Source organism: Onychomys torridus, chromosome 1, assembly GCF_903995425.1.
Source record: "Onychomys torridus chromosome 1, mOncTor1.1, whole genome shotgun sequence".
NCBI lineage: Eukaryota > Metazoa > Chordata > Mammalia > Rodentia > Cricetidae > Onychomys > Onychomys torridus.
This window is the reverse complement of record NC_050443.1, coordinates 83,444,477-83,516,565: the sequence shown is the minus strand read 5'-3', so window position 1 is coordinate 83,516,565 and position 72,089 is coordinate 83,444,477. Positions and strand designations below refer to the sequence as shown.

Genomic DNA, 72,089 nt, shown 5'->3' with positions numbered 1-72,089 from the left:
TTGGAAGAAGTATCTTGATCCTTAAGGATCAAGTATGGATATCTCAGAAATATAAAGAGTCAAGTCTTGAGGACCAGGATCTTCAGAAAGAAGGAACTAAAAGGGATTGTGGGGCTTTGGTCAAAAGGTGCTTTGGCTCCACCAGCTTAGGGGAGATGAACCCAAGGCTAGATGTGACCTTATACCTATGTTGAGCTAGTTCTCGACTGCCATGCCGATATGGCTTTAGTAGTGGTGCTGAGACTATGGAGGTTAAAAAGTCTCTGCCTCTACTGCTAGGGTCCCCTGTCATTCACATCTTTGGTGCTCCCTAGATATACACAGTCTACCACTTTCCCACATGATTTCCTGCAGAGTCCAGCAGACTTTATTTCCTTGTCTCCTGCCATGTTGTAATTTGTTTTAATTTACACTGTTATGTCTCAGTTGTTTAATTTTAGATTGTTTCTTGTCTTTATAGACTAAATGACTGTCATTTCCTTTTTTGCACATATTCTATATTCTAATCAGTACACATACATATTTTAATTGTTTCCAATGTCCACAACACACCTTTCTAAACTTCTTACAACTGGAAACAAAGGCTCATGTTTTACACTAATGACCTGGCAGTTTCCCATCTTCTCCATCAGGAAGACAATGTGATGTATGAGAGGGACTGTAGTGGCGACACCACACATTTCTCAAAGGAGTGCAGCAACTGCCTTCCATGTGGCACTTGGACCACTATCCAGCAACAGGACCAACTGCATCTGGGTGCCTGACCTGCCTCTACTTTGTCATTTCCTCCAATACATTTCTTTATGTTGACATTCATTTCTTTCCACTTCTCATATTTGTTCATGGAAATTTGTACTGAGGACAAAAGCAGTGAAGGAGGGAGGGAGGGAAGGAGGGAGGGAGGAAGAAAAGGGAGGAAGGAAAAGCCCAGAGAATACGGACAGCTGTGACATTGACATTTGAAAATCAACTTAGAATGCATCACTCAGCACCCTCCTTGTCATGGTCAAAATGAGCTTCTAGGAAAGACATCTCCACACCTTGACTACACAGTTGAAAAGATTATTTCTTCCAGTTCCTTTTCCTGGATCCTCAGTGGCACTATTCTGTTTACTGTTGTGACCAAAACACCTGAGACAAGAACTTAAGTGAGGGGCATTTTATTTTTTGTCATGAATTCAGAGGATTCTCTTCCTGGTTACTAGGTCCCAGTATTTGAGCAGAACATCATGGTGACAGAAGAATGTGGCAGAAGGGATTCTTATTTCACGACAGAGAGAAAGCACAGAGAGGACAGGGGTACTAAGCAGACCCTTTAAAAGTGGGTTCCCGGTGACCTACTTCCTCCAGTGAGTCCCTACTTTGAAAAGTTTCCAAAATGCACCCAAATAGTATATCCAGCTGGGGACCAAGAATTCAACACAACTGGACTCCTGATGGGATGCCTCCTGGTGCAGCCTTGAGGCAGGGGGACGGGCTTGGACTTGCCTCTACTGGATGTGCCGCCCTGTGGGAAGCCTTGCCTTCTTTTGTGGGGGTTATGGGGGGGTCGGTTGGGGGGGAAGGCTGGAGGGCAGGAGGAGGGAAGTGGGGGATCTCTGATTGGTGTGTAAAATGAAAAAAATTCTTAATTACAAAAGTGAAAATGGGAAAAAAGAAAAGAAGAATTCACCCCGAGGACATATGGGGTTTGTATTTAAACATCCTGTGTTCTCTTGACTCGCCTCCCTCTTCACTCCTTCTCCTGACAACTGTGCTTTTCAGCCTTAGACCCCGAGAGAATCCTTATGACACAGTCTCTTATCTGCTTGGTTTTCACTCCATAGACATCAGGGTTCATAGTGGGAGGCAAAAGCAGATAAATATTAGCCACAATGATGAGGCAAGATGGATGGATTACATGGTCCCCAAATCGGTTTAAAAAGAAACAAAAGAAGGCTGGGCCGTAGGAGAAAACGATGGCACAGATGCGGGCAGTGCAGGTGCTGAAGGCCTTCTGCCAAGCATCTGCTGAGGACAGGCTGACCACCGCCCTCAGGATCCTGGTGTAGGAGACTGTGATGCACAGGATGTCAAAGCCCCCAATCAAGAGGGCAGTCATCAAACCAGAGACAATATTGACCTTGATATTCCCTCAGGAGACGTTGGCTACAGATAACTGGTCACTTTAGGTATGGTATATCATATTGCCTCTGCAGTAGGGGAGTTGCTTTGTGATGAAAATCAAAGGAATAATGAGCACCACTGCTCTCAAGAAAGTAGCACGGCCAGCTTTTGCAATAACAGGGTTGGTGAGGACGGTGGAATAGCACAGGGGATAGCAAACTGCTACATAGCGGTCCAGAGCCATCAGCATTAGCACCCCAGACTCCATCCCTGGGACAGTATGAATGAAGAACATCTGGACCAGACGGTCACTAAAGCTGATTTCCTTAAGGTAGTACCAGAAGATGCAGAGAGTTTGGGGGATTGAAGCGGTGCACATGACAAGGCTGGTCAAGGATAACATAGCCAAGAAGTAATACATGGACCTGTGAAGGGAATCCTCAAAGAAGATGAGGTAGAGGAGTCCACAGTTCCCCACCACAGCTACTGCATACATAGAACAGAATGGGAAGGAAATCCAGACATGCATGTCTTCCAGGCCTGGGATCCCATTGAGAATGAATGAGGCTGGGGTCACCTCTGTTTGATTCAGCAATAGCATGTTGAGGCTGGAATCATCTTCAAGAGGCTTCTGATGTCCGGGTTTTTATTTGTTTGGCAGTATGACCTTCCAAGATTAGGATAAATGAGAAAGATAAATTCTCATCTGTGTTCTCCATTTGTTAAGAAGTCATTTTATTACCAAAAAACTAATTAAGTAAATAAGTAATTAAAAGCCAAAAATATAGCTCCTCACTGGTGGAACACCCGGCTCGCATGCTAAATACTTTGGATTCAGTTCCCATACAAAATATAAATTCTAAGCTAATAACTTGTTGTTTGCCAATTTATTAATTGTCCATCAATTCCACACACACTTGTTTAACAATTACTAAGTTCTTTGTCTTACACTATTATTTTAAAACAAGAAAGAAGAAAAATTCAAGTTTATAGTTGTTCTGTCTTATGAACTTTTAATACGTTGAGAATTTTATACACACACATAAAATGTATTTTGGTCATATCTTTCCTCTACTCCCCCATAAGTCCTCTCAGAATTCACTTGCCACACTCCCTCTCAACTTGAATACTTTCCACAACCCATTGACTCCTATCAATAATTTCTGTATGTGAATGGGGCAGCACAACCCACTGGCGTGGGCAAGCTACAAGGTGCCACTTTCCTAAAGAACACTCAGTCTCCCTACTCTGGTAGTCTTTTAACTATGAAAGCTCCTCAAGAAGGGGTGAGACGTCATGAACTCTCCTCTCATCTGTGCTGAAATTGTGGCTTGCTTTGTCTTGTGCAAGATGCTGTGAGGAGTTCATGAAAGTGATGACCCTGTCATTCCTAGAAGACACTGCTTCACAATAGCCCTCCCCAATCTGACTTGCAATATTTCTGTCCCATCATCCACAATATTCCCTGAGCTATAAGAGCAGTAGGTATAGCACAGATGTCCCCTTTAAAGTTGAACACCCCAGAGTCACTCATTCTTTGCACTCTGACATGTCTCTCTATTAACTGCTGTTCACTGCTGAAATAAGCTTTCAAGATAAGGCTTGAGAGCTGCAGTAATCGATTGGTATACAGATAAGTATTTAGAAGGCAGTTTGATATTATATGTTTCACAAAAAAAAAGTAGTAAGATCTCCACTAATGCCTATGATGTACCCATTTGTGGGCTCATGGCCAGTTTTACAGTACCAAGCACGAGTTCTATGCCATGGAGAAAGCCCTAAATCCAATCTGAAATCCATTGATTACCTCTGTAACATCTAAGATACCAAAAATGCCAAGTCAGTCATGACCATACTGGCAGATTCACAGCTGAGTAAGATTGTTGATGACTTTTCTCCTCTACCAGCCTGTGTAGCAGATTCTGGTAGAGGAGAAATTACAGGCCATTACCAGCTTTCTTTCTCCATGTTCCGTGACCCAGGTATGAGGTTTCCAGAAATAGAGTCTTACTATCAAGTTCAGGGTAATAACATGGGTAATACCATGAACAAGGGTAATAACCTCCTTTGTTCTTTTTCATAGTGTCAATGCTATATCTTATGTAAATGTTCACAATTAGACTCATTACCATTTGGTTATTTTATTCCCTTTTGGTTTCATGAGGGTTTTTTGTTGTTTGTTTATTTTTCTTTTTTAAAACAAGTTCTCATATATCTCAGGCTGGATTCAAATTTACTCTGAGGCTGAGAATGTCCTTGAACTCCTGAGCTTCTGCTCTTTTGCCGTCAAATGACTAGGATCACAGGTATACTCCATCATGCCTGTCTCAATTTCATATTTTCTTAAGAAAAAAATAATTTGTTAGCATCTCAATATGATATAACAGATATGTTTGGGATAATACTTTTTTTTTATTTTAAGTTAGTAGCCCATATTTATGTTTACTATACAGCAAGTATTGTACTAAGAACTTTATATATAGTCACACACTTGATCCTCACTGTCTAGCAATATTTTTTTGTAGCCTGACACTTGTAACTGAGTAAATGGCAGTAATGTATAGATGAGACTTCTTCAAGCATTAATGGCAAAACTTAACCCTCCATTACTTGTGAATCTGTCAATAAATATGTAAGCATATAAGTTACATTTTTTGTTTTGTGATCAAATACCCAACAAAAGCAACTTAAGGAAGGTCGGGTTTGTTTTGTTATACAGTTTGAGTTGATAGATTCAGTCTATCACAGCAGATGAGTCTATCATGGCAGTAGGCAGATGAGACAGCAGATCACATCGCATTTGCAGTCAGAAATCACAAAAATTACCACGAGGGCTCTGCTTGTTTTCTCGTTTTTATTTATGCTGGAGCTCCAGGACATAAAAAGCTGTCACCCACATTCAAGGTAAGTATTTCCAGTCTAAGAGCTCCCTAACAGACATGCCCAAAGATTTGTCTGCTGAAAGATATTAAGACTTGTCAAGATGACAAAATTGGCCACCACACTGTTGTATAATGTACGTGTACTTTGCAGGTTTCATGTCATTTCCAAGTTGATTTTATTTACTTTTAGGACTTGTTTCCTTATACGTTAGTTTTTATTAAATCTTGCTAATTTCAGATGATTTATTGATTACTTTATACCTAAGATTATAACTTGATGATTAATATATGCCTAACAGACTTTAGAAATCTAGAAACTTCCTGTGATAAGGGAATCTGATGAACCTGTGTGGTTTGTAAGGGGTTCAGACAGAAGGAGCTTCCTTCACTGGAGACATCTTTATACTTCCATATATCTTCTCCTGAGAGCCTTCATTTTTCCAGGAGGACCCCACTGATCTTAATCCCACAGCAGCATGTGGAACACTGGATGCCAGTGTTCTTGGACCAGTGGAGGGTCCAGAGGATGTCAAACTTAAGTGTGAACATTGGGTTCAACCTCCAGTTGATCAAATGCCTCATTTGACCTTTGTCACACCTGATCAGTATTTACTTGTAATGTTTCTAAGGTCTCTCAGAATAAACTTCCAGTCACTACAAGTGGTTATTTAGCATTGGGTTCATAGATGAATCAGTGGCATTGGATTGTTTATTACTCACTTTTTCTCAGTACATCCTGTTTTGCTCTTATGGGTTTGCACTGGAGGGTAACAGATCAGTTTTCTTGAGAGTTACTGTTGTCTCATTTACATGTTCATAATAGTGTTCTTCAAAATATATATTCTTGGAATATCATAAAGCCAAAGAAAATTTTAGAACCTAACAAGACATGTTTCTTTATCTTCATATGAGACTAAGTTCCTCTGGTATCATCACAAAGGATTAAACATCATAAATGAGTCTTCTGTCACTAAAATGAAACCTGTGTCTAAGGGAAAGTCAGGGCTTACACAGTAGCACTCTGACTGATCAAAGGCAGTTCTCTAGCTTTCTCTTCTTTCTCCATTTCTCCTTGGGTGATTTATACCTGACTTCCATCACAGCAGAACCATCGATACTATATAATATATATATATATATATATATATTATATGCTTAAGGCAAACAATAAATACTCATAATCATCATGGAAATATAACTGAATTATGGATCTGAGAATTAAGAGCCCAAATTCTCCTTAACACTTCTACTATCAAGATAGTGATTAGAACAAAAACTATTTCTGAGAACAATATAACCAACTCATAGGCAACCAAAGCCTCTTTCCACTATGTCATGCTGCCTTAAAAACTGTCCTCCCCCACCCTCCTACCACCATTTTGTGCTCTTTAATACCTAGTTTCTGTGCAGCCACACACCAAGATCAAGACAATGTGGTCCAGATGTTCAGGGTCTTGTTCCAAAGGAAAAGTCACTGTCCTCTAGTACAGGCATGTGCATGGCCCTTGGCTTCTAAACACCTTGATAACCACAACTGCACTCAGTCTTTAAAAGAAAATCTGTGTTACATATCTCAAAGGAATCTTTGAGAACATTAGAAAAGAAGGCATTGGTGTGAGGAGCAATGTCATGGGAGGATGCGAAAGTGTGCATGGATCATAAATAAGGGCCTCTTAGTTTATTGGCATGTGCAAGTAAGAGGGAAAAAATGAACAAAAGCTATTTATGAACAGTAGGAACTGTAGCATTGATTACAGAGTTGTGGTTCTTTGTTAGACACTCTGGTGCACAACATCTCTGATGAACATGAGGCAAACATTCTCTGTAAAGCACTTTTCAAACTGAGTTTAAAAACCTATCAAAAAGATTATCCTCCAAGATCAAGTCACCTTCATCTTAGAGATACAGGGATGTTTCAACATCCACAAATCAGTAAGTGGAATCTGCTCCCTAAGTAGACTGAAATACAGAAACTACAGAATCATTTCATTATATCCAGAAAAGGCCTCTGAAAAACCCATCACCCTTCATAATGAAAATCTTAGAAAATCTGGGGATGCAGGGACATAGCTCAACATCATAAAGCTAACACACAAGGAACAACTTGCTAAATGGAGAAAAACTCAAAGCATTTCCACCAAAATCAGGAACAAGACAAGGATGTTGCTCTCCCTCATCCTATTCAATATGATTTCTTGATGTCTCAGCTAGAACAATAAGACAAGTGAAGGAGAAAGGGATGCAAACAGGAAAGGAAAAAGCTGAAAGCAAGTAATGTAGAATGTTTCTACCACTAAGAAGTACACATCCATATGTTATCTTGTTTATTCATTTTTACATATCTATATTTATGTTTATATCATTGAATTTTCAGTATTTCCCAAGTCAGGGTAACAATTATTTTAAAAGGATCAGACAATTTAGGCTCCAGTTTTGGTACAGTGAGGTTGTGGATGAATTGTCAAAATTTATCAAAAATTGAAGAATATACATACATGTGAAATCATAAATAATTAGACGGTAAATCTTTTGGTAACAATGCAACGGTGACAATAGCAGTATTAAACCAATAATTGATTTTAATTTCATGTTTCTCTAAAGATATCAATAATGTTACATATTTTTATAAATCCAGAAAAGTGTAATGTATTTTGAAGAATATAAAAAGCAACCTTAAGTTATATGATGTATAAATAAACTATATTTTTCTAGTCAATACATATCTGTGATCCATCTGTCATCTGCCCTACTCTAGTATTCCATTTCTTAATAAACGTATAGATTTTAGTAGAAGCCTCAATGATACAATATTAAAACATGAATGGTTTTGTTTTCTTATATAGCTTCTTTTATTTTGCAAGAAATTTTTTTAAATCATGGAGAGAAAATTTCTTTTAAGATTTATTTATTTTTAATTTGTTTATGATTGTTTTGCTTGCACATATATAATTGTACTGTGCTTGTGTCTGATACCCAAGGGAGCAGAAGAGGGAGCTGGATTCCTTGGAACTGGAGCTATGTGGGTGTTCTCTTCAAAACAGCCAGTACTTTTAACCACTGAACTACCTCTCCAGCATCCATGCTTTAAAACATTTTTACAGGCAGCCCAGAGGTGGTGGCACACGCCTTTAATCCCATCACTCAGGGGTAGAGGCAGGCAGATCTCTGTGAGTTCGAGGCCAGCCTGGTATACAGAGTGAGAGCCAGGACAGGCACCAAAACTACACAGAGAAACCCTGTCTCGAAAAAAACAAAAAAAGAATTTACAACTCATTGTTTTATAAAGGTGATATTCATAGAAAACTGTGTTAGTCATCTTAGCTCTTTGATGTAAACAATTCAGAGATTCTTAGTGTACTCTCTGTGGTGGGCATCCATCACCATAGTCCAAAGGTATTTCCATTATCTCAAGTAGAAACTTGATAGTTATAAATGACCATTTTTATTACACCTTCGCTTTGCCTCAGAAAACATTAATTTGAGGGCTGGAGAGATGGCTCAGTGGTTAAGAGCACTAGCTGCTATTCCTGAAGACTTGGGTTGAATTCTCAGATCCCACATGGTAATTCACAGCTGTCTGTAACTTCAGTTCCAGGGATTCTAACACTATCATACAGACATACATGCAGAAAAACACCAATGAACATAAAATAAAAATAAATCTTAAAAAACACTAATTTGACTTCTGTTTCATGAATTTATTTATTCAGGATATTTATTATAAATTGCATTATACAGTATTTAGTTTTGTGTCTAGCACATTGTTACAAGTATCATTCTTCCATTTATTTGTGACTGAGTAAACTCTGGCTCTGATAGTCCTTATTTTTTTTTTATCCCTCAGGTCTGAGTGAGCATATGAGTTGTTTCCACTTTCAGACTAATAAAAAACGATATTTTTCACAAGTGTAGTGTATTTTGTGTAGACAATCCTTGTAGCTAGTGACAGTAAATTCTAATAATATTCAGCTCCTTTCTCCCAACTACTCTCATATCCAATCCCTCCACCCTCACTTCCATACCCACCCACCTTTGATAATTCTTCTTCCCTTTGTCTGTCTTTTAAGCAAGCAAACAAACAGCCACTTCATGCTGCCCAGCTACTCTTGGGGATGTTGGCTTGCCCTGGACTGTGGTGGCCTACCAGTTTAAAGAAAACTGACTCTCCTTCTCCCACAAGTCATGAAATTTCAGTAGCTGCTAACGGTGGGATTGTATGCCTTTCTCCCCATCTATCCTGGTATTTGTCTGGTTTGAGTTTGTGTAGGTCTTATGCATGCTCTCACAATTCCTGTGAGTTCATATGTGCGTCTGCCTTGCAGTGTGTCTAAAACAGGTTTCTTGAAGTTAGACACCATCTCTTCCCGTGTTAATTCCCATTTACTGCAAGCTTTTTGACTTTGGTTTGGGTTTTTTTTATTTGGAATTTTTGTTTGTTTGTTTTGAGTTTGGTTTTTTGAGACAAGGTTTCTCTGTGCAGCTTTGGAGCCCTTCCTGGAACTCACTCTGTAGCCCAAGCTGGCCTCAAATTCACAGAGATCCACCTGGCTCTGCCTCCCAAGTACTGGGACTAAGGGCATGAGCCACCACTGCCCAGCTGCAAGAAGCTTTTTGGATGAAGGTTGAGAGATGTAGTAATCTATGGATGTAGCAATTAAACTCGGCTAACTGGCCAGCAAGTCACAGGGGTCCTCCTGTTTCCAGCTCCTAATCCTGGGATTACAAGCTTATGCCAGCACCCTTAGCTATTTTATATTAGTTCTGAGTAGCATAAGATTCTTATGATTACAATAAGCACTTTACAAAATAAGCCACAATCCAACCACAATTCTTTAAATAATTTTTATTCCTTTAAGAATTTCATATAGTAGTACTTTATTTACATAATTTCCATCCCCCATCTCCTTTCCAACACCTCCCTTGCTCCCCATATCATCTCAAATCCATTAACTCTTCTTTAATTATTGACATATTAGATGTGTGTGTGTGTGTGTGTGTGTGTGTGTGTGTGTGTGTGTGTGTGTAAGTACCACATCTACCAAATTCATTCAGTGTTGATAGTTATGTGTGTTTTACGGTTGACTAGTTCATATTCGGTAACCTATTAGGAGATTGTTTCCTGGGGAAAACTTATTCTTCTCTCTCAGAATCCATTGGCTACTTGTAGTTCTTCACCTGGAGTATGACCTTCTGAAATTTCCCCCATTCACTGGAATGCCCACTGGTGTTGACATTAGGAAAATTATGTTTTAGGCAACAACATGTTATGATTTCATGTGTGTAGATTCTCTGTGGTGTCTAGAAAGTACTATCTAGCAGCAAGTGTCCTGACCCTCTGGTTCTGATAATCTTCCCACCTCATCTCCCATCATTTTCCCTGAACCTTAGGTGTATAGGTTAAAATTTAGTTGCATCCCTTGGGGTTGGACACCCTATAGCTGCTTATTCTGTGCGTTGTCAATAATAGTGGACCTTGGTAATTGTCTACAACACCTGTTTTAAAGACGTTTTTAGGTTATTAAATAGGTTATTAAATGTGATACAGTACAAAAGGATTTATGGAATGAATTAATGAAATTTGATGACTATAGTTCACTAATTTGAGAGAAAGTATGTATTCTCTTGACTGCTGGACAGAGAAAGATAAGAATAGAAATTGCATTCTTTGTAAAATCTAATGAATGAAACATTAAATATAAAAATACTATTTTTCTGAACTATTTTTTATTACTTTAGTAGAATCTTTAAATATTAGAAAAACATTTAACATTATTTTATTCACAATTGGATACAACTTAAAAAATAAAATTGGATAGTTTCTCTTATGCTGTTTTTAGGGGGAAATATATACATTTTCTTACATGTGTTTCAGAGAATTAGCTCTCTTTGATAAAGAAACCCAGCTAGCCCAATAAGATTCTATTGTGGTGTCTAGATAATTAAAGTGCATTGTGGTCCTGACTTTATGGGAAATATCCTTGTTTTTGTCATAAAGAAAGAAGTACTTGAAGAAGTATTTTGTATCTTTGTAAATACATATATTTACATATATTCTAGTGGAAGCAACAAATATCTTAAAAATTAAAGTTTCTGTATTAAAACAGGACTTAAAGTCGTCATGCTTTACTCCTTTTCACTGGGTTTTGTCAAATGAACCTGGTCTATCCTTTAGATTATTTCTTCAAAAGAGTAAGGAGCTGTCAGGCAATGGGGATGCATGCTTTTAATCCCAGCACGTCAGAGACAGAGACAGGAGGATCTCTGTGAGTTGAATGTCAGCCTGGTCTACAGAGCTACTTTTAGAACAGCCAAGGCTACACAAAGAACCCCTATCTCAAAAAACCAAAACAAAAAAAATGAGAAGTTAGAGTCATAGGAAGCTTATTGGACTTGCCAGGGCAGTTGAAAGAAATACATTTAACATGGTCCAGATTTTATTGCCTTGTTAAGGAAGTTCATCTACCAGAATTTTTATCAGCTTCTGCCTCAACAGACAATTAGCTGTAATTCTTCTCTGTCCCCCTGGCAAAGCTTATTTATATGCCGTGGCCTTTGGAATCCTTAGACCCCGAAAGAATCCTTATGACACAGTCTCGTATCTGCTTGGTTTTCACTCCATAGACAACAGGGTTCATGGTGGGAGGCAAAAGCAGATAAATATTAGCCACAATGATGTGGCAAGATGGAGGGATGGTGTGGCCCCCAAAACGGTGGGAAAAGAAGGAAAAGAAGGCTGGGGTGTAGGAGAAAACGATGGCACAGATGTGGGCAGTGCAGGTGCTGAAGGCCTTCTGCCGAGCATCTGCTGAGGACAGGCTGACCACCGCCCTCAGGATCATGGTGTAGGAGACTGTGATGCACAGGATGTCAAAGCCCCCAATCAAGAGAGCGACCATCAGACCATAAATGGCATTCACCTTGACATTGCCACAGGACAACTTGGCTACAGACATGTGGTCACAGTAAGTATGGTTTAGTATATTGCCTCTGCAGTAGGGCAGGCGCTTAGTGAGAAACATGAATGGAATAATTAGTAGCACCCCCCTTAGGAAGGTGGCAAACCCAACCTTGGCAATGATCGGATTGGTGAGGATGGTGGAGTAACGCAGCGGGTAGCAGATGGCTACATAGCGGTCCAGAGCCATGAGCATGAGCACCCCAGACTCCATCCCTGTGAAGGTATGGATGAAGAACATCTGGACAAGACAGTCATCAAATCCAATTTCCTTAAGACGAAACCAGAAGATGCAGAGGGCTTTAGGGATTGTACTAGAGCACATGACAAGGTCTGTTAGAGAAAGCATCGCTAAAAAGTAGTACATGGGTCTGTGCAAGGAGTCCTCAAAGAAGATGAGATAAAGGAGACCACAGTTCCCAACCATAGCCACTGTATACATGGAACAGAATGGGAAGGAAATCCAGACGTGTATGTCTTCCAGGCCTGGGATTCCATTCAGAACAAAGGAAGCTGGAGTCAGATCTGTGTTATTCTGCACTGACATGACTAGGCTAGCACTACCATGAAACTGCTTAAAATTATGTAGGTTTTCCTAAAGAAAGGACAAAAGAATATATAGGTTGTAATTACAACTAATAGTTCTCTTTTGCTTTTAAAAATCATACATTTTAATGGTTAAGTAATTAAAGGAATAGTTTTGCTTGTATTGTTATTTCTTGTTAATTCAATGATTCATTCAAGAAATTGTTATTGATCAGATCATGACTCTGAATTTTTGAAAGATAGATTTTCATCCATATAAATTAATAATCCACTAAATTCTATTATGACTTCTTTAAAAAGGCATTTTGAAGAATGCCTTACTCAATGTTAATGACAATCCCCATCTTACTGTAGGTATGATCTTAAAGAGTAGTTTGTTCCAGGCATGTTTGCTGCATGCCTATAATCCCAGCACTGGGGAGACTGAGGCAGGAGAGCTCACATCTAGCCTGGGATACATTGCAAGACTCTTAGGTAAATAAAAAAATAGATGAAAGAAGGAGTTCATCATCTCAGTGATTAAACACTTAGGACATGGACTGTTAAAATTATTTTCCTTAATTGGTGATTGCTGTTGATCATTAGTTACTGAGGCTCTGTTCAAAGGACTCTGAAAATAATCTAATAATTTATCCCTCAATAAATTCCGGATCTTACAAGTCAGTAAAATTTTTTGTTAAGTTTCCTCATTCTTCATGATTTCTCACTATTGTCTTTTAGCATACTATGTTAATTTTGTTCCAAATTGAACATATTGCACAGGTTAAGAGCAGCTAATCGTGCCCAGGATGGTGAGTCCTCCTTTGATTTTCTCTTTCTACAAATCCCTCTCCTTTACCCTATCCTCTGAGATTTTCCATTGCCTATGTTAAATATATCATACATACTTCATACACATGTTTCTATATGCATATATTACACATATGTGGTTAACAATACTTTGTCTAACTAAAGGCTGTCAAGTCTTTCCCTCAGTTATAGTATTTCTCCATTTAATATGTATTTTTTTCAATAATGTGCTGTCGCCTTTGATATTTATTTTCTCATCTATACTCTCTGCCCTTTGGGTTTTTGTTTTATAATCATAAAAACAGAGCTCATTTTAAGTGGGTTCTTTTGGGTGGGGAGCCATATACATAAAAGTTATATTTCGGTAAAGCCTTCCAGGCTGCCCACAGGAACCAGCAGACAGTTCTAGGTAAATTCCACATGCATTCCCTCCTGGGTCCCTATCTATGGAACTGACTTTCTTCTCCATCTTCGCCATCCAAAGCCAGGAGCTCAGCAGCCAGGAGCCCTTACCAAGCTGAGACCCAGGCAGACAACCTAAAGGCATATTAGATTCATCCAGTCCATGTGGCTGCACAGCATGTGCTCTGAGCCCCATTCTTCCCCAACCCCTGAGGCTCAGTCTCTGCCCCAACCCCTCCAGATCTGCCTGGGGGCGGAGCTGCCGGAAGTGGCCCACGGTTGCAGTGGCTCCAGGAGTTTGACAACTGTGTGCTTTGGGGATCCTGTCGCAAATCCCGGATGTCCAAGCCCAGGCGGTCCCTCGCCCCAGTTCCCTTGACCTCTCAGTGGCTTCATATCAAGCCCCCCAACCCTGCACCCCCAGTGCCTGCGGCCCCCAAAGTCCGAGGTCTTCTCACCTAAGCTGAGAACGCGCAGGAGCTGCTGGAAGCTCCAGCGGACCATGCACACCCTCAGATGCAGGGACTGCGCAGGACCTGCAGCAAAAGCGCACACACGGGAGACCTGACCCACGGAGACCACAGGACGGCTCAGACCAGTCCAGTGCCACCTGTGTCACCTTGAGTGCTGCTGGCGGTACATATGACGCCCTTGCCACTCTTGCACGGCTAGGGTGGGTCCCATTCATTCAGCATGTCCCATTTCCAAACTCTAAGTGGTATTTATAGGATCCTGAGAACCAAGCTAGGCAGTGTGACACTGAGGAGTTTTCCCCACACCCACAAGACAAGAAGGATGCCACCCGTGCAGCCCCCATGACTAAAGGCCCCAGAGGAAGAAGACAGGAGCCTCTTAAACAAGTTTTGTTTGCAAAATGGTGCAGTAATTGTGTCCCCATTCCCTTGGGTCCATTAGAGGATTGAGTCTGCATGCCCTGGGAGAAACTGCCTTCTAGTGTACTGTCTGTGATGTTTCTAAATAAAAATTGTGTTCTAAGTGACCTTGACAAATAGTATATTACCAAAGATAAGGGACACAATGTGCATTTTCACTGCCTCCTTTGTTTTTATAAGAATTGCTTGGATTTTTTTTTTAATTTTTGCATCTTTGTAGGAAAAAATGCTTTATATTTGGTATTTCTAATCATATCTCCTATTTTTTTTCTCATCCTAGAGGAAAACTATTGAATCCCAAATTCTCCATTTGTTTCCACACTCCACTTCCAACTTAACTAAGTGTTTGGAGTACAGAAATGGCGTCCCACGTTTCACTATAAGTGTATTTTCCTTGGACACTATTACATTAATGAGATTATATAATGGAAAAACAAACAAACCTGTCTTTCTCCTTAAATGGCTCTTGCCAAATGAAATTTCAGAAAAACATTAGAGCTAAACATGAAAAATAAAACACGTATCTTCTTTGTGATTTGTAGTAGGCAAGGTTTGGAAATGAAGCCACAAAAAATATGTTATCCACAAAATTACAGATTGGAGTAAATAAACATTGAATACTTTAGTGAAAAAAAGATAAACTACGCAAACATCAGGCACAAAAGCGAAGATGGTATTCACCGTGTGACACATGGCAAGGCGTGTACATCGCCCTTCAAAAACTGGCAAGAAAAGGAACAACTGTGCCAACAAACAGGCAAATGGACATTGACTTTTCCAGTTTCTGGGAGGAAAAATGCATTGAATCTCTCCTGATATAGGATTCATACTGGCATGTGTAGGCTACGAAAAAGCCTAAAAGTGTCAGGTGTTGCCTGGGGTGAGGACCTGGAGCTCTCCCATGTTAACTGATAGCAATGAAAAGCAGCTGTTCTCAACCTTCCTAACTCTGTGACCATTTAATGACAGTCCCTCATGTTGTGGTGACCCCCAACCATAAAACTATTTCATGGCTATTTCATAAGTGTCATTTGCCACTGTTATGAGTTGTAATATAAATATCTGATAGGCAGTATATCTGATATGTGATCGCAAAGGGGTCATGAACCACAGATTGAGAACCACTGGTGTAAACGAACCCAGCTATTTTTTGTGTGTGTGTGTGTGTGTGTAACTTGTGATGATAAGTACAGGTAACCCACAGTTCTCTCTTCAACAAAATGTGTACCTACATTCACCAGAGTCCATCAAGTAGAATGCTGATGGCAGCATACTTGCAATGTGCCTGTAACCTAAACCTGAGAAATAACCCAAATGTCTATCAGCATCCCCATGGATAAACTTTTATACATTTTCACAATAAAATTCTATACAATACTTATCATAGAAACCTGTGATTGCAAACAGTGTGAATACAATTCATATATTGTGTTGATGTTTAAAGACAGTAGTGTATTTGTTTAATGTCCTTATTACAAAATATAAAGATGAATCAATTTACTATCAGTAGTAAGTACCTGGGAGGCTGAGACAGGGAAAATTCAAGTTTGAGGCTAACCTGAACTAAATAGTGAGATTATCTCAAAAAGTCTTCGATAAAAATGGGAATTGTAACCACTGGGTAGAAGAGAGTGACTACTAGAAGCATAAAGTGGAGGGGTCTTGCTAGCTACTGATTGTATGTATTATTAATTACATTTGGAGAGTTGATGGCTACTGGGGAAGGAAGAGTCACTTTTTTTCTGTAAGTGTGGACACTAGTTTGTTCCCAGTGCCCCAGTGGATGACCTCAAACTCACACACATATGGGCAGTACTAACTAAAGTCGGGATGTTAAAAATAAATAAGTAAATATAAACAGAGAACAAGAGGTTGGGAGGGAGATGAGATGAGGGATCCTGGGGAAACTAGAGGGGGTGTGAGGGGTAGTTATGATCAAGATACATTGTACACCTGTATGAGATTTTCAAAGAATAAATGAAAGCAAATGCATTCCCCTTGCGTGTTAGAATGAATACTATTTGATGACAACAGAACGTGCCCATTTGATGGCCGGCTGCTAATGGTCATCTGTAACATTTGTGCTCTTGCTTATTTACTAGAAACACTGCTTTAAAGAGTTGTGTTCCTGGGGCTGCAGAGATGGCTCAGCAGTTAAGAAGACTTGTTGCTAAGTCACAAGACCAGAGATTTTATTCCAGCAGCTAAATCAAGTAATTCACAAACATTTGTAACTCCAAGGAGTCAGTGCCCCTGCGGGCATCTGTGCACGTGTACACACACACACACACACACACACACACACACACACACTCACACACTTCCTTGTATTATTTATTTTCTTTGCCTCACTCACATCCTTTTTCTCCAGCACTATGGCTTCTGCAAGTCACCTAGTTGTAATTATTTCTTATTTCTTTGGGATTTGTTCTTTCTCCAACTGTCTGACCTTTCCAAAGCTGCTGTTCTCTTGCTTAAAGTAACTGATGGCAAAAAAAAAAAGGGGGTGGGTGGGGATTTAGCTCTATGGTAGAGCGCTTGCCTAGCAAGCGCAAGGCCCTGGGTTCGATCCTCAGCTCCACCAAAAAAAAGAAAAAAAAAGTAACTGATGGCTTTACATTCTCATTCACTGTGAATTAGGTGTGAGTAGGTGTGGCTCTGACTAAATTAAGCATCACTTCTTGCCTTTAATTTCTTTATATGCTGCACTATAGATGCATTTATATATATATGTGTGTGTGTGTGTGTGTATGTGTATGTGTATACACACACACACACACACACACACACACACACATACACACCATTTATAAAGTTATGTACCAAAGTTTTAAAACATCTTTAAGGTAGGATGTTAGCAATACTAAATATAGGTTTATTCCTAATATATTCATTTTCAACATGGAATAAAAATTGAGAGAAAATAATTTCCTCTATGGCACCACCAACAAGAAACAAATATTTGCTGTGAATACTCTTTTGCACATATTTGTGTGTGTGTATGTGTGGGCACACAATTGCCTTAGTTGGTGTGTGGAAGTTATAATACAGCTTTCAGTAGTCAATTCAATCCTTCCATTCTGTGGTTTCTGGAGATCAAACTGGGCTCATCAAGCTACTTTTCAGCACTTTTACCTGCCTAACCATTGCACTAACTTCAAGAAATAACTATTAACAGCAAGAAACATTTTCTTTTAGTTATTTATCATAGATTTCATATTTCAATAAACATATAATCCCCAGTGACTATTTATGATGAATGCAAAATGATGAAGGGTAATCTTAATGTAGTCACACCATAATTTAATGACAAAAAAAGTGCAAACAGGCTTAGAGATAGGTTAGTTTTACTCTGAGGTCTTAGGTGAACATGTCCCAAGGACAGTATCCACATCTTGAGAGTTTGAATGTGTCAGACCCATGTGATTGTAGAAGCCTGGCATTTCTCTGAGGCCCTCACTTCTTCCTCTCTGCCTCAGATCACACAGAATTTTTTATTTGGTAGAGTCTAATTTTATCTCTTTTTAAAGAGATACATTTCATTTACTTACTTATTTTTATTTCATGGCATTTAATTTTTAATTTTATGTAAAATTATTAAATTAAGTTGATCAATGTATACTGCACCTAAAATATTTTATGCTTATTTTTATAGAAATCTATTCTGTCAGTAATATTGAAATGCATTGTTCTTACTGTCCAGCTCTATTCAGGAGTCTATGCAACTGATCTAAAAAGATGAGAGTATTCCTACTGCCAACCTGAGGGCTTCCTTCCTTGCCACCATCCTTCCTTCTCCCAGTGTGGACTGTGACAACACATTGCCATCCTTTCTCTTTTCAAGCCTCTGGACAGCTGTTCACTCCCATTGTGTTTATTGAAAATTTGCTTCTCTCTTTCCCTCTTGAAGGTCTAATGGGGAAAGACAGAGTTTGTGAAGAAGCTTAAGAATTCCCTTGCCATTGTCCTGTCTTCTGATTCTTCCTAATGCTGTGAATTTGAACTTCATGCTTGGGATACTGGGAAAAGTCCAGAAAGTGTGGGGACCCCATAACTATGCAGAAGCTCTTCTGAACTGAGCAGACCTATCCAGGGCAGGGGAAGCTTTTTCTATGTCTAGATGGAAGAATGTTCTTATGTTATACTTCTCTGAATCAAGGAGAAGAAACACAGAAACCCCTCCCCTATTCTGTGGTATATGGATATTGTAAATTAACAGAAGTTTTTACAGAGGATCTTATCCTGGCATTAAAATATTTTTCTGTAGATGTATCCGGCTTGTTAAATAAGAAACACAGACCCGATTGCAGAGTTAAAAACCATGAGGTCAGAGCAAGAGCGGAAAACCTTACCCTTCACTGCTTCTGCGATTCTTCCTCTCCACAAGAGACCTACTTCTCTGCGTGCTGTCTATTTAAAAACTTTCTGTTCTCCTCTCTCACTGGTTGTAAACCCAGCCACATGACCTCCTTGTCACTGCCTGTTTGTACAGACCTCCAGGTCTTCTATGGTTGGTATTGAGATTAAAGGTGTGTGTCTGCCATGCTGGCTGTGTCCTTGAACACACAGAGATCCACCTAGCTCTGCTTCCCAAGTGCTGGGATTAAAGGCGTGCCCCACTACTGCTCAGCTTCTGCTCTGGCTTGCTCTGACCTCAAGGCAACTTTATTGACATACAAATAAAATCACATTTCAATACAAATAAAATATCACTATATTAGATGTAGTATGAATCTTAAGTGTTCTTATTAATGAAACTCAAACCCAAGGCCAGTTATTGGGGTGAATGCTGGAAGATCAGAGACACAGAACAAGCCACAGTTTCCTCACCTCGCCAGTCCCTCAGCTGGTTTTGTTTCGTCAGACTGGAAGCTTCTGAGTCCTCCTCCCAATGGCTCTCAGCTGGACTGTGCTGCTCCAAAGCCCGAATACTTCTCCACCCAAATGCTTAACTAACTAAAATGCTTAACCCCTTAGTTCCTGACCCTCACGCCTTATATACCTTTCTCTTTCTGCCCCCACTCCCTGTGGTTAAAGGTTGGGTTTCTGGGATTAAAGGCGTGGGTCACCATGCTGAGCTGTTTCTAAAGTGGCCTTGAACACACAGAGATCCACCTGGCTCTGCCTCCCAAGTGCTGGGATTAAAGGCGTGTGCCACCACTACCCAACTTCTGTTAGGGCTTGCTCTGACCCATTATCTAGCCACCATTTTTGGCTTTGTTCTAGTGGCTGTCTGTTCTCTGACCCCAGATATGTTTATTTCGGGGAACACACAATATTTCAGGGAACACAATACCCACCACATTTTTCCAGTTTCAAATACTAAGAATTTCTTAATTTTAAAAAGTTTTTTTTTAATTTTCTGTACTCTATATACTCTGTAATTACTTAGATGGTTTGAGCCCAGTTCCTTGTCCCCACTGAAACACCTTGGCAACCCTTTCACGAATCTCCCTGGTCTTCACTCCGTATACCATCGGGTTAAGAGCTGGTGGGAAAAGCAGATAGACATTTGCTAAAAGAATATGAATGTGGAGTGGGACATGGTGGCCAAAGCGGTGTGTAAAAAAGGAGAAGAGGGCTGGTGTGTAAGAGATGAGGATGACGCAGACATGGGAGCCACAGGTGCCTAGGGCCTTGGACCGGGCTTCTTGGGAAGAGAGACGAAGCACTGCTTGTGCAATGAGGGCATAAGAGAGACCAATGCAGAATAAATCAACCCCAATGACCAACAGTGCGGCTGTCAACCCATACACACGGTTGGGCCTGGTGTCTCCACAGGCCAGCTTCACCACGGCCATATGCTCACAGTATGTGTGTGGAATCACATGGCTTTGGCAGAAGCTCAGACGACCAATGAGGAAGGGACATGGAAGCATTAGCAGGGAGCCTCTCATCATAGCTACCACCCCAATGCGAGCAATGATGGTGTCAGTGAGGATGGTAGAATAGCGGAGTGGGTGGCAGATGGCCACATAGCGATCAAAGGCCATGGCCAACAGCACCGTGGACTCCATCATGCAAAAGGCGTGAATGAAAAACATCTGTGCCAGGCAGGCAGAAGCAGAGATATGTCCAGCTCCACACCAGAGAATAGCCAGTAGCTTGGGTACTGTGGAAAAGGAGGCAGCCAAATCGATAGTTGAGAGCATGCACAGGAAAAGGTACACAGGTTTGTGCAAGGCTGGCTCTGTGGCAACAACAACCAAGATGGTTATATTGCCCACAATTGTTGCTGTGCCCAGACAGCACACTGGAAGTGAGAGCCACATATGGAATTTCTCTAGACCTGGGATGCCCAGGAGAAAGAAGAGGGAAGGATCCCGGTCTGTGTGATTAGGAGACCCCATGGTCTGGGCTAAAGTGCTGGTCATCATCTATGGTCAGAAATTCCCATACAGTATCACATTGCCTGGAAAGACAGCATAGGATGGATATATGAATGAGATCACAATAACTTTCACTAGCTAGAGAATGTTTGGAAAACTATTATTCTTAAAATGATAGTCATAATCATAACATTTATTTCCTAAAGTTAATGGAATTACATATATATTAATATTTGCAAAAATAATTGCATAGTGCATAATAGATGAGTATGTAACAAAATAAGTAACTATGAGAAAGTGTTCAGCTCACTATTTAAATGAACTATGATTGTAGTTTAGTTAATGGTTCTTGTCTTCAAAGAAAGGAATACAACTCTTATTCTAGTAATGTAGCTAAATACTCCTGAAATACAGGAAAATATTAGTTTGGGGTCAACAGTCCTGAAAACATATCTCACTCGTCAAATTGGACATAATTTTTCATATCTAAGTTAAAACAGTATCTGATTTGAGATCTGCTTCTTAGTAATTAGTTTTCAATTTGCACATACAGTAATTTTTAGTCTTCATTAATCCATAGATAATTTTTGTGTAAGTACATGTTTATTTTTGTTTGCACACATATATTGATATTTATATTTTGTATATACTCAATTACATTTACATTGCCCATTTAGTTTTAGCTATTTCCATTGAAATATAAATGAATGGAATAACAAGACAAGGGTCATGTAACTGTCCCCATGTTAGCTCATGCTAAATATTCAAAGATTCTGTGTATTTTGACTGACTTTCTTGATGTCTATATGTAACTCAAAGTTACTGTAAACGTTCACAGAAATTTAAACACTAAGCTCCTCCACTCTCATCAGAAACCCAGTAAGATTTTCCACCTCCCCTTTACATAGTGAAGTTAACTCTCTTTCAAACTTTGTTGTATTTCTGAAAGGAAAGTTTCACCTTTATCACCACTCCATCAGGTCTCTATTGTTGCTCTATCTATAGTACATGGTCATCTGAGAGACAAAATTACATCAAATCCTATTCATTCTGACTCTTGCATAACAGCAAGGAGAGATTTTCGAAGATTACCTCAATTTGTACCTAGACAGTAATGACTCATCTCTGTGAAAATCATTTTGCCTAAAAGTTTTCAAAATAGGAATAAGAGGCTCACTGCCTGGAAGTCTAAGTGTACTTCTTCAATCACAATGTGCAGTATTGTATATAACCAGCCCTATTCTAGATGCTGAAGATGACAGAAAAATCTGCACAGAAGGACCAGGATGTGTGAGTGGTTGAAGACAATTCATCAGGAGGGAATTGCTTCTTTGCCACAATTCTTTATCACTCTGTGTACATGTTTAAATGGATGTATAAACTTTCCTGATCCTTAATGCATTAACTAGCTACTTGGTTATACTCACTGGAAAAACAAGTTCTCAGAAGACACTTCCTGGCTGTCCGTGAAACCTTTCCTGGCAGAGGAAGCTGGCAAAGCAATTTGGGTTGCTTTTGTGTCTGAAAGACTTTGATTCAACAAACCAGACATCTGCACCCCCATTCTTGAGTATATCTGTGAAAGTCTAAATTTACCATCCATACACAGGGACAGTCAGTCTAGCTAATTTTTCCTGTCAGCTTAGCTAATTATAGGAATCAATCTTCTAAGTTTCTCACTGTTTTGTGGAACAAAGGCTGAACTATGAGGGCTTGTTTTATTTATCAGAATTACACAGTGTGGGAGAAGACATCCTTCTATTAGAACAAAGGAATAACGATGCCCAAAAAGTGAAGAACACACTGCCAAGGTTGTGCAACAAATCCCAAAGCTGTTTTAGGGGGGGAATTAGGGTAGCACACAAGAGAATTACATACAAAAACAGACAGTATTCATAAGCAGTATTTTTCATAAGCTTTGCTTATGAATTTCCTCCATCAGATTAGTTTATCATCTGGTAGATTGGTCTTATAAATATCAGCTGTTATCTACTGCATATCTTTTCGGACCCCAACAACACTTCCCTACTACACAGGTGTTCCTTTGATACAATATAAAGAGATATAAGAAAAACTAAGCTAGGCCAAGAAGCCTAAGCATGTTGGTAAACAAGATCAACTATTGATAGTTTTTAATTATTCTTCTCGAAGACATGGGGATTACCAAAAGAAAAAGAGCTTAGTGATAAAGCTCTTCTAATTACCGATCAATGTCAATAAAGCACATGACTCAAGAGGAGAGAGAGAGAATTGTGGCTTGTAGCGGAGAGTTTGTGAAGGGTTGTAAACATGCTGGATATGAGGTTATGCCTTGGAGACAAGGTGAGCAAAGATCTTTGTGTCCAATACCTTTGAGCCAGGCACTTGTCTTCTCTAAGGAAAAGCACATCAAGAAGACATTTGGGGACTTGATCAAATATATGGCCTTTATTGATGTGATTTGTGTTTTCTAGACATCTACTTGGTTATAGTCAAGCAAGAGTGTATAACACATCTCATGCAATATATATGTGTTAGAGTTCACTGGGGATAAATCTTCGTGTTTACCTCTCATTAGTAGCATTTGTATCTTTTTTTGGATCCCTATAATTTCCTGAACCATAAGATAAAAATAATGATTCTTTGCAAGATTATGAGAATTTAAATAAAAGGACTTACTGAATTCTGTGGCCCTTATAAGATGCTTAATAAATGCTTACTATGCTTAATCTGATTCGCACTATTATCAGGCAAACATTCATGAACAAATATCTTTTTCAGATTTTCCTGTATGTCCTTTAGCGTCTGATTAGGATACTGGAAATCAGATTTCCAGACTGCCATTGGAAAAAAAGGAGGCACTCAGCTATAGTATATGTGAACCAGATTTGCTTCCTGGGCTAATGTGCATCTCTCTTTAGCACAGATCATGGTTCTAGAGTCAGACTGCAGAAGCCCAGAGGTCCTGCTTTCCATATTTCCTCCAACTGAGTCTACATCATACAACACACATTCTTGATTTTCAGTCTCCTCTCAAATCCACTCACCACATCCAGTATGAGTGACCTGGTCATTCTCAGTGTTTCCTTCCTTCTCAGTAGTTTTCTGGCTCTATGCTTTAGGACTTGATTTCCTGTAGAAGCTGCAGGAAGTACAAATTACCATATAGAATTTAAGTAGCTGTCCTAGCTTAACATAACTGAGCATAACTTGCATCTTCTTTTCTTTTCTAAGCAACTCCAAGCCTTACACTTGCTAGCCCTTCAGAGGGCCACACACTCTCATCCTCTGTTGGGTCCCATGACCATCATCCCACCTCCCTCCCAACTCTGCAGTTTCACACATTGCCTGCACAAAACACGTTGTGAAACTGCTGACCGTTTGCCATCATTCTCACGTTCCCAGTAGAACTCATCCCTTTACCCCCGTCACTATTCCAAGTCCTACTATTCCATTATAGCCAACGCCTCCAGAGCAGTAAAAGTTCTAACAACCTAATTGGGGCTTGAAGCCTCAAAACTGTGCCACATACCAAACCCTGTCAGTCTGTCTTCACAAGAGCACACCTAAACTTAGGCTTCCTCTGTCAATTGTGAAAATCAAAATGTGTGTGTGCGCGTGTGTGCGTGCGTGCGTGCGTGCGTGTGTGTGTGTGTGTGTGTGTGTGTGTGTGTGTGTGTGTTGAAGGGGAAAGTCAAGATCAGGAATCACTGAAGTTAGGCTGATTTCCTCTACCCAATTTCTTGCCTTTGATCTCTACAATGTCTACTTCACACAAATTTCCCTTAGGGATTAATTTTTTCTATTTAGTAATTTGCAAATTGTTAAGATGAATAAATTCCTTAATCTGTCTTCACAGTGCCTCCCATTTACAGGTCTAGTTAGCATGTACATTCCTTCTTCCTCTGTTGTCCTGAGCTCCATTGTGCTAGTTTCAAGGGCTCAACCTAATGGCGAACTAGAACTCCTAAAGGAAGCGGCTAACTAAAACTTCAAATCATACTATACTAAGATGACTTCTCAAGAAATCCCACTTCTTTTAGGTTTTCCAACTTTCAAGGTCATGATGGGGAAATCTACAGAGACAACTGAACCAAGCTCATAGGAACTCATGAACTTTAAACCAAGAGCTGGGACTGGACTAGACCCTCTGCATATGGGGGACAGTTGTGCATCTGCATCTATTTGAGGGGACCCTGGCAGTGTGATCAAGATCTATCCCTGGTGCATGAGCTGGCTTTCTGGTTCCCCTCACCCTTGATGCAGGGGAGCAGAGGGTTGGTCCTGCCTCAACTGAATGTACCAGGCTTTGCTGTCCCCCCATGGGAGGACTTACTCTTTTGGAGGAGGGTATAGGGAGGTGGGTCAGGGGGGAAGGCAAGGTGGGGGGAGTGGGAGGAGGAATGGGAGGGTTGATATGTAAAATGAATTTTTTAAAAATTTAAATAGAAAAATCCCAAAACAAAAAAGAAATTCCCCATTTACTCTGCTTTGAAGCATATTTCTCATGACCAGTTTCGTGGACAGAGTTCTCTCAAAGGATAGATAATCCCCTTTTTTAGAGTTTCTTCCCACCAAACTCACATGACCCTGGAAGAGCATAAATGAGAAGGTGCTGCATCCTGGAAGGACCTCATGAAATCAAAGAGCCTTTCTTGTTTCCAAACATCCTCAGCCATCTGAATGAAGAGCTCAGAAGCTGGTGCACTGAAAAAGCTATTATACTGGACCTCAGGGACCCAGGGGAATTTGCTGGGTTGCATTGAGTTTAAAACTTACTGCCGTCTAGGGAGCTTCTGTGTTTCCTTGGAAATTAAGCACCATGTTTTGCTTTTCGTTTTTGTTCTTTGGTTTTTGTTTTGTTTTGGTTTGGTTTGGTTTGTTTGTTTGTTTTGGTAGCTCTACCAAATTAATTTTTTAATTAAGGAATTTTTTTATTCATTTTATATACCAACCACAGATCCCCCTCCCTTCCCTCCTCCCACCCACCCATCCCAAGGCTTCTCCCCCAACACACACACACACACCCACTGTCTCCTCTGACAAGGTCTCCCATGAGGAATCAGCAGAGCCTAGCACATTGGCAGGTCCAAGCCCCTCCCCCTACATCTCTATGTTTTGTTTTGCTTTTTAATTTCCCACATTTCAATGCCAATTTAGCAAAGGGCACCTGACATTTTAAAGCCACTGAGGCTTTCAGTGATCATGTGATCCTAGTCTCTTTCCATTTCTAATGCAGCTCCATTTCTTCAGGATCCTAAGACATGTTACTCTTCTTTTTGCTCAGTGATTATCCTTGTCCCATTCTGCTATGGTTTCTGTTTTCTGTTTATAGTGTCCCCAGACTGGCCTTTGTTGCTCAGCATTGCTTGCTTTATGAGATGCCTCTCTACCTGTGAAAGATAGAGCAAGATGGTATAGAACTCAAGAGGATATTATACTCATTTGTAAAACATAAGTGATGTGACTTGTTAATGGTGTTTCACTACATTGAATTATCTTAGGAACTGAGAAAGATGGAGAAGGCTTATACACTAAACATCACTAAAACTGTATCTCCAATATGTTCTTCTGGAAACCTATACTTATATCTATAACATCATTGCTTGTCTCAGTAAAATGTTTTGTCCAAGAGATCTTTTGCTTTAAGCTTGTAACCCAGTTTTCCATAGGACTCAATCACTAGCACTCCACCACATAAATAATACATTTGAAAGAAACTTACTGTGAATATAATTTACTGCAGTGCACATCCCAAACCCGCTTCAGGACACAAGTAAGTATCTTAACATCCTAATCTCAAAGAAACAGCTCCTGCAAAATCTGGGTCCTGGCATTATACAGAGAGGCTCTGTAGATTGTTGAATTATAGATCTTTCTACAAAGTACAGCAGGTGGTCTCCTCTTGACCTGTGCAAATGCTCTTCTTATTTACCCTTCCAAAAAATAGCTCAGCCATCTTGAGCTCTCACCAGTTTTAGTTAGGTCTAAGTTCTGGTCACCTGCACATGCTTGATCACAGTTTCTGAGGGACTCTCTTAGCCAGTGGCATGCAAATTCTACTGCACTTCCATGCTACCTGGGGCTTTTGTTAAACACACATTGCTAAACTATACCATTGCAGTTACCGATCAGGTGAAACTTTCCAGTGTAAATAACAAGCAAAACCTCCAAATGTCCCTTTCTAAGAAGGTTCCAATTGATTTTGATGCTTCGAGTGCTGGGCATGTAACTAACCACTACTCTAAGACAATGAACATTTAAGACAGTAATTGGCTGAGTGTTCCTCCACAGCTGCTAGTTAATTTCACTCTGGATGTGTTTGAGAGAGCAGAGTAACAATCAGTTTTAGTGCAATTTCTTTAAAATATAGAGCAGAATAGAGCATGGGGAACTTTCATTTCCCAAGACTCCACTCCCCAAATTTCATATCTAACTAGAGATAAGTAGTTTAATCCATCTCATTGCTAATAATTAAACAATTAAATAATGTAATAATAAAAACAAAACAGAGAAGAAACAGCACATGATTTAGGTGGTTGGTTGGTTGGTTGGTTGGTTGGTTGGTTGGTTGAGATAAGATCTCACTATGCTGCCCATGTTGATTTGGAATTAGCTATATAGCCAAGTAGGAAGGCATTGAACTCTTGATTATTTAGCCTCAACTTCTCAAGTGCTAATATTACAATTCCTGTAAAGAAATGGACTTTGAAAGCCTTTTTCCATGAGCAAATCAACTCAGAAAGTTCTGGGGAAAGTCTTAGATAGCATATTCCAAAGAGGAAATTATAGGGTATTCACCAGGGAAGACTGCTTGAACATGGATTTAAGTCAATAAAAAGTCTTTATTAGCCATCTTGGGACTATACTGGGTGCTCAGGATCCCAGTATAGCACTGAACCTTTTTCAGGATGAGCATTTAAGAACAAAAGCCTTGGCCAAGATTAGACATACTTCAGTTAACAAGAACAGTTAGCCAGAAGCAGAACTACAGAAGCCAAAAGGCAAGGTTAGTATTTTTAGAGATCTTCCCAGAACTATGGACTTTGATGGATTAGGCCTTTCTTTTAGTTTTGGCAGGTTGAACTGTCTATGTGCTGAGTTTTATAGCCTGAATGGTATTTCCATTGTGAATTCAGTTGTGCTGAGGATCCAGGACCTACTAAATTCTGGGGCCCTGTTACAGAAATAGCATCTCCTGTAGCAGGTCAACTTGACGAGGCTGGACTGAATTCCTTAGAGTTGTCTTTCTAGTGTGATTTTTATATAAAAAGGGCTAGTAGAGATAGCCTCTGGTGACAGTAGGATGGAGGGAGCCAACAGCCACACACACACACACACACACACACACACACACACACACACACACACAATTTCCAGTTGTTCAAATATCAACATTAGTGCTTTGCAAATGAGACTATGCTAGAACATCCTAATTAGATGACTTTAGATTAGGGGCTGGCCAGTTAGTCCTGAATGATCAGAGGGAAGATCTTGAAAGTAAGTTTGGGACTGCCTTGGGAAAAGAGACCCATGTCTAAAAAACTAGCTTCATCTCATGCCTGGAAATTGCCAACCTTCTTATAATCTTTACTTTCTGACTGCCTGCTCTCTGGATCTCAGTGTTTGCCCAGCCAGCCCTCAGACATGTGTAAATTAATCCATGCTGTGTGTGCATGTCTGTGAGAGAGACAGAGACAGAGACAGAGACAGAGAGACAGAGAGACATGGAATGAAAAGCTTTAATACAGCAACCAAAAAATAATAGTAATCTTAATTTATTTCATTGTTTCAGGGAGGGAAGAAAGAAGAAGAGAAGGAAGGGAAGGAGGAGGGAGGAAGACAAGAGAGGGTGGACACATCAGACACAGAAAATATGAAAGTGCTGTGCGGTGTTAACGGAAACCTAATGAAAATAGGTAGAATCATATGTAATCATATACTTTTAAAGAAAATATAATGAAAAGCACATGTGGTGGGATATGGAGGAATCAAAAAATGAGGGAAGTATCAGAAGAACTGGGTGTGGCATGCACACCTGTAATCCCAGAATTCAGGAGCCTGACAGAATAGAATCACCAAGGATTCAAGGTCAGCTTTGGCTACAGAGTGAGGCTGTGTCTCAAAAAGGTAATGCCATGAAAAAAAAAAAATCCAATCTCACCTTGAGCAATATGACTTCAGTTAAATATCAAGAAGAATTCCACAGAACTGGACAAATAATGAAACTTAAATGTAAAAAACGTTATCTAAGAGTAGTTAAGTTCCTTCCTCCCTCCCTCCCTCCCTCCCTCCCTCCCTCCCTCCCTCTCTCCCTCCCTCCCTTCCTTCCTTCCTTCCTTCTTTTCTTTTACAGCCTGGAAAACTGAATTGCTTTATTTGATAAGACAAGAGACAATGTCATGTTCTAACAATATTATACTATAGAATAAGCTCTTTAACCATTAAATTCTACAATAGGCATTAGTGAGTTTTTCCTCTCTAAACTCTCTTGGATAAATATTAGCAAATGAACTAAAAACTTCTTTCAAATTTAAATGAATGTAACTGACAGAAATCACTTAAATAAGATAGAGGTACTCCTTAAGTTTCAGATAGAGAGTAAAGATTACCAGACTATCCTATAATTTTTATCCTTTTGAAACCTCACTGCCCACAACCAGGGACACACCTTCTGACACACCTTCTGTTTCCCCAACAGTTCTCCTAACTGTGCACCAGGTATTCCAACATATGAGCTTATAAGGAATGTTCTCATTCAAACCAGCACAGTGTCTGCCTCGTGGATATGTGTTTCTGTGGAGGATGCCTGTAGAAATCTGAAGAGGCCGTCAAATTCAGTGGAAGTGTAGTTACAGACTGCTGTGAGCCTCCTGAAGTGGTGCTGGGAATCCTACCATGCACTCTGGAGAGCAGGAAGTGCTTTTTTTTTTAATTAAAAACTTTTTTCAGACAATATATTTTGATTACGATTTCTCTCCCCCAACTCCTCCAAGATCCTTACCACCTCTCCACCCACCCAATTCTATACCTTTTTTCTTTGTTTGTTTAGAAAATAAAACAAGAAAACAACAAAAACCCAAGCAAATCATAATTTAAAAAACACAATACACACACACACACACACACACACACACACACACACACACAGAGATATCTCTCCAGCCCTGAGACTTTAATTCTTTAATTAATTTATTATTTTGTGTGTGTGTGTGTGTTTTGCCTATATGTATATATGTGTGCACCTCATGCATGCACTTCTAGCTGAGCCCAGAAGATGGCACCAGATCCCCTGAAACAGGAGTTTCAGGAAGTTGTGGTTCTGGAGTTGAAACAAGGGTCCTCTTGAAAAGCAGAAAGCAACCCCCCACCCTGCCTCATTATTATTGAAAATACACTCTTTTCTCATATAATATATACCAATTATAGTTACCCCTCTGTTTAATCCTCCCAGCTCCTCTCCCCCCTCACCTCCTACTGGATCCATTTCCTTTCTGACTTTGGTTAGAGAAGAACAAACTTCTAAGAGATAACAACCAAACATGACTAAGTAAAGCATAAGATAAAACAAAAACCATTACACCAAAGTTGGACAAGGAAAACCAACAAAAGGAAAAGAGCCCCAAGAGAAGGCACAAGAGTCAGAGACCCACTCATTCAGACACTTGGGAGTCCCATGAAAACACTAAACCAAAATCACAATATGTACACAGAGGACCTGGTGTAGACCCTTGTAGGCCCCGTGCCTGCTGCCTCAGTCCCTGTGAGTTCATATGAGCTTTACTCAGTTGATTCAGAGGGCTTTGTAATCCTGATGTCCTCCATCTTCTCTGGCTCTTACACCATTCTGCCTTCTTTTCCATGGGGTTCCCTGAGCTCTGAGGAGAGGGATTCTATGGAGACATCCCATTTAGAGCTGTGTGCTCCAAGGCCTCAGTCTCTCACTCTTTCTCTGTCTCTCTCTGTCTCTCTCTGTCTCTGTCTCTCTCTGTCTCTCTCTGTCTCTGTCTCTCTCTCTCTCTCTCTCTCTCTCTCTCTCTCTCTCTCTGTGTGTGTGTGTGTGTGTGTGTGTGTGTGTGTGTGTGTGTGTGTGATGTCTAGCTATAGATCTCTGGTTTTGTTCCTATCTGCTGCAGGAGGAAGCTTCTCTGATGATCTATGAGTATAGAAAATTATCATTTAGGAATCATTTTATCACTACTATTTTTCAAGACAAGTAGTATTTGGTTTTACCCTAGGTCTCTGCGCTATCTAGTCTCAGGTTCTTGGTTACCCAGGCAGTGTTAGATATGGGTTCCTTCTCATGGAGTGGGCTTTAAGTCAAATCAAGTTGGTTGGTTACTCCTACAAGCTTTCAGCCACCATTGTCCTAGAATATTTTTCATGAAAGACAGCATTGTAGACAAAGGGTTAGTGGTTTACTTGGTGTTTATGTTTCTCTTTTGGTGGCCTGCAGAGTACCTTCCCATACCAAAGACACTATAATGTAGGAAGTGAAGGTCTATATAGGTACCAGCTCAACCTCTCCATGTTCAATGAGTCATATGTATATTATCTTCAGCAATGGGGCCTTGTTGTCAGTTTGAGGAGAATAGCCTATTGTCTTGGCAACAGCATGGGTTATTTGGAGATTTCCATGGTACCCCTTTAGCCAACAATTCAATTGGATGTAACCCAGTCCTCGTAGCTTCATTTGGTGACAAGAAATGGCCAGCTGGGACTCTTTCTCCCCCATTATTTGGAAACTTCATTAGGATTGCCTTCATATATTTTAGGAAGTTTCCACCACATTAGGTTTCCTTACCTCCCCTTAAATTTCCCTCAATTCTAGCAGTCTTTCCCCAGTAATGGGCTCTGTTGAGTTTGAGGCCAGCCTGGGCTACCAAGTGAGTTCCAGGAAAGGCGCAAAGCTACATAGAGAAACCCTGTCTCAAAAAACAAAAACAAAAAACAAACAAAAAAAGAGTGCCCTTACCCTGGCATTTACTGAGCAGAAAGCACATGTATAAAATTCTGCATGAAACTGCCCTATGCCCACTAAGATTTATTCATGTAAGTAAAATATCTTACTCATCACTTAGGCCAAAACTAAAATAAATACAAAATACTTTGGCTTCATGGTTTTAATATGATACTACTGCATAATCATATCTGAAACTCAATAGCTCATGTGGTAGCCAAACTACAACCTTCACATCCCCAGAAGGGGCCCACTCTGCACTTCTAGCCACTAGACAGTAAGATAAGAAAGTTGTATTGCTTTGTGTTATAAGAGCATGTCGGTCTGTAACAACTAGTATTTTGTTTTAGTCCTAGATAGTTAGGTTGACTCTAGACTAGGCTAAGCTGGACAGTTCTGTAGATAAGAAACGTTGTTAGAAGATGTCCTCAGGATTTGACTGTTTTTTATTAGTTCCAATATGTTCATTCAGGACTGAAGTAGCAATTCCTGGAGCTTACTCTTCTCAGACTAGATGTTTAGCCTCACCAACCACTTAAAGTGTCTCCTGTGTCATTTCTGCAAAGATCCCAATGTTCAAAGCAAGTCACTGTCACTCAGATTAAAACTATGTGAACATGCTTGCTTGACTTTACTAACATGGAATTTCAAAAAAATGAAAAAGAACATGACATTGAGAGGACATATGTTCAGGGAGCATTTCATAGGTAGAGTGTAGAGCAGATATGATGAAAATACCTTGTATATGTGTATGAAATTTTCAAATAATATTTTATTGTTGTTGTTGGAGCTGAAGACCAAACCCAGGGCCTTGTGCTTGCTATGCAAGCACTCTACCACTGAGCTAAATCCCCAACCCAATAATTTTTTTTAAAGATCATGGTGTTTCTATTGAATCTACCTAAAAACTGATGACTGTTTCTTCTTTAACTTACGTAGAAATTTACCAAAAATCGTTTAAATGCTGATAGAACGTAACTTATTTTACTTAAATTGCCCACAACATGAACCTTTGTCTATGTTTGGTATCCAACTTCTTCCCTATAATTCTCTTCTTGCTATGCCTGAGCATTGCACAGACATGTTTTTATTGTATGTATTACATGTATCATCATACATATACATGTTTATACATATATTATGTGGATTATATATGCAACTCTTACTTGTAATATTTTTCCAGTGCTATGTTACAATTAGGATAGTGGTGCATACATGTCTATTAAGTGATTATGCATACAATTCCATAATTTGGAATTCCTTAAGGCAATGCTGTATTTGAGGCAGGACATTGGAAATATTCAGTAATGAGAAAGAGCAAAATTTTCTCAATACTATTTAGATTTCCAGAAAGAACTGCAGCTAACTCCCTACCATCAAAAATGAAAAACAATACTACTTAGTGAAATCAAAAGAGGAAGAAAGTTGAACTGAAAAATCCAAATTATTAAATGAACCTTTACTTTCAAGAGTGAAATCATCACTGAAAAGCTGTTCCTATCTTCAGAAAAGTGATAAGCAATAAATAAACTTACTACTACATGGAACTGGGAATGGTGAAGACAGTTCCCTCTCCTCTGGGGCTTTTCATGACATGCTAGCCTTCTAATAAAAGACCCAGTGGGATTCCCTAATGGGCTATTCTGTGTCTCCCTCTTTCCTTGGTCTCTGAAGACCCATCACTATGCTCAGAGTCCTCTGAAGATGAAATCATAGACTGCAACACTTTCCTTGTATGGTGAGAGAGCCTTGGCTCACAGAAACTAGGGAATTTATACATCATTCTTACAGAAAGAAATACAGGCACGAAACACTTTTCCTTTCCAACACAACAGAAAATCAAAAACACACTGATGTTATGACCCTCTGTGGGAATGCTCTGTTTGTCAGGAGCAAGGTGGCTGGTAAGAAGGCAATAGAATGTCTCCAGGTAAGCTCTGATTTGAAATTTTAAAAAACTACATTTCTTTTGATAAGACTGCCTTCTCTAAATGTCTACCTATAGCTCCCACTGATTCTGTTTAACTGGCACTTATTCCCTAGTCAGCCAGCAACTTTGAAATCGAACACTTGAAAGTGCTGCCTCCCTTTTGAAAGATGAGAAAGTTCACAGCAGATTTAAGGGGTGAGAAAGTACAGATCCAAGAATCTAGGATTTTTTTTTTAATGGTGAAGACATGTGACATATGATAGGGCAAGTATTTTTACAAATCCAGCCTCATAGTGAGTACTTAATAAGCACAAGTTAAATGGAAAAGATTTCTTAAAGAAAGGAAACATGAACTGATTGATGCTTAAGAGAAATATAAATGTAGGAAAAGCCGTAGTGTGGGCAGAGAGAAAAGGTGAAGATGGAGGAGACTGAGTTCATCAATAAAGGAATATAGAAAGCATGCTGTCAATCAAAGACACACTTAAGAACATACCCCCTAAGATTCCATGTTGTTGGCAGCAAGATCACACTTCATTTCTAACTAAATTTTTCTGATATTGTGTGTTCACCCACCTACCCCCACCCAGAAGGCTCCCTGCCCCCCTAAAAGTCTGGTAAATGTTACTTCTATATAATTTTCTTTGTCCCTATCCAAGAAAGTTCCCCTTTAAGTGCCACAAACTCTTGTCCATCTCAGTTATAACACTTACTAACTTTATAGTCACTATCTGTAAATTTACATAATGGATAAAGAAAAAATAAGTCGGGTGAGGTAAAAGAAGAGAGCAAAGGAAAGGGGGAAACCCAGTTTCATGTGCCATGAACCACAATGTCTTGGGTTGGTCGTGCTCAACATGGGAGCACAAGGAAGAACTTCATGTACTCTAGAGAACAGAACTGCTAGGCTCCAATCCTTCACATCTGGGTGCAGTTATCTGGGTCTAGGTATGAGCTGTGAGTTACCTTGTGACTCCATGAAGTATAAATGCTTTCAGAAACAAAAGTTGTTTTAAAAGTTTGGGTTTGATTTTTTTTTTTTTAAAGAGAAAGAATATGAAGTTGGTTGGGTTGGGAGAGATGATCTTGGAGGAGTGGGGGATGGGAAATAATATGATTAAAATATACTGAGTGAAAAGTTTTTTTAAAAATGTAAGACCTTAGATCAACAACAAGATTATATGTGGTTTAGTATCATTCACACAGATACTGAAGAAGCAGTAAGATTTTCACAGATTCATATACAATAAGAAGTGAATCATATGACATTTTGTGGGGATAGAATAAGTAATAAAAGCACTGGAAGGCTATCAAAGCTTATCATGCTGAAGGATGATCAAATGATGAAGAATGCAGTGAGCTTGGGGGACAGTGGCAGCAACTGAGACTAAAGAGATGAGATGAGCCCAGATGCTACATTAGGCATCCTGAGTAGTGACCATTCATGGTGAGTACAACTGAACATAACTTCTGCGAAGCAGAATCATGACCATTGGTCAGTTGCTCTCAGGAGGGGCGGAGCAGATCATTTCTGCCTTCTTTTCCATAGAGGGTCCTGAGCTCTGTAGGGAGGGGATGTCTAGATGGAGAATCAATTTGACGCTGTGTGCTCCAACGGCCTCAGTATCTCACATCTTTATCTCTTCTCTCTCGTGTCTCTCTCTGTCTCTGGTCTCTCTGTCGTCTCTCCTTCGTCTGTCTCTTCTCTCTCTCTCTCAGATCTCTCTCTCTCTCGTTCTTGTGCTGTGTGTGTGCTTGTGTGTAGTGTGTGTGCATGTGTGTGTGTGATCGATGTCTAGCTATAGATCTCTTGGTTTGGTTCCTGTTCGCTGAAGGAGGAAGCTTTCTCTGATGATCTATGAGGTATAGAAATTGATCATTCTAGGAATCAGTGCTTTATCAGCTACTGATATTTTTCAAGAAAAGCGTATACGTTTGGTTTTATACTCACTAGGCTGCATATCTGCCTAGTTTAGGCTTACTCGCGGTTGCGAGATTTAGTATGGTTATTAGATCTCATCAGGGAGTGGCTTGTAAGTAAAAGTCAAGTTGGTTGGTGTACATGACTACATAAGGTGATTTCAGCCACCTTTGTGGCTAGAATTTTTCATGAAAACAGGACATTGTAGACAAAGGTTAGTGGTTTACTTGGTGTTTTATGTTTCTCTTTTGGTGTGCCTGCGAGAGGTAACTTCCAGGACCAAAGGACACATAATGTCGGAAGTGAACGGATTCCTATACTAGGTACCATAGTCAACCTCTCCATGTTCAACTGAGGTGTCATCATGTATAGTATCTTCAGCAATTAGGGGGCCTTGTCTGTCCCAGTTATGAGGAAGAATACGCTAATATGTGTATGGTTTTGGCGATCAGCTAAGGGTTTATCAGATGGAGATTTGCCATGGTTACCATCTTTAGCCAACAATTCAATTGGCATGATACCAGTTCCTTCGACCGCAGTAGCTATCATTTGGTGACAAAGGTGCAGACATCATGGCCAGCTGGAGCACTCTTTCTGCGCCCCATTCTTCTGGTAAGACTTCATTAGGATTGCCTCATATATTTTAGGATTTTCCACACTTAGTTCCTTACTTCCCACTTAAGCTTTCCGCTCATTCTAAGCAGTTTTCCCAGTAATGGCTCTGTTGAGCTTTGAGCCAGCCTGGGCTACCAAGTGATTTCGAAGGAAAGGGCGCAAAGCTTACATAGAGACACCTGTTCAAAAACCAAAAACCAAAAACATACAAAAAAAGAGTGCCCTTACTGGCATTTGGGACTGACAGAAGCACATGTATAATTCTGCATGAACTGGACCCTAAATGCCCACTAACGTGCTTATTCATGATAAGGGATAAGATATCTTCTCATCCACTTAGGCAAAACTAAAATAAGATACAAAGTACTTTGCGCTTCATTGGTTTTAAATATGATACCTAACTGGCGTAATCATGATCTGAACTCAAACTAGCTATGGTGGCATTAGCCAAACTACTACACCCTTCATCAGCGATTCCCAGAAGGGGCCCACTCTGCACTTCTAGTCCACTAGCCGTAAGGATAGAAAAGTTGTAATGCTTTGTGTATAAGAGCCGAATGTTCGGTGTCTGTAAAACTAGTATTTTGTTTTGTCCTACGATAAGTTAGGTTTGATCTAGGACCTAAAGGACTGAGCGGACAGTGTCGTGTAGATGACAGAACACGTCGTTAAAGACAGATTTTCCTCAGGATTTGAATGTTTTTATGATTATGTATGCCAGAGGATATGTTCATAAGGTGTTCGAGAGCGAAGTAGCATTCCCTGGGACTTCTTTCTCAACTAGATGTTTAGCCTCCCAACCCTTAAGGTCTCCTTGCTCATTTCTTGCAAAGATCCCAATGTGTCAAGCAAGTACACTGTCCACGTATCAGATTAGAACTATGTGAACATGCTTGCTTGAGCTTTAACTACATGAGAATTTAAAAAATGCGAAAAGAAACATGACATTAGAAGAGCATATGGTTTCAGATAGAGCGACAATGTATTCATAGGTAGAGTGCTAGAGCAGATATGATGACAAATCATTGGTATAATGTGTTGATTTTCAATAATTTTTAATTAGTTTTGTTGTGAGCTGAAGACCAAACCCAGCCGGCCTTGTAGCTTCATGCTAATGCAAGCACTTCAATCATCCCCTACTGAAGGAACTAAAATACCCACACGCCATATTCTTTTCTTTAAAGATCAATGGTGTTCTCTATATGAATCTCACCTTAACAAACTGCACTGACCTGTATTCTTCTTCTAACTTGTCACGATAGAATATCTTACACAAAAATCGCACACACACACACACACACACACACACAATTTCCAGTTGTTCAAATATCAACATTAGTGCTTTGCAAATGAGACTATGCTAGAACATCCTAATTAGATGACTTTAGATTAGGGGCTGGCCAGTTAGTCCTGAATGATCAGAGGGAAGATCTTGAAAGTAAGTTTGGGACTGCCTTGGGAAAAGAGACCCATGTCTAAAAAACTAGCTTCATCTCATGCCTGGAAATTGCCAACCTTCTTATAATCTTTACTTTCTGACTGCCTGCTCTCTGGATCTCAGTGTTTGCCCAGCCAGCCCTCAGACATGTGTAAATTAATCCATGCTGTGTGTGCATGTCTGTGAGAGAGACAGAGACAGAGACAGAGACAGAGAGACAGAGAGACATGGAATGAAAAGCTTTAATACAGCAACCAAAAAATAATAGTAATCTTAATTTATTTCATTGTTTCAGGGAGGGAAGAAAGAAGAAGAGAAGGAAGGGAAGGAGGAGGGAGGAAGACAAGAGAGGGTGGACACATCAGACACAGAAAATATGAAAGTGCTGTGCGGTGTTAACGGAAACCTAATGAAAAATAGGTAGAATCATATGTAATCATATACTTTTAAAGAAAAATATAATGAAAAGCACATGTGGTGGGATATGGAGGAATCAAAAAATGAGGGAAGTATCAGAAGAACTGGCGTGTGCATGCACACCTGTAATCCCAGAATTCAGGAGCCTGACAGAATAGAATCACCAAGGATTCAAGGTCAGCTTTGGCTACAGAGTGAGGCTGTGTCTCAAAAGGTAATGCCATGAAAAAAAAAAAATCCAATCTCACCTTGAAGCAATATGACTTCAGTTAAATATCAAGAAGAATTCCACAGAACTGGACAAAATAATGAAACTTAAATGTAAAAAACGTTATCTAAGAGTAGTTAAGTTCCTTTCCTCCCTCCCTCCTCCCTCCCTCCCTCCCTCCTCCTCCCTTCCCTCCCTTCCTTCCTTCCTTCCTTCTTTTCTTTTACAGCCTGGAAAACTGAATTGCTTTATTTGATAAGACAAGAGACAATGTCATGTTCTAAACAATATTTATACAATTAGAATAAGCTCTTTAACCATTAAATTCTACAATAGGCATAGTGAGTTTTCCTCTCTAAACTCTCTTGGATAAATATTAGCAAATGAACTAAAAACTTCTTTCAAATTTAAATGAATGTAACTGACAGAAATGGGTACTTTAAAATCACTTAAATAAGATAGAGGTACTCCTTAAGTTTCAGATAGAGAGTAAAGATTACCAGACTATCCTATAATTTTTATCCTTTTGAAACCTCACTGCCCACAACCAGGGACACACCTTCTCGACACACCTTCTGTGTCCCCCCCAACAGTTCTCCTAACTGTGGCACCAGGTATTCCAACATATGAGCTTATAAGGAATGTTCTCATTCAAACCAGCACAGCTGTCTGCCTCGTGGATATGGTGTTTCTGTGGAGGATGCCTGTAGAATCTGAGAGGCCGTCAAATTCAGTGGAAGTGGTAGTGTACAAGACTGCTGTGGGCCTCCTGAAGTGGTGCTGGGAATCCTACCATGCACCCTGGGAGAGCAGGAAGTGCTTTTTTTTTTAATTAAAAACTTTTTTTCAAGACAATATATTTTTTGATTAGCGATTCTCTCCCCCAACTCCTCCAAGGATCCTTACCACCTCTCCACCCACCCAATTCTATACCTTTTTTCTTTGTTTGTTTAGAAAATAAAACAAGAAAACAACAAAACCCAAGCAATCATAATTTAAAAACACAATACACACACACACCACACACACACACACACACACACACACACAGAGATATCTCTCCAGCCCTGAGACTTTAATTCTTAATTAATTTATTATTTTGTGTGTGTGTGTGTGTTTTGCCTATATGTATATATGTGTGCAACCTCATGCATGCACTTCTAGCTGAGCCCAGAAGATGGCACCAGCATCCCCTGAAACAGGAGTTTCAGGAAGTTGTGGTTCTGGAGTTGAAACAAGGGTCCTCTTGAAAAGCAGAAAGCAAACCCCCCACCCTGCCTCATTATTATTTGAAAATACACTCTTTTCTCATATAATATATACCAATTATAGTTACCCCTCTGTTTAATCCTCCCAGCTCCTCTCCCCCCTCACCTCCTACTGGATCCATTTCCTTTCTGGACTTTGGTTAGAGAAGAACAAACTTCTAAGAGATAACAACCAAACATGACTAAGTAAAGCATAAGATAAAACAAAAACCATTACACCAAAGTTGGACAAGGAAAACCAACAAAAGGAAAAGAGCCCCAAGAGAAGGCACAAGAGTCAGAGACCCACTCATTCAGACACTTGGGAGTCCCATGAAAACACTAAACCAAAATCACAATATGTACACAGAGGACCTGGTATAGACCCTTGTAGGCCCCGTGCCTGCTGCCTCAGTCCCTGTGAGTTCATATGAGCTTTACTCAGTTGATTCAGAGGGCTTTGTAATCCTGATGTCCTCCATCTTCTCTGGCTCTTACACCATTCTGCCTTCTTTTCCATGGGGTTCCCTGAGCTCTGAGGAGAGGGATTCTATGGAGACATCCCATTTAGAGCTGTGTGCTCCAAGGCCTCAGTCTCTCACTCTTTCTCTCTCTGTCTCTCTCTGTCTCTGTCTCTTCTCTGTCCTCTGTCTCTCTCTTCTCTGTGTCTCTCTCTTGTCTCTGTCTCTCTCTGTTTTCTCTTCTCTCTCTCTCTCTCTCTCTCTCTCTCTCTCTCTGTGTGTGTGTGTGTGTGTGTGTGTGTGTGTGTGTGTGTGTGATGTCTAGCTATAGATCTCTGGTTTTGTTCCTATCTGCTGCAGGAGGAAGCTTCTCTGATGATCTATGAGTATAGAAAATTATCATTTAGGAATCATTTTATCACTACTATTTTTCAAGACAAGTAGTATTTGGTTTTACCCTAGGTCTCTGCGCTATCTAGTCTCAGGTTCTTGGTTACCCAGGCAGTGTTAGATATGGGTTCCTTCTCATGGAGTGGGCTTTAAGTCAAATCAAGTTGGTTGGTTACTCCTACAAGCTTTCAGCCACCATTGTCCTAGAATATTTTTCATGAAAGACAGCATTGTAGACAAAGGGTTAGTGGTTTACTTGGTGTTTATGTTTCTCTTTTGGTGGCCTGCAGAGTACCTTCCCATACCAAAGACACTATAATGTAGGAAGTGAAGGTTCTATATAGGTACCAGCTCAACCTCTCCATGTTCAATGAGTCATATGTATATTATCTTCAGCAATGGGGCCTTGTTGTCAGTTTGAGGAGAATAGCCTATTGTCTTGGCAACAGCATGGGTTATTTGGAGATTTCCATGGTACCCCTTTAGCCAACAATTCAATTGGATGTAACCCAGTCCTCGTAGCTTCATTTGGTGACAAGAAATGGCCAGCTGGGACTCTTTCTCCCCCATTATTTGGAAACTTCATTAGGATTGCCTTCATATATTTTAGGAAGTTTCCACCACATTAGGTTTCCTTACCTCCCCTTAAATTTCCCTCAATTCTAGCAGTCTTTCCCCAGTAATGGGCTCTGTTGAGTTTGAGGCCAGCCTGGGCTACCAAGTGAGTTCCAGGAAAGGCGCAAAGCTACATAGAGAAACCCTGTCTCAAAAAACAAAAACAAAAAACAAACAAAAAAAGAGTGCCCTTACCCTGGCATTTACTGAGCAGAAAGCACATGTATAAAATTCTGCATGAAACTGCCCTATGCCCACTAAGATTTATTCATGTAAGTAAAATATCTTACTCATCACTTAGGCCAAAACTAAAATAAATACAAAATACTTTGGCTTCATGGTTTTAATATGATACTACTGCATAATCATATCTGAAACTCAATAGCTCATGTGGTAGCCAAACTACAACCTTCACATCCCCAGAAGGGGCCCACTCTGCACTTCTAGCCACTAGACAGTAAGATAAGAAAGTTGTATTGCTTTGTGTTATAAGAGCAATGTCGGTCTGTAACAACTAGTATTTTGTTTTAGTCCTAGATAGTTAGGTTGACTCTAGACTAGGCTAAGCTGGACAGTTCTGTAGATAAGAAACGTTGTTAGAAGATGTCCTCAGGATTTGACTGTTTTTATATTAGTTCCAAATATGTTCATTCAGGACTGAAGTAGCAATTCCTGGAGCTTACTCTTCTCAGACTAGATGTTTAGCCTCACCAACCACTTAAAGTGTCTCCTGTGTCATTTCTGCAAAGATCCCAATGTTCAAAGCAAGTCACTGTCACTCAGATTAAAACTATGTGAACATGCTTGCTTGACTTTACTAACATGGAATTTCAAAAAAATGAAAAAGAACATGACATTGAGAGGACATATGTTCAGGGAGCATTTCATAGGTAGAGTGTAGAGCAGATATGATGAAAATACCTTGTATATGTGTATGAAATTTTCAAATAATATTTTATTGTTGTTGTTGGAGCTGAAGACCAAACCCAGGGCCTTGTGCTTGCTATGCAAGCACTCTACCACTGAGCTAAATCCCCAACCCAATAATTTTTTTTAAAGATCATGGTGTTTCTATATGAATCTACCTAAAAACTGATGACTGTTTCTTCTTTAACTTACGTAGAAATTTACCAAAAATCGTTTAAATGCTGATAGAACGTAACTTATTTTACTTAAATTGCCCACAACATGAACCTTTGTCTATGTTTGGTATCCAACTTCTTCCCTATAATTCTCTTCTTGCTATGCCTGAGCATTGCACAGACATGTTTTTATTGTATGTATTACATGTATCATCATACATATACATGTTTATACATATATTATGTGGATTATATATGCAACTCTTACTTGTAATATTTTTCCAGTGCTATGTTACAATTAGGATAGTGTGCATACATGTCTATTAAGTGATTATGCATACAATTCCATAATTTGGAATTCCTTAAGGCAATGCTGTATTTGAGCAGGACATTGAAATATTCAGTAATGAGAAAGAGCAAAATTTTCTCAATACTATTTAGATTTCCAGAAAGAACTGCAGCTAACTCCCTACCATCAAAAATGAAAAACAATACTACTTAGTGAAAATCAAAAGAGGAAGAAAGTTGAACTGAAAAATCCAAATTATTAAATGAACCTTTACTTTCATAGAGTGAAATCATCACTGAAAAGCTGTTCCTATCTTCAGAAAAGTGATAAGCAATAAATAAAACTTACTACTACATGGAAACTGGGAATGGTGAAGACAGTTCCCTCTCCTCTGGGGCTTTTCATGACATGCTAGCCTTCTAATAAAAGACCCAGTGGGATTCCCTAATGGGCTATTCTGTGTCTCCCTCTTTCCTTGGTCTCTGAAGACCCATCACTATGCTCAGAGTCCTCTGAAGATGAAATCATAGACTGCAACACTTTCCTTGTATGGTGAGAGAGCCTTGGCTCACAGAAACTAGGGAATTTATACATCATCTTACAGAAAGAAATACAGGCACGAAACACTTTTCCTTTCCAACACAACAGAAAATCAAAAACACACTGATGTTATGACCCTCTGTGGGAATGCTCTGTTTGTCAGGAGCAAGGTGGCTGGTAAGAAGGCAATAGAATGTCTCCAGGTAAGCTCTGATTTGAAATTTTAAAAAACTACATTTCTTTTGATAAGACTGCCTTCTCTAAATGTCTACCTATAGCTCCCACTGATTCTGTTTAACTGGCACTTATTCCCTAGTCAGCCAGCAACTTTGAAATCGAACACTTGAAAGTGCTGCCTCCCTTTTGAAAGATGAGAAAGTTCACAGCAGATTTAAGGGGTGAGAAAGTACAGATCCAAGAATCTAGGATTTTTTTTTAATGGTGAAGACATGTGACATATGATAGGGCAAGTATTTTTACAAATCCAGCCTCATAGTGAGTACTTAATAAGCACAAGTTAAATGGAAAAGATTTCTTAAAGAAAGGAAACATGAACTGATTGATGCTTAAGAGAAATATAAATGTAGGAAAAGCCGTAGTGTGGGCAGAGAGAAAAGGTGAAGATGGAGGAGACTGAGTTCATCAATAAAGGAATATAGAAAGCATGCTGTCAATCAAAGACACACTTAAGAACATACCCCCTAAGATTCCATGTTGTTGGCAGCAAGATCACACTTCATTTCTAACTAAATTTTCTGATATTGTGTGTTCACCCACCTACCCCCACCCAGAAGGCTCCCTGCCCCCCTAAAAGTCTGGTAAATGTTACTTCTATATAATTTTCTTTGTCCCTATCCAAGAAAGTTCCCCTTTAAGTGCCACAAACTCTTGTCCATCTCAGTTATAACACTTACTAACTTTATAGTCACTATCTGTAAATTTACATAATGGATAAAGAAAAAATAAGTCGGGTGAGGTAAAAGAAGAGAGCAAAGGAAAGGGGGAAACCCAGTTTCATGTGCCATGAACCACAATGTCTTGGGTTGGTCGTGCTCAACATGGGAGCACAAGGAAGAACTTCATGTACTCTAGAGAACAGAACTGCTAGGCTCCAATCCTTCACATCTGGGTGCAGTTATCTGGGTCTAGGTATGAGCTGTGAGTTACCTTGTGACTCCATGAAGTATAAATGCTTTCAGAAACAAAAGTTGTTTTAAAAGTTTGGGTTTGATTTTTTTTTTTTTTAAGAGAGAAAGAATATGAAGTTGGTTGGGTTGGGAGAGATGATCTTGGAGGAGTGGGGGATGGGAAATAATATGATTAAAATATACTGAGTGAAAAGTTTTTTTAAAAATGTAAAGACCTTAGATCAACAACAAGATTATATGTGGTTTAGTATCATTCACACAGATACTGAAGAAGCAGTAAGATTTTCACAGATTCATATACAATAAGAAGTGAATCATATGACATTTTGTGGGGATAGAATAAGTAATAAAAGCACTGGAAGGCTATCAAAGCTTATCATGCTGAAGGATGATCAAAATGATGAAGAATGCAGTGAGCTTGGGGGACAGTGGCAGCAACTGAGACTAAAGAGATGAGATGAGCCCAGATGCTACATTAGGCATCCTGAGTAGTGACCATTCATGGTGAGTACAACTGAACATAACTTCTGCGAAGCAGAATCATGACCATTGGTCAGTTGCTCTCAGGAGGGGCGGAGCAGATCAGGTGGGTGTGACAAGGGCTGTGTCGTTGCTCTGTGAGTACTAGGAAGGCGTGGAAACAAAGCACATAAAGTGATCATAGTGATATTTGGTGACCAGATGAGGAGGTCAAGTGTAATATGCAAAGAAGTGATAGGACCTTTGGGTTGGAAAACATCTTGATTTCAGACTCTTGGATTATTGGAGTAAAATGTGCTAGGAAAATGAACTGGGAAACTAAGAAAGCTGATTTTAAAAAATAAGATTAGAAGGCAGTATGGTTGTTCCATAGATTAATTTCAATACTGTCAGTGGCTGAGCAAGGTGAAGAGAAGATCCCTGGAAGTCAGAAGTCCAAAGAATAAAAGACCGAGATTCTTATTTCGTGATAATATGAATTAATTTTAGGCAAAATTATGATAAATGATTGACAGAGAGAGAGGCACCAAAGCAAAGAAACAACTTTTTTCTTTACAAATAGCAGAAAATAAATGTAGTAAGGAAAGATTAGTGAACAAAGACTGAAAATGGAATGGTCTGATGGCTGGTGAGTTTGGTGAGGGCTGGGTTTGGAAAGGAAAAAAGAAGCAAATATTTGGGCAGCATAACAGAGGAAAAGATCTCATGCATACCCCAATTTTTATTATCTGCAGTCTACACACAATGAAATGCATAAAAGCATCCGTCATTTGACTATGCATAGTCAGTCTATGGCCTGAGCACATTGGTTTACCCAGGAGAAATTTAAAGTAAAACAGAATGATATGGTCTATAACTTTCCTTTCTTTTTAATGGTACCTCCCACTTCTATATCTATACTACTATTCCCATTCTTTGTCTTTTTAGCTCCAATAAAAATATTGGTTCATGCCATGTTGATTATTTTTATGCTGAATTCTTAGTCCAGATACTCTGACTAGAGATCATTTTTAAAGCTCTCTTAAATTCCTTTGCTCTCCACAAAGGCATTGATTTTATGAGTGGGTTAAAAGAGTAAGTGTAAGAGGCAAGGGCTGATGCTGCCAAAGTGCTTTAGTTGTCAAAGTCAATTTGACAGCTGGGCGGTGGTGGCACATGCCTGTAACCCCAGCACTCGGGCAGCCAGGCAGATCTCTGTGAGTTCAAGGCCAGCCTGGTCTGCAGAGCTAGTCCAGGACAGGCTCCAAAACTACATAGAAACCCTGTCTCGAAAAACAAAAACAAACAAACAAACAAAGTCAATTTGAATCAGATAACATATGAAAAGCAAGGAAATCTTTGATAGTTTTATAAAAGCAACAATAAAAGGAAAAGGAAAATAATTGTGGATAACCTTGGGTTCTGCAATGTGAATCAAAAGACATTGTATCTATGAATTTTTGAAAGACAGCTCAGAAAGTTTCCAAATATCACTTCACATCATAATACCAAATTTTCCTACATACAGACGCTTACGCAGAGATTATAGGTTCACACTGTCTGCGCTTTTGAAAAAAAAAAAAAAAGCAGTTGGAATGAACAAAGGGGAAGATAGAAAAAAATAGATAATATAGAGGTTGCTATTTTCTTTTTTAAGGAAAGCCCATAAAGTGTAAGAAACTTACTTGAATATAATATCTTACATAGACTTTTCTTTTTTTTTTTTCTTAGTTATTGCACAAAGTAATGGGTTTCATCTTTACATTTTCAAACATCATGCTTTATTTTTATTCACCCCAGCCACCCTCTCTTATACTCCCCATTTCTGGTCCTCTTGTCTTTCCAAACAGTCCTCTTTGTGCTTTCCCATCACATACATTCCATTACCCTGAGGTTGTTATTAGTGCAACATGGTCCTGATTTGATTCCTACGTAGATTGTTCCCTGGAAAGAAAATACTTGCTGATTCATGATGGGAACTGAGGAATGAGTGAGTACTCCTAGGGAACCCAGTAAACTAATTGAAAGTAAATATTCATAATTAAATATAAAAGAGTCTACATTCTACATATGAAGGACAGATACAGTGGAAAGGAGAGTGATACCTCAAGGAATTATCCAGAAAGTGCATATATGTACAGTTCGAGAGATGAGGAGAGGCAGTTCCCTCATAAGTAGCCCTGTATAGATCCTTGTCTTCCATATTTTATCCACCAAGCAGAGGCCCCAGGAAGAGAAAGGATGTAACTACCAGAGACATCCCTGAGAGAAGGATAGTGTGTAAAATTAAAAGATCTCAAGTAACATTCCTTAGCAGCTCAGCCTTCCTGGAACAAGGAGTGAAGAAGTGTGCCCACCCCTCCCCCTTTCGCTCAGTATATACAAAATGTACAAATGAAAATATGAGATTCCATCAGGTTGTCTCAGCCTTCATTTAAGGATAAACATAACGTGTTTCTCCTATTATTGTTCAGAACTTGAGAAATTTTTAAGTTTTATTTATTTTTATTGAGTGTGTGTGTGTGTGTGTGTGTGTGTGTGTGTGTGTAGGTCAGAGAACAACTTGGTGCAGTCATTTCTCTCTCTGCCATTATATGGGTTCCAAGAATTGAAAGAGGTCATCAAAACCGCACAGCAAGGACTTTACCTGCTAAGTCATCTTGTGTCTGGGTTTTGTTGTTGTGGTGGTGGTGGTGGTGGTGGTGGTGGTGGTTGTGCTTGTCGTTGTTGTTTTTTCGAATAGGACTATTGAGCAGCCAAAGGTAAAAATTAAGACCATTTACATTCTTTATATTGGAATCCAAGCTCCATAAAAATTGATTATGCAAACAATGAAAGGTCTTAGAAATAAGACTAAAGATGGGCTGTGGATTTCACAACTGTAAGACATTTTCCTCTGGGTCCCAAATCAACAAACCATTGGAACCAAAACAGTAAAGCAACCAACACCCATGTCTCATTGGCAGGTATTCAACTTTCTCTAACAACTGTTACCAGTTTCTGCCATGTTAATCTTCAACCACTCCAGCTCCATGACTTTCACTCTGATGGGCGTGCCTGGCTTCGAGTCACAGCACTTGTGGCTCTCTGTTCCCTTTGCCTCCGTGCTCTTGGCCATCCTCATTGGCAATGGTGCTATCCTCTTCCTGGTTGCCACAGAGCCCACGCTTCACACACCAATGTATCTGCTTCTGGCCCTGCTGATGGTGGCTGACCTTGTCTCTACTCTAGCTCTTATGCCCAAGGTCCTGTGCCTCTTTTGGTTTGATGATCGAGATATAGCTGTCCAGGCCTGTTTCACACAGATGTTTTTCATCCACGGAGCTTCAGTGGTACGATCAGCCCTACTTGCTGCAATGGCCTTTGACCGCTTTGTGGCTGTGTGCAAGCCACTACGCTACAACACAATCCTGAGCCATGCTCTAGTTGGACGTCTAGGACTGGTGGCTCTCGCCAAGGGTGTGATCCTTATCCTGCCCATGCCTCTTCTACTTCAAAGGCTGACTTTCTGTCACATGATTATAGTGATATTTTATTTGTATTGAAATGTGATTTTATTTGTATGTCAATAAAGTTGCCTTGAGGTCAGAGCAAGCCAGAGCAGAAGCTGAGCAGTAGTGGGGCACGCCCTTAATCCCAGCATTTGGGAGGCAGAGCTAGGCGGATCTCTGTGTGTTCAAGGACACACGCCTTTAATTTCAATACCAACCATAGAAGACCTGGAGGTCTGTACAAACAGGCAGTGACGAGGAGGTCATGTGGCTGGGTTACAACCAATGAGGGAGGAGAACAGAAAGTCTTTAAATAGACAGGACGCACAGAAGTAGGTCTCTTGCGGAGAGGAGGAACCGCAGAAGCAGTGAAGGGTAAGGTTTTCTGCTTTGGCTCTGACCTCGTGGTTTTTAACTCTGCAACTGGCTCTGTGTTTCTTATTTAACAAGCAGGATACATCTACACATGATCATTCCTCATACGTACTGTGAACACATGGCTGTGGTAAAAATGGCCTGTAGTAACACCAGACCCAATCGAATTTACGGGCTCTTTGTGATTTTGCTTGTAGTAGGACTTGATCTGCTTCTAATTGGCTTCTCATATGCCCTCATCCTGCATGCTGTGGTACGCCTCAACTCCCGAGATGCTACCTTCAAAGCCCTCAACACCTGCTCAGCTCACGTCTTTGTCATCCTCATCACTTACGTACCTGCACTCTTTTCATCTATCACCCACCGCACTGGCCGCAACATTCCACCTCATGCTCACATTATTCTTGCCAATCTCTACCTTCTTGTACCTTCAATGTTCAATCCAATTATCTATGGTATAAAAATGAAGGAGATACGAGACAAGGTGGCCAAATGCTTGTGCAGATGAGCATCATAGGATATGAATCCCAGTAATAATCCATTAACTAAATGAATGATGAAGACATCTGACAAAACCTTTGACAACCATACAAGTCCCAGTAATATCTCCAGATAAACTGTGAAAAGTCTGGAAAGAGTAGACCACAAAGGACTGGTCGCCCTTTGTTTTTTTCTATGCATTCATTCTCAAATTATGTTTATTTCTAATTACTATTTTCTTGCTAAAAGAATCCTGGTGTGCCTCTCATTGGATCCCACTTCATGATAACTGGTCAGGAGCTGAAGAGTAATTATTCAGTTTGTTGGGACTTTTTAATTTGATAGTGATGTGGAATTTTCCCAAGACTAATCAGATTATTGTGATAATGCATTCAATAATGTATATGTGTGTGTGTGTGTGTATGTGTATATATGTATGTGTGTGTGTGTGTATGACACATACAATCCGTATTTGTAGACTATAGAAATACATAATCTGAATTGTTTTATTGCAATGTAAGATAGCTCTAGATCCTTAATTCAAAATACTCCTGTGAGAGGGAACTCTACCCTAAAAAAAAAGCATGTGAAGTGGACTATTTTTTCCTGAAATGGCATTAGACTAACATGAATTGACCCACAGTGGCTTAGCTCATGCATAAACATCAGCTTGCATTATCTTGATGAAGTATTGCTCTGTTGCTATATTTTAAAACATTCTATGAATAAAATTTCTGATAATGGATTGGTGTAAAAAGGCAATTATAAAATGTCATGCCTAAAACAAGGTACACAAAATGAAAGTAGGAAATGTAAGGACAATTTTTAATCATCATCTTAGTATAAAGTTAAACAGATGTGGTCATTGAGCTTAAAGTTGGGAGAACAGGTTTTACATTTCTGAACCCCAATCTCAACATATGGCATTGTGCTTGAAATTCTTAAATGATAATGATGAGTGAGACGCTTGGAGTCTTTGTCTCTAGCCATCACCTTTAGCCTATCTGAATTTCTTCTTTACTTAGAAGACAGGAGTAGGACAGCCTATAAATTCTAATAGCAATTTCAACTCTTTTAGGCTAGAGCAGAGAAGCCTTTCTGTCTGAACACCCTTTCCATGGATTTCAACTTGGTCCTGCTTAGACTAGGAAGATGCCCCAAACAAAACATATATGCATTTTTCAGATAAGGTGTTAAAGAACCCACTGATCAATCTGTTAAAACAAAACCCATTTCACAGCCGGGCAGTGGTGGCACACACCTTTAATCCCAGCACTCGGGAGGCAGAGCCAGGCAGATCTCTGTGAGTTCGAGGCCAGCCTGGTCTCCAAAGCGAGTTCCAGGAAAGGCACAAAGCTACACAGAGAAACCCTGTCTCAAAAAACAAAACAAAAAAAAAAAAAAAAAAACAACAACAAAAAAAACATTTCACTCATAACATGAACATATTTTTTTAAGTCTTTCTTTTTTAAAATTACATATACAGTGTTCTGTCTGCACATATCCCTGCAGGCCAGAAGAGGGCACCAGATCTCATTACAGATGGTTGTGAGCCACCATCTGGTTGCTGAGAATTGAGCTCAGGACCTTTGGAAGAACAGTCAGTGCTCTTAACCTCTGAGCCATCTCTCCAGCCCCAGAATGTGAACATATTTTTGTGAAGTGTTTTATAGGGAGTGTTGTCACGGGAGGAAACTGTAGCATTATCATGGGTCTATGGTGGTTTCTTCAAGTCTTTAATTTCCCAATGAAGGTTCAAGAATGCAGAGAGGATTTGCACCTGATGCTAACTTTCAGTCACCATACTGATCATTATGTCAGAGTGCATAAAGAGACTAAGAAAAATTCATGACTGAATTTTCTGTTATCATCCAAGTATAATCTCATTTATGAAAGATCATAGGACATTATGTGAGCAAAATTTTGAGCAAATAGGTCAATATACTCAGTAATAGGAAACTCTAAGAAAAGTTCAGGGCAACAGCTAAAGTTGGAATGTGTCTCCATTAATGGAAGGCCACAATTTCTATTTTTTACTTCCCACTGATTCCAATAGAAGTATCATATGTTAGTGTAGTTATCTTACCCTAGGCATTTTATATATAGTATTTCAATTACAAATCAAGCTGTATGATAATATGCCTTGTATAATGACTTTAAAGGGCTTGGCTTCTTTGTATATTTTTCCCCATGGTCATGTAGGCAATAAACAGTTAAGCCTCCATTCAGATCCTGACCCATCTAACTGTATCTTCCCATTCAGTTATTCCTATTTGTAGAAGACAAAGACTGGAAAAGTCATGAAGCAAGACTGAATGGAGTACTTAATAGGAGAGCCTTCAATCTCAAGAAACATGGCATCAATTATGTGACTACCTAATGTCCAATAGCAAAATTTAATTTGAACTCTGCCTTGGTTGAAGTATAAACAGTTGCAAAGTATTTGGAGAAATAAATACCTTCCTTTTTCTATTATACTAACCTTGCATTTTGAAAGCCTTGACATACCTCAATCCAATTTCCACTCTTTTGAAATTCATTCTGTGATCAGGCAATTTATTGTATTCTGTGGGCCTGCTCAAGTTCAATTAGCATGTACCATAATGAACTCCTGGCTTTACAACTTCATAGTTCTGACAGTATAAATTGGCAGATCTGACAAAATCCATATCAATATAAAGAATTCTGAAAGGATGGCTATCTGCTATCTATCACTGAAAAAGAATCTCAGCTGGGTAGGGCGCAGCTGCATGGGGTAGTCACTCAAAAGCCAGGGGCTGGGCAAGAGCATGGCAAAGGAAACAGGATCTGAAATCTTCATATCTACACTTTTCCTTCAGTGTAGAAAACAACAAAAAATGTTCATTTTCCATTGTTCATATATTATATAAGAATTCTGTATTTGTTTTGTTCTAAGCATTTTAATAAGGTAATAAAGAATGACTGGAAATATTTACCTAAAATAAAGCAACTTACATCACCCAACTTTTTCTCATGAAGCATTTGAGAATTGGGAGTCTGATGACAACTTGGTAAGTGCTTATGGGTCAAACTTTTTCATGAGGTTTAGTATTGATGTCAACTGAAGCAAAATTCTTAAGACTTGAGTGGTGCTGGAGAATCCAACTCTAAAAACAAATCCCACTATCACTACTGACTGGAGACCTCAGTTTTTGCCACAGACATGTCTCCATAAGGCTACTGTGCAACCCATGGTGAGGACTCTAGTTTCCCCAAGAGTGAATGGACTGAAAGAAAATTGACCTGGAACCAGAAATGACACAGTGCCATCTCTGCCATATTCTGGTCTCTATACAGACTAGGCCTGGCACACTGTGCTACAGGATTGGAGCTTGGCTTCCGGGAAAAGTTAGATCAGCCTGGTGGTTGCTTACTGCATTGTCTATGTTCAAGTGTTTTATTTCTAACAGGAGATCCTGCTGTCAAAAGGCATATGCTGCAGATAGCATACCTTCACTCTAAATTCCCAGAATTCTTCACTGGGACAATTCCACTGGGACTTGTCATTAATTCCTCATGTTTTCTCTCATGGGTGAAACATAGATTTAAATGAATGTACACATACATACATTTATGTCAAGTACACAGGAAATGAAAATATAAAGGGGATAGTAAAATGGGAAGAAAGGGCTTAAAGATGCAGGAGAGTATAATGGGGAGAAAGAAAGAGGAGGACCACATATTTTCTCTCCTATGCAGAATCTATATTTAAGTATATTTTGTGTATGTATGGCATGAAAGCAAAATGGGATCTATCTTGGGTGAGCAGTTGGAAGGAAATGGTAGAATGAGTAAAAGAACATGCAAAATGTCATAATGAAACTTACTGCTTTGTACACTAACTGAAAAAATTATTTAAAATATAATTTTTCAAATGCAAAATAAGAATAATTGGAATCAGCCCATGTTTTTGTTAATGTTGGGTTGGTTGAAGACTGCAGGCACACATAGGAACTCACAGCAGTTGTGACTGCAGCTACAAGACCTTCATACGTTATCCAGTTTGTGACAATTTTTTATACCAGTGCTGAGATGCTGACACCTGGTATAACAGTCATCATCTGGGGGATGTGCAGGTTCAACATATTTTATAGTTAAGATTTTATGTTGTGTTTGATTTTTTTATGATCTGTAAAAAACTGCTACATTAAGAAAGAAAAAGTAAGGGCTGGAGAGATGGCTCAGCGGTTAAGAGCACTGGCTGCTCTTCCAGAGGTCCTGAGTTCAATTCCCAGCAACCACATGGTGGTGCACAACCATCTGTAATGAGATCTAGTGCCCTCTTCTGGCCTGCAGGCAAACATGCAGGCAGAGCACTGTATAAATAATAAATCTTAAGAGTTTAAAAATATATATGTTTTAAATCAAGAAAGAAAGAAAAAGTAAGCTGAGGGGGGTGGCACATGCCTTTAATCCCAGCATTCAGAGGCAGAGGCAGGCAGATCTCTGTGAGTTCAAGGCTAGCCTGGTCTATAGAGCGAGTTTTAGGACAACCAGGGCTACACACAGAGAAACCCTGTCTCAAAGAGCCAAAAAGGGGGGGGGGCGGGAATGGGGGGAGGGAAATGTATATACTCTTTTGTCCCATAGTGCTTTTTCTACATATTTATTCTTCAATAATACTTATTTGTGCAAATAGTGAATGAATGGTCTATATAACAGAATCCTCATGTGGTTCTTCTAAGCAACAAAACCTTGGAAATAAATATCTATCAATAGGTGACTGCTTAAACTATGTTAACAGACGTACAACACAGTTCTCTAGAACAGTGGTTCTCAAGCTATGGGTCATGACCCCATTGGCAAACCTCTATCTCCAAAAATATTTACACTATGATTCATAACAGTGGCAAAATTACAGTTATGAAGTAGCAATGAAAATAATTTTATGGTTGAGGGTCACTACAACATGAGGAGCTGCATTAAAAGACTGTATCATTAGGAAAGTTGAGAACCAGTGCTCTATAGCATTGAGATAACTAAGTAGATGTATTTGTGCTGGTATACAACAGTCACAAAGAGATATAACCAAATAAACAACACAAACTTCATTAGATTCCCGATAGCAGCCATTCCTGTAGAGCTCTGCAGCTGGTTTGATTCCAGGTGTTAGCACCTGGCTTTGAGCTGCCTTTTGTGTCCAGAACCTTTTGTTTGAAGTATGTAAATCTTAGCTGAGAGTTTTCTAAAGGCTCAAAACACATACAAAACTGGGTTGGGGGAGGACTCAGAGAACAGATGTCCTGTGACTGGGAATTTCTTTGACATTTGTCTCTTTGGGGAGCCTCAGATAAGAGGTTTTGGTATGCACAAATTGACTTGCTAAGGGGTAAATTGTATAACAATAAAAAAGCCTTTTGCAGAGCTACAGTCAGTTAGTTCACCAGAAACTGACGCTGCTGTGGCTGCAAAGGCTAAAAATCAGGATCCTAGAGTGATCCTGATTCTTCCACAGACCTGCGTGAACCAAACACCCAACACAATTATTGAACGCATGTGTTCTAAATGAGGTGTCTCCATCAGATCCCTCCCCTCACATCTCAGGGAACTCCTCCGAAGGGAGAGCAGAAGAAATAAGGGAGACAGAGAAGATGGAGAACACCAGGAGAATAAGGCCCTCTAAAATAACTGAGCAAAGCTCATGTAAACTCCCTGAGACTGAAGCTTACACTTCACAGGGCTTACACAGGTCTGCACCAGGTCCTCTGCACATATACTACAGCTTTCAGTTTGGTATTTTTGTGGCACACCTGAATGTGTAAATGAGTGGGTCCCTGATTCTTGTACCTTCTTGTGGGCTCCTTTATTTTCCTGTTGGCTTTTATTTTTTGATATGATAGTTTTTGTTTTATTTTATTTTGTTAAAAAAAAAATAAAGGGATGAATGTGGCCCCTCTCTTAAAAAAAGAAAAGAAAAATCATATATTGTATTAACATTTTTAAATTCTTGGTCTATCAAATCAGTAAAAATTACTTTCAATCACAAAAAAATACATTTGATTTATATCTTGTCTTATTCATATATTAGCTAAAAAATTTCAGTTTTTCACACAACTACCTAGAAGATGGCTTTTATATTATATTAAAAATTCTAGTACACTTGACTGCCTTATCAAATACACATATTTCTTTAATAACAATGTAATAGGAACAATAATAATGATAATATTTTTATTACCCTTTGCATAAAAACTTAGACTCGGAAAGATGTAAATATTGAGAATGATGTCACCTGTAGATCTTTCTAGAATTGTTTTATTTGTTTCTTAAAGAACACCTAAAGCAGGCCAGATGAATTAGATCTGTGGGTTCTGAATTTTCTTTTTTTTCTTTTTTTTTTTTTTTAACCTTTTGGAGCTGAGGATCGAACCCAGGGCCTTGCGCTTGCTAGGCAAGTGCTCTACCACTGAGCTAAATCCCCAACCCAAAGAATATGGAACTGGGCTTTTGTTTTTTGTTTTTTGTTTTGTTTTGTTTTGTTTTTTTGAGACAGGGTTTCTCTGTGTAGCTTTGGACCCTGTCCTGGAACTTGCTCTGTAGCCCAGACTGGTCTCAAACTCATAGAGATCTGCCTGCCTCTGCCTTCTGAGTGCTGGGATTAAAGGCATGCTCCACCACTGCCCGGCCTGAATTTTCTTAACAAAGATAAATGACTTTTGTACTAAAAATTAGAATTTTTTTTAAACTGTGGTGCTGGATGTGAGTACACACCAGTTTAATCTCAGCACTGGGAAGACGGAGGCAGGCAGACCTTTGAGTTTGAGACCAGCCTGGTCTACATATTAAGTTTCACATCAGCCAAGTACATAGTGAGACCCTGTCTCAACACAAAGCAAAAACAAAATAGAAGAGGCAAACCCATGGAATGAACAGGCTACTAATCCCAGAGTAAATTTTGCGTCTGTACTCAATCCATGGATTTCTTAAGCATAATTTCGTAACAAGTTCCAGTATAAAGCTGAGTTTTACAGCTTTGGCTCTTAAGACATTCTCAGAGTTGTCCCTTCACAAGAGGGTCTTTTTGGATCTGTAGAGATGGCACAGTGATTAAGAGCACTGACTGCTCTTCCAGGGAACCTGGGTTCAATTCCCAGCACATGGCAGCTCACAACTGTCTGTAATTCCAGTTCCAGGGCTTCTGACACCCTCACACAGACATACATGCAGGCAAAACACTAGTGTGCATAAAATAAAAGCAAATAGTTTAAAAAAAAAACTATTTCTTTAAAAAAAAAGAGAGAGAAAAAGAGAAGGTCTTCTCACATGCTGGATTTGGTTGTGAGAAACAGAAGCACTGACTCTAGCAGTTTTTGATAGAATGAAATTAATTAAAACCCATATCAACCTTTTCATTCTAACAAGAGTTTCGCAATGTTTTTCCTTCTCTTCCAAAGTTTCTCTAGAAATCTGAGCTTGTGTCCAATATACAGACCATAGACTCAAAAAGAAGCAGTAAATCCTGTTGTCCAAATTTAGTGCAAGTCTGGGATGATAAAACAATGACGCTAAATTCATCTTCAAAATTTCTTGACCCTTTCACTCCTTCAAACACCTTTTCTATCTCCCACACTCCTTTCCACCACACAAATACACACAGAAAACCCTTCATCCAGCTTGACTGTGCATGTCTTGGCAAAGCATTACTATATTATATTATATTATATTATATTATATTATATTATATTATATTATATTATATTATATTATATTGTCACTTATTGAGAATGAACAAGTTGCTCTGTGATACTCTATATGAAAATGTTCCACACTCTCTCACATGGATTCAGTGTATAGTGGCATCCAAAGTGCTTTTACATACATTATCACAAGTAGTTTGCTCAACACTGTTAGATATTAAGAGCATATATCATTATTTTATTCCATAGGGGATAATTCCATTGCCTTTGAGTTATGGAAACTAAGAAGTTTTCCCCTGTCTTAGCTTCTCTATCCAAGAATAAATATCATGGCTGCTGACCTGACATCTTAATATATCTCTACCACTAGTCAGTTTCCCTTAGACACTTACCATTGCTTCCTAATACTCACAACTGCTAGATTATCAAACAACTTTCTGACTGTGAGAAAAAATTATAGACTCCTTCCTCCTGCATAAATATTTAGTAACTTTGTCCCGAAATTCCTTGGTTTTCACACCATAAATAATAGGATTGAGCATTGGCGGTACAAGAAAGTAGAGGTTGCCAAGAATAGTATGGACATGAGGTGGAATGCCTCTTCCGAAGCGGTGAGTTAGAAAAGAGAAAAGGCAGGGGGTGTAGGAGACAAGCATGACACAGATATGTGTGGTGCAGGTGTTGACTGCTTTGTGGTGGGCCTCCTTGGAAGAGAGATGCATGATAGCTCGTATGATTAGCACATAAGATGAGGCAATAGCTGAGATGTCTATCCCAACCACCAACATGGCCACGACCAGACCATATATCCGGTTGACTGTGGTATCCACACACACCATCTTCACCACAGCCATGTGTTCACAGTAAGTGGTGGGGATGACTCGATTGGCCTGAAAGGGCATACGTTGGAGGAGGACAGGCATGGGGAGAATAAAGAGGATTGCTCGCACCAAGCTCACTAGGCCAATGAGTCCAATGCGACTATTGGAAAGGATAGTGGAATATTGCAAGGGCTTGCAGATAGCTACATATCGGTCAAAGGCCATGCTCATCAGGACAGATGACTGCATGGCTGAGATGGAGTGGATGAAGAAGAGCTGCGCCAAGCAGCCTTCGTAGCTTATCTCACTCTGTCCAAACCAGAATATGCAGAGAACCTTAGGAATGGTAGTTGTAGACATGCCCAAGTCTGTGAGAGCCAATAGGAAGAGAAGCAGGAACATGGGCTTGTGCAGGGAGCGCTCCATGGAAATGGTGAGAAGGATGGTACAATTCCCCATCACAGTGATGAAGTACATGGAGGAGAAGGGGATGGATATCCATCTGTGCTTGTCTTCCATCCCAGGAATGCCTTGAAGAATGAAGAAAGAAGGGTGGCCAGTGCTGTTACAAGGCATCATGGTGGCACCCGGGTGAAGTACCTGAAGAGAGCAACAAAGAAACTACCTAGGCTTAAAGTTCTTTTAAAAAATCAGACATTTTAAAAAGAAAAAAAAATTGGAATATTAAAACACACAAAACAATCTGAAATAATAATAGTATATGTTATGTAACATGGCACTATACTATGATGTGCAGTAATAAAGTAGTGTTACTATGACAGCATCAATGTCTGAGGGAATCTAAGCTGTGAGAAATGCTTTTAATAAGGAAAAACTGTTGATGATTCATTGTTAAAACAGTATTAAATGTAGGTGACTATATGATGAAATAGATGTCACTAAAGATCAGCTTAAATCATGTCAGAAAATGAACAAAAATGCAAAAAAAGAAATAGATACATTTACTTCCAGAAACAATCTGAAAAAAAATGCACCAACAAGAAAAAAAATTTTAATTTAAGAACACTTCAAAATTTATATAAAATTCTACATCTGAAGATTAAAGAATATCCATTTCTGGCTGACGGGGGATCTGGAAGGGTTTGTGTAAGAGAGAGAATTTGGTGGTGGTGATGAAGGTGGAAGGAGACACCGGGTGACTGGGCAGCTGAGGCTCAGTGAGCATGCTGTGCAGGACATTGTGAATGTGAAACCTACTCTCACCTGCACCCTCTTACCTGAATGTGAGGCCCTGAGAACCTGGGCAGCTGGTCACAGCCGTCTTCAGCAAATATTTTGAGGTGCGTGTGTACATGGGTATGGAGGTGTATTTTAAGAAGCTTCCACACTCATTGCCCTGCATCTCTCTCCACTCTCCTCTCAGGCACACAGAAGACATGATGTGCCTCTTTAAGCCACCTAAGAAGAGGCCCCTAAGGTCTCCAGAATTAGCTCCTTGACAACCCCACCCTGCAACACAGAACCACCAGGCAACATAGCTGTTATGGGTAAGACCGACCCTGGAGATGGACTGAACTCCCTCAGGATAAAGCTGGTTGATCATAGGGATTCTGGAAATGCTCAGTCTTCACTGGAGAGATCAAAGTTAATGGCGAGGAAATGAACGAACAGTGAAAGAAAGTCTGCAGGGTGTTTGTGTCTGAATATTGTCAGTCTAGAGGAAGAAAATCCTAACTCTGGCCACAACAGAGGTGGATTTGGTGGAGACTACGCTAAATAAAATAAGATATATATGGGGGGAAACCATGTTGTGATCTTACTTATATGTAGAATCTGGAGGAAAACATACAAAATTCAGACAGACAATAAAATGATACTTTCTGTGGAGCCAGGTGGAGGAAATTTACCACAAACAGAGCAGACAGGTCAGATAAGAATTGCAAAGCTCCAGCCACCAGTGAGACCTGGAGCTGACATAGTGCACTGTGTTCAAGACTTTTGCTGAATAAGTAGATTATAGCTTCTTTTGACCCTGGGAAGGAATAGTGAATAATTAAGATGATGGGATGACTTCATTTGTTCCTTATATTATTTGACCAAATCAAAATCACAAAACCAGGAAAACTCAACAAAAGCTGGACTCGGTCAAATTGTGATGAAGCCCTGCTGCAGATAAGAGATGACTGTTGGGAATATTGAAGCAAGGGTACAGAAAGGGGACTAGAATTGGATGCCTTGTGATATGCTTAAATAGAGCAGTACAGATGTGCTTGACTATAAACACATACCCTCATCAGATACTGTAGAGCTATGGTTTCTTCAGTAGAACATCATGGTTTTCCTAACATTCAGAAACCCTGACTTCTGCCATGCATCTCCTGTGTGTTACAGGTGATCCTGACAACTAACCATGGCAGGTAGACGCCAGAGGCTGGTAGCAACCAAATGAATCATTACTCCTGGTTCTGCTTTCCCATATTACATCCATAGGTTCGTCATATCCCTGAAGGCAGCTCCTTAAATAGAAAATCTTGTGTTATAGGCCAGAATACTCTAACCTCTTTAGGAAAAAAAAAACAACTTAACCTAGTTCTTTGGATAATCACAATAAGGATAAAAACCCAAGCCTTTGTATTCCTAACATTTGTGAAATGCTTAGCACAAAATAGGCATATAACAAGCATCTAATAAATCAATACACAGATGAGTATCCAATAAATAAATACACTTAGAAATAAACTAAAGGTGTATCCCAGTTCATCAGTTCTTATTCATTTTAGATATCTAAATGCTTAAAACACAACTAGTATGAAGGCTATTCCTTCTTAAATGAATTTATAACATGCGTGTCAATGTATGTCCAAGCATAGCATCCACACTACTTTTTTCTCCTCACCACCTGACTACTCTCATGTGATCCAGGGTTTTAAATCCCAGGAAAGGCTCTTTAGCTCAGATCTGACTTGTACTTCCTTTCTCTTGCACCCTCCCTGCTGTAAGAAACAGCCAGACTACATCTCCATTTCATCCACCCATTTTCCCACTTCCCTGCCATAGCAGAAGCTAGCATACAGTATAGCATTTCCATGCTTTTCTCATTTTAATTCCTCTTTTACTCAGGCATGTTCTTTTTGGGCAGACAGCTGAGCCTCAGCATCATGTCTTATGATCCACAACCAAGGCTAACTAACAGCTGCTACAGCCTGCCTACGATCCTGTCCTACATGTGCTACTTTCAAGGACTGCAATAAGTTATTTAGTCCATCAGCCATTTTCGACATGTACTCATACCGACAAGGTGGACCCCATTCATCAAAGAGACATGACACCCTGTATTATGTAAACAGAGACAGCCACCAATGGACTCCCCTGAAAGGTTGCTCCACCCTCAGATAGCTCAGCTTAGAATGTCTTGCCACCCATCATAGGGAACATATAACTACCACTACAGCAAGGAGGTACACCTTCCCATGCCACATGGGAGAAGGTTACCACCTTAGGATTGTCCCCATGTACTCTCTACCCTAAATGAACAAATCATCATTGAATTCTTATTACTCACTACATGGCCCACTAAACCACTCCTCCTTGACTCATTTTTGGGTTCTATCAGACCCAGTTTGGGCACCAATATGTTGCATGACATTTCCTGGGGTGACAGGAACAAACATCTATCCATGTCATAGGGCACCAATGGGAGATCAAAGAAACAACTGTACCCAACTCCAACTTTGTGAACCAAAAACTAGTGACCTGAGCTCAATTCTTGGAGCCCACATGAAGGCAGAAGGAGAGAACCAACTCCACAGAGTTGTTTTCTGATCTCCACACACACTAGAGCATGTGTGCCCACACACCGTGCGTGCATATACTCAGACAAAATAATAGAATTAATATAGAAATGTAGGGACCAGTGAGGTGGCTCAGAAGACACAGGTGTTTGGCACCCCTCAGCATCTGTGTTAGATCCCTGTAAGCCACATGGTAGAAGGAGAGAAATAGTCCTGAAAGTTGTCCTTGGACCCCCACACATATGCTGTGGTTCACTTGGGCCCACATGCATACACATACTCATGTATTCGCATTAAAGAGACAGATGGAAGAAAAAGGCTAAACCGAAAGTGCATATTCCTTAAAAAAGTTATGTTTATTATAAAAGCTGTTACAATTTATTGGGGTTGCAAATCTAATGCAATGTGCATGCTGTTTTAGTAATGTATTGCTATAAGTGGTCATACTTTTAAAACTAATGTTGATAGCTCTGAATTTGCAGTTTGCTCATTTGTTCTTTATAGTCTTATGTTACTGTTGTTCTAGCTATGTATTTCTATTTCTATAAGTCCATATTAAAATAATTTTAGAACCTTAAGTTAGTGAGGAAAATAATTTAGGAGTTCAAAAATATGGACCTTTAAAAATTCTCTTGGGAGCCAGAGGGCAGTGGCGCACACCTTTAATCCCAGCACTCAGGAGGCAGAACAGGAGGATCTCTGTGAGTTCGAGGCCAGCCTGGTCTACAGAGCGAGATCCAGGACAGGCTCCAAAACTACACAGATGTAGTGGGTAGCCATCCCAGCATTGGCCTGGAAGTTCCAACCCCCATTGAGGCTTCGGTAATGGTCACGCCCACAAGGCAGGGCGGAGGAGGAAGCGGAAGACCGAGGATCGAGAGGAGGGCTCTCTCTTGGTTCCGGGACCCTGGACGCAAGAGGTAGACTGAGCAGAGTTCTCCAGAGAACACCGCCGGACTGTGCTATACCTTTGCCAGACCCTGCAACCTACCCCTTCATCTGTAAGTTACCCCACAAAATAAACCTCCCTTTTAACTACGTGGAGTGGCCTTAATAATTACACCAATACACAGAGAAACCCTGTCTTGAAAAAAAAATTCTCTTGGGTTTAACCATACTGAATCATTGTACCAAAACTCCCTCTCTTTAAAAAAAAAAATTAAATTTGGGCTGGAGAGATGGCTCAGCGGTTAAAAGTACCTCTTCCAGAGGTCCTGAGTTCAATTCCCAGCAACCACACAGTGGCTTACAACCATCTGTAATGAGATCTGGTGCCCTCTTCTGTCTTGCAAGCATGCATGTAGGCAGAACACAGAAAAAAAACAAAAACAAACAATATTTTTATTTAAATCAGGTTGATTATAAATGTGATCTCTTTCTAAAGAAGAAAAGGGGATACGATATAGATATAATTGGATGAAAGGGTAGATTAATTAACTTACTTCTAAAGAGCAACAACTCATTTAAAATGTTTTACATTGGTATAGATTTTAGTCTATTGATACAAACTTAAAGTTAATTTTGTTATACTGTATGTATATTTCTACTCTTGTTTAAGGTATTATGTTTGTATAGCTCATTTAAAATTGTAATGGATAATTAAAAATAGATTAATAATTAATCATCTATGATAATCATACTCATAGCCATGTTAGTTAAGTCTTCTAGATATACATAGAGATATTTCAGATAGATAGGTAATCTTCAAATACTTCAAAGATCTACAGAATATGGCATTTAAAATACTTTTAAAATTTAGACTTTCTGGACAGTGAGACATGTCTGCTCCTAGCAGCACCAATTTACTTCAGAGAGGAGGATGGGCATTGAAGACACTTCATATGGAATTTGTCTTCACCTTGGCAAAAATAGCCATTTGGGCAAGAAACTGTTCTTGCCTGGACTGCTTGATCGACTGGACATGCAGGACCCATAGAAAGGTGACCACTGAACTTTGCTTGACAAAATGGTCCTTCAGGTTCTTGCTTCACAGAGGAAACTGCCAGACATTCTACAGGACACTGAAAAAAGTAACCAAGAGACTCTAGCCTTCTGGGCTGAAGACAAATGTCCCAACTTTACAAAGGAACATTAGGTGACTGTCCAGGCTGCCAGCTGTCTCTGTCTACACTACAAGACTCCCAAAAGTTGCTTGCATCCTTCTCCTGGTTCTCAGGTAATAATATATCCTTCTGAGGTCTTTGATGTGGTTGAAGACTACATAGTTGTAATTTTCTCAGTTATGATAAAAGATAAGTTAGATATAAAACCTTGGACTCACAAATATAAGATAAATAGGATATCTTCTTTAATATTGTAACTGTAATTCTTGCTTGATAACTGTTTTGTTATATGTAATTTTACTATGTAAAAGTTAAAACCTTCCTTTAAAAAAAAAAAAAGAAAAGAGGAAGTGCTGTGGATATCACTCTGTGTAAATAAAATTCTGATTGGCCAGTGGCCAGGCAGGAAGGATAGGGTAGGCGGTACAAGGAGGAAAAGAATTGTGGAAAGTGAAGTCTGGGGCAGAGAGATACTGCCAGCCACCGCCATGACAAGGAAGATGTAAGGTAATGGTAAGCCACGAGCCATGTGGCAAAGTATAGATTAATAGAAATGGATTAATTTAAGATAGAAGAAGCAGATAACAAGAAGCCTGCCACAGCCATATAGTTTGTAAAAAATGTAAGTCTCTGTGTGCTTATTTGGTTGGGTCTGAGCATCTATGGGCCTGGTGGGTGAGAGAGATTTGTCTTGACTGTGGGCCAGGCAGGAAAACTCTAGCTACAACACTGTATACATAATAAATAAATAAATAAATAAATAAATAAATAAATAAATAAATCTTTTTTAAAAATACAGCAAAAAAATTAAATTTTCATAAATAAATTTTTATGGCTTTGTGATTTTTTTGTTTTGTTGGGGTTTTTTTGTTTTTTTGTTTTGTTTTGTTTTGTTTTTTTGGTTTTTCAAGACAGCGTTTCTTTTGTAGCTTTGGAGCCTGTCCTGGACTAGCTTTGTAGACCAGGCTGGCCTCGAACTCACAGAGATCCACTTGCCTCTGCCTCCTGAGTGCTGGGATTACAGGTGTACACCACCACCACCTGGCAACTTAGTGTTTTTAATACATGGTTTACAATTATTTTTTTACTTAACTGTTTTTATATTCATATCTAGTGTTTTGTTTATTCTTGGTTTCACTAAGGCCCTAGTTTCAAAGTAATAAAAACCATGAAGATGTCTTTTGCACTTAAACTTTAGAGTCTCTACATGATGACTCCATGTCATAAAGATTTGTTTATGTCTTTAAAAAGGGTAACAGATGAGCTAAATACGATCAAAATACACTCTATGCATCTATGAAATTCTCAAAAAATTAATTTGCGCGCTCTCTCTCTCTCTCTCTCCCTCTTCCTCCCCACCCCCCCACCCCCATCTCAATAAAGCTCTAGAAAGGTAACCATGGCTCTTTATTCTTCCGCCAGAATGCTCCTCCTGCTGGCCGCCGCGGGCGGGCGGGCAGTGGCCAGCCACCAGCAGCACCAATTTAACCAACATTTGGAGTTTAACCAACATTTGGTGCCGTTCAGACTCGATACACCAACTGAGGACCTGCTGACAGCTGCCACTTGCCGCCTCCTCCCCCATCCATCAAGACTGCAAAACCGCAAGTGCACGCGGTCCCTCGCCTCCGCTGGACCCCTATACAGCTACCACTACTGATACCGCCACAATTTCTCACACATCTTGTCAGACAAGGTTCCCAGCCACAGCCAAGAGGGATACATGCCTCCAGAACAAACAGATGACAGACAGCATCCCACAATGCCTGTTTACCTCGGAAGACTCTCCTTTTCCATTCCCCCAAAAGCCAACCAATGCCCAAAAAATCAACTGGAAGCAGTTTTTGAGAGGAATGACGCCCCTATTCCCATCTACCTGCTTTTTTTTTTATAATAAATGAAAGTCTGGGATGTAAGAGTTTTGTCTTTAATTATGTCATCATCCTGGGACACGGGCCAGCATAAAAAGCGAGTGGACCCTCTGTGTCCTCCCTTCCCCCTTCCCCCTTCCTCCTTCTCTCTTTCCCTCCACAGTCTGTCTCTGTCTCTGTCTCTCTCTCTCTCTCTCTGTCTCTCTCTCTCTCTGTCTGTCTCTCTCTCTCTTTACCCCTCTGTCCCAATAAAGCTCTAGAAAGGTAAAAAAATTAATTTAAAAATCATATATTTTTAGGGCTGGAGAGACGGCTCAGAGGTTAAGAGCACTGACTGTTCTTCCAGAGGTCCTGAGTTCTATTCCCAGCACCCACATGGTGGCTCGCAAACATCTGTAATGAGATCTGGCGCCCTCTTCTGTATACATAATAAATAAATAAATCTTTTTTTAAAAAAATACAAAAAAAATCATATATTTTTAAATGATAGAAATAATTAGGCATTCTATTCTCCAAATCCAAGTAATACTATCATGAGAGTTTTGTTCTTTATACAGTATAGGGAAACACATTTTGATGAGTGTTTGCTTCTGGAATCATTCTATTCTCCAAATCCAAGTAATGCTATCATGAGAGTTTTGTTCTTTATACAGTATAGGGAAACACATTTTGATGAGTGTTTGCTTCTGGAATTTAATGAAACATTCATTTTCACTGTTACTGTAAACTCAAATTCAGAAACTATTCGTCAAATACATCATCAAATAAATAAGAGGCCTCGATGACTTAACAAAGGTTTCAGTGTCCCTATTTTTGCTATCAAAATAATCACATGCTGAAAGTTCTTAAAACTTGATTGCAACTTATACAGAAATTGGACAGCCTATTTTGTAGTTTTGTTAATGCTGGTTGGTATGACAAACTGAAGGATGCTGTTTAAAATTACCTCTGACAGGTAAGGGCCACCTCCTTTCACCAAATTCCTGCTTACCTTCTTCCAAATAATCTTAGAAGGGAATAGTGGATATTTTAGAAACCAAGAAATAAAAGGATTGCTCTTGATTCTGACAAGAGCAGATTTCTCAGGTGCAGATAACAACCAGCCACATTCTGAGAAGTTCATTCCTGCACACATGTTTTCACCTGACAATGCCTTTGTTATTTTCCAGTGTATGTTATTAGTAAATCATCAGCCAGAGGTTCCTCATAAGCAGGGACTCCTGAGAGAGTCAGGGCAAACCCACCTTTCTGCATACCAATGACACAAAGTGTACAGTCTCTGGGTAAGACAACAGAACAATTAATATTTGTATCATGTCTTTCTTTGTTTCATGACTAATATTATTTGTTACCTTAATTCAGTGTGTCTTAGTGAGTGTCTGAGGGTTGTTCAATTCACTGAAACATCTTCACTATAATCACAGCCTAATTTCATTAAGTATTTTCTTTGCTATCTAATGTATAATGCAACTCATGAGCATGGATGTGTGTGTGTGTGTGTGTGTGTGAGAGAGAGAGGGGGGGGGGAGGGAGGGAGGGAGGGAGAGGGAGAGAGAGAGAGAGAGAGAGAGAGAGAGAGAGAGAGAGAGAGAGAGAGAGAGAAACAGCTACTCCTCTTAACCCAGTGGATTTTTAGATTTGTTGACCCCGTACAATCTCAGTATATTTATTAACTTTTTTAATTGTCTGGATTTTTTTCAGGTGCTCTCAATCTTGTTTTCCTTCCATTGTTAAGCTTGATCTTCAGTGTTTTCAAGGCTGGATCTTGACCATAATCAATGGAGTTCCTTATCTGAATTCACGCATCACTGACAGTAGAGAAGACTCCCATGTCTTTTATACTGAATCACCACAAACAACATGCTTTGCTGAAACCACATCATCATCTCTTCACCCACCCAGGTGGTGACTTTATCAAAGTCTGGCACTTAAGCCTATTTACCTGTAAACTCAATTGTATACCCAGTGTACAGTTGGTCCTTGATAAGAATTTTTAATAGATGCTCAATTACAATAAATAAGCCATGCTCTCTTAAAGCTCTTACAACAGATTTGTTCTCTGTGAACTTCCATGGCAGAGCAGAATGAGGAATGGGCAGTTATTGCTGACTGATTACAGAATTTCTACTTGTAGTGATGAAAAGCTTTACAAATAGAGTTGAAGGCTGGGCGGTGGTGGCGCACGCCTTTAATCCCAGCACTCGGGAGGCAAAGCCAGGCAGATCTCTGTGAGTTCGAGGCCAGCCTGGTCTCCAAAGTGAGTTTCAGGAAAGGCGCAAAGCTACACAGAGAAACCCTATCTCATAAAAAAAAAAAAAAAAAAAAAAAGAGAGAGAGAGAGAGAGAGAGAGAGAGAGAGAGAGAGAGAGAGTTGAAGGTCTCCCAACATTGTAAGCATAAGTCACTGAATTGTAACGCTTAAGATAGGCAAAATGACAAAGTTCATGGTATGGATAGTTTTATGATACCAAAGTAGAAGTTTATGTCCCCTGTTGACATGACTCTTAGTCACCAAACCCCTCATAATAAATTAAACCAATTATGGATAGGATGCATGCTTCACCATTGAAAAAAGAAAGATACTGGAGTTGCAAAGTATGATGGATGCCCTCGATGATCAAGAATGTCTAGTAATGGGACTACAGTGCTCAGTGGTTAAGAGCACTGGCAGATCTTCCAGAGGTCCTGGGGTTGATTCCAAGCTCTCTTATGGCAGCTCACAACCACTTTTGTTCCAGCTCCAGCACTCAAGGGAAATATGCACCAAGGCCAGTTGCTTGAGGATTCTTGTCACCCTGCCTGGGTGCCACTAGAAGGAAACTGTCCATGGAATCCTTGTACACCCAGGAGGCTACCTACTGAGGTAAATCACAGATTATAGCAAGTCCACCATGACTTTTAAGATGTTTTGCGTATTGAACTCATCATGCTTAGAAAGCTAGGAAGCAGAGGCCACAAGTCATGAGGTGAGTATGTCCTTTACAGAGTGGCATCTTTTGAAGTAATTCCTAGAGAAACTTCTGCTCTTCCCTCCCTCTGCAATCACGTTTCCAGACTTCTCACAGTGACTCTCCCAACTGTCATCTTCATCTGGGTCAAACCCAACCTCAGCTCCTTAGCCTGTTATAGCCTTCTGTAGCCAAGGCTGAGACTCTCATTGATGACACTGGTTCTAAGAAAGTGCTGATATCAATTAATTAATAAATATACATGTGCATTCTTAATTCTTTGAAGTGATAAGTAAATAGGTCTTTAACCCCACTTTCTTTCTTCTTTTAACACATATATAGAGACACAGAAAATCTCCATGACTCTTCTTTCAAGTGTTCTACATTTCCTCCTGACCTATGCCTTTTTCCTTTCAAGACCTGAAGATCCATCCATAGCCTATACTTGACTTTATAGATATGAAAGAGTTGCTCTGAGATCTTCAAAATCTCAGATATTACATTATACTGGCTTACTGAGGTCAGCAGAAGCAGCAGCCTCAAGCCCAGAACTCATTAGTCCCTGGTACATGTAGAGATTATTGTCACCTCCTCTTTACAAAAAAGTCAAATATTCTCAGTCGGATTTGTTTGGTATTGATTCCATAGACTAAGGGGTTGAGAACAGGAGGCACAAGGAGATAAAGATTTGCAAGTATGATGTGAACCTGAGGAGGCACGTGGTGGCCAAAGCGATGAGTGAAAAATGAAAAGAATGCAGGGATATAGAAAACAAGAATTACGCAAATGTGGGCTCCACAAGTACTGAATGCTCGGAACTGGGCATCCTTTGAGGGCAGTCGCAGCACTGCCTGCAGGATCAGGATGTAGGAGGTGGCAATGAGGACCACATCCATGCCAGTGACCGAGAGTGCTACAGTAAGACCATAGATGGTGTTAGGCTTAATACTGGCACAAGCCAGCTTGGCTATGCCCATGTGCTCACAGTAGGTGTGAGGGATGATGTGATGTCCACAGAAAGGTAAGCGTTCAATGAGAATGACAAAGGGGAAGACGAAGAGAAGGCCACGCAGCACACATGCCAGACCAATCTTCCCAATCACAATGGCATTGAGGATTGATGTATAGTGAAGTGGTCGGCAGATAGCCACATAGCGGTCAAAAGCCATGGCCAGCAGAACAGCTGACTCTGTGGCAAAGACTGCATGAACAAAAAACATCTGGGTGAGGCAGCCATGGTAGGAAATGACGTGCGAACTGAGCCAGAAAATTGCCAGCATTTTAGGCAATGTTGTTGAACAGAGGACTAGGTCAGTAATAGAAAGCAGGCATAAGAAGAGGTACATGGGCTCATGGAGAGCCCTGTCTGTTATAATGATGTAGAGAATGGTGCCATTTCCTACTAGAGCCAGGATGTACATGGAGCAGAAGGGAATGGCAATCCACACATGCTGGTCCTGCATCCCAGGGATTCCAAGCAAAACAAATGTGGCAGGGTGGAAGGCAGTGTCATTGAGGACAGAGGCAGAGAGCATCATGATGCAGGGAACAGACCTTCTTCCTAAAAGTAGTTAAAAAATGAAAGGATGTTATCCTAAGTGTCATCTGTCTACTAAATGCCCATTTGATTTCCTGTCCTTCATTCACAGCAATTCCGCTCAAATTCATGCCTTTCTTGCTTCTAGTATACATTATTAAAACACTTTAAGTAGCAGTGTTTATCTCATTTTCAGGATTTCCATCTTCCAATAAGACTTCTACATCATGTCCCTAACATTCTAATATAAATACAGTCGATGTCAATGCAAACTTAGCCTTTTGCAGAACATTTTGTATTCCACTTCTAGCCTGCCCTCTATCACATTTATCCTGGGCCCTGGGTCACTGGCATGGATTGTATTCTCCGCTTTTTTTTACTAGTGGAAGAATTTGACCATAGAAAATAGGAAGCTTCTGCTTATAGGAACTGAAGGGTAGGCATTTTTCTCCTGCTGTCTTGAAGAAGTGTCATTAAAGCTTTTGGCTTCCTTAGCTGAACTGTCATTTTGGCTCTAGCTTACCCTAGTGATCATATCTTCCTTTTACCTCTTCAGTCCAAAGATTGTCATAGTTCCTGTGTTGCTTACCTGTGGAACTCCACAGCGTCTGTGACAGCCCAACACATACCCACCACTTTGTAAATGGTTTCTCAATTACATTCTCCTAAGTAGAGTCTAAATACACTATCTAAATAGAATACTTGATATCTTTGGGGGATGCTAACACAAGACATGCAAGGCTCTTCTTAGGCTTGCTTCTGCCTTCCTACCTAGCATATTTCACCTCATACTTTACCACATACTTCATATCTCTATCATATAGAGTGCTGTGAAATATCTGAGGATTGTGAAATATCAAACCACATGCCTTTCATATGGCATTCTTTCTACACAAAAGACTGTTTCTGTTTGTCACCTGATAGACTGTTGTCAAAGCAGATGTTAGATGAATACATTTCTTCCAGCATCTGCTCACACATAGTGATACACAGAGAAAGGGGAGAGAGAAAGAGAGAGAAAATTAAGTATGAATTGTATTTGCTTAATAATTATGTATATGTTTCCACACACACACACCTCGTTACACTGTGAAGTTTTCAAGTTTTAGTTTTTCTTCATGTCCAGCATGTCTGCCTTACTGACATTAGGACAATAAATAATGTTTAATGAATAATTAATAAAGGCTTGAACTCAGCACTTAGTTTTCTAATAGACTTGGAAAAGTGACTAGGGTTAAAAAATGGGAAATTCCTCCTGGAAACCCTTTCTAAGAACAACATAAGACTTCCCATCCCGGGCTGGAGAGATGGCTCAGAGATTAAGAGCACTGACTGTTCTTCCAGAGGTCCTGAGTTCAATTCCCAGAAACCACATGGTGGCTCACAACCATCTGTAATGAGATCTGGTGCTCTCTTCTGTATACATAATGAATAAATAAATCTTTAAAAAAAAAAAAAAAAAAGACTTCCCATCCCTAGATGTGTGGTTTCTACCACATTCTCTTCTGTATATATATTCCAGGAAAGGCTCTTTTTCACCTCTTTTTAAATATACTATATCATATATAATATTAATTAACTTTTAAGATTAGTAAGACATAACTTAATTGAATTTAATCTATATAATACATTTCTGTCTGTTTCTAATTATGGCATATGCATGGGTTTGCTTATAGACTATCTCCAGACTATTCTGCTTAGTGTACAATATATCAGAGCCATTTACTCCTGACATTACACAGATGAGTGCTCTGGGACAGCTGTCAGGTAACAAGCAAAAAACAGACTTGTGGTCAGGCAGTGGTGGCATATACTTTCAATCTCAGCACTAGGAAGGTAGAGGCAGGCAGAGCTCTGTGAGTTTGGGGCCAATCTGATCTACAAAGCAAATTCCATGACAGCCAGGATTGTTACACAGAGACTCCCTGTCTTTTAAAAAAAAAAACAACCTTGATACTACATTAAACTTGTAGGTGCAAGTAAGAAGATAGACTAAACCAACAAGAAATGTCAATATAAGAATAGAATGCTGGGCAGGAGAGATGGCTCAGAGGTTAAGAGCACTACTTGCTCTTCCAACAGTCCTGAGTTCAATTCCCAACATCCACATGGTGCCTCACAACCATCTGTAATGAGATCTGGTGCCCTCTTCTGGCCTGCAGGGATACATGCAGACAGAACACTGTATACATAATAAATAAATAAATAAATCTTAAAAAAAAAAAAAAAAAGAATAAAATGCTGCATTGGTGTGTGCTATGAAGAAATGTTACATAAGCCAGGTTCTACTCACAGAAGTCTTCCTGGAGGAAATGATAGCTATTCTCCAAATCCAAATCTTCAAATTCTTCAGACATCTTTCAGGCAGCCTGACTTCCAGTGTTATCACTCCTTTGCTTCTGTTCTGTGGTCCAGTCTGAAACATGAGAGCTAGAACCTAGATGCAGACTGCCTGAGTTGAAAGTATGTCTCTACTACAGTTACTTGCTAAT

The 72,089-nt window shown here is 39.7% G+C and overlaps 5 protein-coding genes and 1 pseudogene across 5 annotated transcripts; 1 reads left to right on the top strand and 5 right to left on the bottom strand.

The window, feature by feature from the left end:
- Positions 1–1,732: 1,732 nt before the first annotated feature.
- Positions 1,733–2,707, bottom strand: LOC118576880 (annotated as a pseudogene).
- Positions 2,708–11,524: 8,817 nt separating this feature from the next.
- On the bottom strand, positions 11,525–12,490 carry LOC118574271 (olfactory receptor 52N4-like). Its single transcript, XM_036175087.1, has one exon. The coding sequence runs from the start codon at positions 12,488–12,490 to the stop codon at positions 11,525–11,527; it is 966 nt and encodes a 321-aa protein (XP_036030980.1).
- Positions 12,491–19,957: 7,467 nt separating this feature from the next.
- On the bottom strand, positions 19,958–20,947 carry LOC118580649 (putative olfactory receptor 52P1). Its single transcript, XM_036182526.1, has one exon. It carries the CDS (start codon positions 20,945–20,947, stop codon positions 19,958–19,960), a length of 990 nt encoding a protein of 329 aa, XP_036038419.1.
- A 26,659-nt stretch (positions 20,948–47,606) lies between these two features.
- On the top strand, positions 47,607–48,975 carry LOC118581677 (putative olfactory receptor 52P1). Its single transcript, XM_036184101.1, has 2 exons — positions 47,607–48,116; positions 48,559–48,975. Exons 1-2 carry the CDS (start codon positions 47,607–47,609, stop codon positions 48,973–48,975), a joined length of 927 nt encoding a protein of 308 aa, XP_036039994.1.
- A 7,963-nt stretch (positions 48,976–56,938) lies between these two features.
- Positions 56,939–58,047, bottom strand: LOC118582037 (olfactory receptor 52D1-like). The gene has a single exon (XM_036184503.1). The coding sequence runs from the start codon at positions 58,003–58,005 to the stop codon at positions 57,031–57,033; it is 975 nt and encodes a 324-aa protein (XP_036040396.1). The 5' UTR covers positions 58,006–58,047; the 3' UTR covers positions 56,939–57,030.
- Positions 58,048–68,582: 10,535 nt separating this feature from the next.
- On the bottom strand, positions 68,583–69,616 carry LOC118574134 (olfactory receptor 52D1-like). The gene has a single exon (XM_036174817.1). The coding sequence runs from the start codon at positions 69,596–69,598 to the stop codon at positions 68,645–68,647; it is 954 nt and encodes a 317-aa protein (XP_036030710.1). The 5' UTR covers positions 69,599–69,616; the 3' UTR covers positions 68,583–68,644.
- Positions 69,617–72,089: the final 2,473 nt, after the last annotated feature.

What these genes read in the sequence shown, in the direction of transcription:
- LOC118574134 (XM_036174817.1), bottom strand. Translation starts at nt 69,598, where the DNA reads ATGATGCTCTCTGCCTCTGTCCTCAATGACACTGCCTTCCACCCTGCC.
- LOC118581677 (XM_036184101.1), top strand. Translation starts at nt 47,607, where the DNA reads ATGTTAATCTTCAACCACTCCAGCTCCATGACTTTCACTCTGATGGGC. An exon ending in AAAGGCTGACTTTCTGTCAC is followed by an intron (nt 48,117 to 48,558) that starts ATGATTATAGTG and finishes ATACATCTACAC; the next exon opens with ATGATCATTCCTCATACGTA.
- LOC118574271 (XM_036175087.1), bottom strand. Translation starts at nt 12,490, where the DNA reads ATGTCAGTGCAGAATAACACAGATCTGACTCCAGCTTCCTTTGTTCTG.
- LOC118582037 (XM_036184503.1), bottom strand. Translation starts at nt 58,005, where the DNA reads ATGATGCCTTGTAACAGCACTGGCCACCCTTCTTTCTTCATTCTTCAA.
- LOC118580649 (XM_036182526.1), bottom strand. Translation starts at nt 20,947, where the DNA reads ATGACCAGCACTTTAGCCCAGACCATGGGGTCTCCTAATCACACAGAC.